This window comes from Strix uralensis, chromosome Z, assembly GCF_047716275.1.
Source record: "Strix uralensis isolate ZFMK-TIS-50842 chromosome Z, bStrUra1, whole genome shotgun sequence".
NCBI lineage: Eukaryota > Metazoa > Chordata > Aves > Strigiformes > Strigidae > Strix > Strix uralensis.
The window spans coordinates 21,201,785-21,273,873 of record NC_134012.1 but is presented as its reverse complement, the minus strand read 5'-3'; positions in this window follow the sequence as shown (position 1 = coordinate 21,273,873).

Genomic DNA, 72,089 nt, shown 5'->3' with positions numbered 1-72,089 from the left:
ATTTAAAAAAAGAAGATGAAAGAATAAAGGGGGAAAAACAAGAAGTCAGGTATGCAAAGGCTGTTGCAAAGATCAGGAAGAAGAGACCAGCTTAAGCTACAGAAGAAAAAATTCAATAGGAATTTTCAGTTGACTTTTATTTCAATTGATAAAGGTAATGAGACAATACAATAAATGACTTAGGCTGAGGAGACTGTGTTATAAAAAAAATGATATAATTGATCCTATCTTTTGAACAATGGAAAGAATAAGTGATTCTTTGGGTCCTTTCCAGTCCTATTTTTCTATTTTTTTAATTCTAGTAATCAGATCAGGAAGGTTTTTTTAATTCACTGCTATTCAGTCATATGACTTTTTAACCTCACATTTTGCAAACATATACTGTAACTCTTTAGGGGACACCAGCTGTGAAGGTAGTAATGTAAGAGCAGCATTTTCCTTCTAAAATGGCTTTGGTAGATTGTTGGTACAGTTACTTTAATGTATGGTTCCCTTATTGCTAGTACTTATAGTGGTTCACACTGTGATTATTTGTTCTTAAACATCAACTGGACATTTTTATAAATAAGTATCCTGTGAGTGTAGGATGGGTAATGAGATCTCACTGACCTATGGACCACACTTCTGAAAATATTTTAGAACTTTAACTCAAAAAACCCCACTGCCCTGAAAACTTAGGATAGCAGTTTTGATATGGTCACTGTTAAACTATGTCGATAGTATTTTGCTCATTTTAAAAATACAGGAAACATGAGTGAGGAGGGAAGAACTGAAAGTACTGATGAAATGTTATAACTTTATTTCAAAACTTAGTATTAAATTATTATTGACCTCATCTCTCATTGCATGAGTAATTTATAAGCTGAAGTCAGTTTCTATTGAAGTTTATGGAAATATTCCTATTGTTTTGTTTTTTTTTTTCATTGGACAGAGATTATCGAATAATAGGTGGACCTTACCTTTGGGTATAAAGATACAATAAGCAAAAGTGAAATGCATTGTAACCCCATCCCCATCCATTTACATTTGTCCAAAAGCAGATACATACCTTAAAAAGCTGGGCTTTAAGTCCTGAGCCCTGCTAGATCACACTAAATTTTTAATTTGTTTTGAGTATGAAGTAGATGACTGCAAAATCTGGCTGCAAAACCAGCTGTTGAGATCTTTCTGAGTTTTGAAAGAATAGACATTATTCACAAATAGACTTCCTGTATAGGAGACAATGCTTTTCTCTTCTGACAGGCTTGTGGAAAGCACTGAGGCTCTGTGGGCTGTCAGTGGTACTTCTGAGGCTGTTCATCTCTCATATGTGAGATGATTTTGACTGCTTGTGATGTCAAATGCTGTGATGTTAGAAGAGATACATGGTCTTTACAAGAAATTGGATTAGTTTAAAATCAGTCATGGGCACCATCCAGAAACTTCATTAAAGTTGTAGAGCTTATTTTTGACAGAACCATTTGTTCCTGTCTAGAGGAAAACAATGCATATACAATATAATGAAGAGAAACAAAAGGGAAAAGAAAAATTAAGTAGAAGAAGTTATACCTCCACTTAAGCTCAAAAACTGAGAAAGTACAAGATGTGAAAAAAATTTTACTAATATAGTAAATGTTCATTATTGTAAAAAGAAATGTGAAGCACAGAATAAAAAAACTCCACCAGACAGAATTGCAAAGTTAGGTGTTCTATTTACATATTAATTTAATCACACCAAAGTATATCTTGCATGCAAAAATCTGCCTAGAAATGCCTCTCTTATAGTCTGGGTTTTTCTGCATTTGTGTAGGGCAGCCCTGTTTTCTCCTATACCCAAAGCAAGGGAAGAAGAACAAAAATGTGTAGTCTGATGTTTTTATTCTTATATATGTTTTAGACATTTAAATCTACAAATGGTAACTGCCAGTGTTAACTGGTTAAAGCAATTCGCGTGAAGTTCATTTTCATGTTCTGCACAATCTGTACAACTTTCCTCTGATGCTTCAGGTTTCATGTAATTCTTGTGTAGTTTTCAGAAAGTTTCCCTAAGACTGATATAGCCAGTCTCCTTCTCTTTTAGGAGAAGGAGACTTTAAAAAAAAAAAAAAAGAAACCACACAACAAAACACAATTGTGGGAAGCAATAATGAAAAATAATGAAGCAGACATGCAATCTGTTTTTCCTTAGCATTACAGGTGGATCACACAGGCTTCCTGACTAGTTCTTTTCCCTACAGGATCTACCCCACTATCACCCATCTCTTTGTGCCCTTATTCAGAGTTCCTCTTTGCCTTAGCATGCTCCAGGTTGTAGCCATTTTTTTCCCACCTTTCTTCACTTGACCTTGGACTGGTAGTGCAGTCCACTCCATTCATTGACACAGCAATCCTGTTTGTATTGCAGTAGGGTGAAGGGAGTACAAGTAATTTTGCACGATGGAAGCTGTTTGTCAGGAACTTTTTCATTTTGATTTTATAAAACAAAATGAGGCAGGATAAGATAAAAAGAAAGAGGGGGAAAGGATGGAAAAAAAGGAGAATGAGCAGGTGAGAACCAGTTTTTCTTCCTTCGTATTAGACATCTCTATCTCTGATGTAAAGCCAGGGCTGACAAAAATCTCTTTTAAATCTGACTGAGGATTTAGTAAACAACTTGTCTAAGAATCAAGAGTCTGATGTGCTGAGAATAAGCATGGACAGCAGAGTCTCAGCAATGATAGACTCAGCAGACACTGAGGTTACTTAGTTCACAGAGAGACTATTCTTCAGAAGCACATGTGTACTATTGTAGTAAAGATGTTTAAAACCAAAACTAGCTGTTTGGACCTTTGTTAAAATACACTCAAAGGAAGTAGGGGATTAGGGCTATTCTTTCTCATGTTGCCTAACCCTCCCACTTTTCTTGAAAGTTACACTTAAAGTAAGGACTTTCCCTAAGTAAACTTCTGTTTCTACACCTGCAAAGGCTAACATTGTTTTTGCTTTTACGGCTGCTTAGATGAGTACAGTCCCGGTTTGTTTGGTCTAGATATGCAACCTTAATAAGTGAATCAGTCATTGACATAACAGGTTCAAAGGATACTTTCAGAAGTAATGAATTGAAGTCTTTTTCACAGCAGATCAAAAATTTTATTTTTTAAATTTATTTTTTGTATTGATTTATTTTTAAAAAGACACACATATATGTTCTTTCTTTTCTTCAATACTTGAATGAAAAAACAATAAAATATAACCACTACTGTTTTTTTCAATCAGCAATAATGATTTCTGAAAAACCTTGGTGCTACTTCTTTTTTTCAGTTAATGATTCTAAATTAATTGTCTAATCTGTTCTCATTTTTCACTCAGGTTATAAAGTTCTCCAGGTCTCTTAGTACTGTAATCTCCCAGTAGTACTTTCTGATTTATGCTAAAGAAATTTTACACTGGTTTAGAATAATTCTTTACAAATGAGTTATGGTGGAAAATTAGTAGTCCTGGCAAAAGGTGAGATGAGAAATTTTTGTGCTACTGTCCTGATCCAATATTGTGGAGTGTTCTTATACGATCCCAGGAGTGAAATATAAGACACAAACGAGGTCAGATGTCATACAACTTGTAAACTTTATTCCTGTAACAAGGTGTAATAGCGATAAGACAGAAAGAGGAAAGAAAAAGTCAGAATACCTAAACAAGCAAACAGAAGAGATACAGGAAGATCAGATACCACCACCACGAATCCAGTGACGTCCCGTTGACTCGGTCTTGGTGCAGGTGATGGAGTCCGAGAAAAGAGTTTACAGTTCTTTGCTCCAAGCTCCGAGCTCCAAGCTCCAGCAGAGAGATGATGTCAGATCCCCCCAAGAGGGGAGTACACAGTCCTTTTATTGTCCCAGTCCCCTTGATTTCACTGAAGAGTCCACCCATTTCCACGGAGCTCACTGTCACATGCGCCGCCCCATGTTCCTCCATGTGCCCATGCCCAGGTGTTCACAGTGGTCATGCCAGGGCGGGGATCAACCTGAGGCATCTTCAGCCTCTGCACATCTTCCTCACCCCGAGTTCCTCTCCACCCAGCCTCACGTGCAAGCTTGGTGATGTTGTTGTTCTAGCTTCAGGCGGATATGGAGGTTTCTTCAGGGACATTTCGTCTCCTTCAGAGCATACCCCTCCATGGGAACAGGATGTTGAGACCAGGAAGTAGTAGTGGTGCAGCAGCAATGTCGAGACAAACACAGTCCAACACAGTCTTTTACAGTACTGAGACTGTTTCATAATTTTTGCTCCATTTCTTGACACCAGTGACATGAACGCTATTCTTACATTAAGATTTGGAAACACGCTATTTCAGTTCTAGGATTCTGTTTTGCCTTTTTATTTTATATTCTCAAAGCTTTTGCAAAACCATTTGTCATTTGGTATCATTTGTCGCTGATATCATCCTTTAGGTATAGTGTAGGTGAATAAATTTTTAAAGCCTGGCTCAGAAAACTCACTTTTTTCTAAAGGATGCTCATGGGCAATGGACTGACTCAGCATGCAACATTCATAAGATTGCTGTGTCAAGTGAGAATCAGTGACCTTTTGTTTTAAACAGTCTGAAGCTCAACTTTAGCAATATAGTTATATTTAGTTACTATGCATTTAAAAACATTTAGCAGCTAATTAGAATGATACAGAGTTTGTTTGTGTCTTGCACACCACACTGATTCCTGTTCTTTTTCTTTTTATTGATTAGAGTAACTATTTGTTGCCATGTGAAGGCATTTATTTAGAAATCTAGGGATAAACAGCAACATAATAATTATAACTACAGTAAATGCAGAGGCAGTTGTAAAACTAAATTGCTTCAGTTTATGCAGCAGAAGCATCGCATTTCCAAGCTGGCTTAACGGTATGCACCACTCAGACTTTCCCCATGTAATTTAAGCTTTGTATCTGGTGTCAGGCTTTGGTGCAGGGATGGCTGTCTTTAAGGATTGGCAAAGCAGACAGGACGCAAACTGCTTGCCAAGCTCATGCTAGTAGCAGTGGAGGCTGGCTGCTGGAGCAGTGTCTACTTTCCCAACCACTGGTTCTTCTTTCTGCCTGTAAAGCCCTCTTGCTTATCCCCAGCAGAAGAAGCCCTGAGCACCAATCCCTGTCTCACTTCCATTCCTCTCCTACAACCCCTTCCTCTTGCTGCAGGACTGCCTTTGGCTCCTTCTTCTCTCCTTCACTTCTTCTGCAAAACAAGGAAAAAGAAGAGTGGAGGAGGTTAGTGTATGAAAAGAATGGGCACAAGAGAAGACAGGGAGATGCCCGTCCCTCAACTCTGCCTCCCAAAATATTCAGCGATCCTTTCCATCTCTCAGCTAGAATCCAGTCAAACCTTCTCAGTTTGTATGAAACTTCTCCACAGCCAAGTAAAATCTTTCTATTGCTTCTCAGATGTGATATCACTAGTGCCACAAAACAGAATTTTATTGACACTGTGGACCGTGAAACTGACAGGTTTTTTTTCCAGCAGTTCAGTCATCATTGGATCATGTTATCAGTAATTTGTGAAGTAGATTGTTTATTGTGTACATTATTTTGGGCATGGTTTTTACTTTAGCTACATATTTTAAGGGGATTTTATTTGACTTTATTGTCTGTTTTGATTACACCTTAATTCTAGACTATTATCTTCCTCTTCTTTACTATAATTTCTCAAGTTCTCTGATGTGAAGTTCCATTATATTTTGCCTTGTAAAGCATTATTTTACCTTTCTGAAGTTTAATACCTGTTGAACTCATAAAAGTTTAGAGAAAGGAAGTAAGAATGATCAAAAGCATTAAATACTTTCCAAAAGAGGGATGAGTGGGCATGCTAGGACTCTGGTCTGGAGAAGAAACCATTGAGCGGGATAACACAGAAGTCTACAAAGACCTTGGAGAACTTGGATGAGTATCTCTCTTCTGGTATGGGAGCAGAGGGAAACAAATGAAACCAGGTTCAGAAAAAATGAAAAACAGTGATTCCTCATGCATTGGGTTAGTGATTTGTGGAAGGTTTTTCTCAGGATGTAGTGGACTCTAGGAGTTTGTGTTTTCCTTAGCTCACCTTGAGCTAAGGAAAAAAATTCCATTGACAGCTATTAAATACAGAGAAACTGTATCCTTCCCAGGAAATCACTGAAATGTAAACAACTGGAAGCTGAGACAGTAATAGCACCAAGAATTTATTCTATATGCTTGCCCTGTTCTTATTCTACATATGGTGTAGGGGGTAAACCATAACTTCAGTTATGAGAACAAGTTACCAATATTTGAACCAGTCAGGACATCTTTATGCTTTTGTGAAGATATTAAATAAATGACAATAGCTACCTAGAATTCTCAGTTCTTGTGTTCTCTAATTCCAGAAAAATTGGTACATTTATCTAAAAACCCACTTCAAAAAATCTTCAGTTCAAATGTTGAAGACAATTAAACTCTCCAGCCAACAACTGCAACAGATATTAAACAGATACTATTATAGAAAAGACTGTAGAATTAATAGTCTTTGATAGTAACTCATCTGCTTACAGTTGTGTGAAGCATAGAGAAAGATTTGATAGTATTTCTTAGTTGTAGCTTATGTTTAGAGTATAACCAGGTCTTCAAGACTCAGCTGGTACTATCTGTTGGCATGCAGGAACAAGCAGGGTATACTTTTATCTTCATTAAACATTCTGATTATTTATTTCAGATTTCATTGTAAGCTTGAAAACAAGGCAAGACTAATACTAGACAACTGTTGTGGGTAAATCCTGTTTAGAACTAAGTCAATCACTTCTGTTCAAAATGATTTTCAGTAAAAAAAAAGAAACATTTGTCATTATTCTTTCAAGAAACTCATTAGCAATTAAATTACATTGCCGCGGATGAGTTAATTAAAAGCAAAATCTGCAGGGTAAACAATAACAAAGCTGTCTATGAAACTCTTTATAAAATTATGATGTGAAAAAATCTATGTATAAATTATTATTGATATATTCATGATTCTTTAGGTCCTGGATGATTCATATAACCTTACTTATGGTAGAAGGTTTTCATATTCTTAATCCTACTACATTAACATCATGTAAAGATTTACACCTGTAACTTTATTTCACTGAAAACAGAAGTGTGAATTTACCTGTAATTCATAAAGTTCCATAGTGTTTGAAGTTTTCCAGACTCATGACCCAAATTAATATTGTTGACAAAAAGTATCTTGCATCTTTACAGCATCAGTAATTGAAATTCTTTGAAGGGGATGTGAGAACCTCTCATTCTCTAAAATGCAGTGATTTTTTTTGGTAAAAATCTGCTTTTATTCAAGTAAGTTAAACACCCAGCAGAGACATGAGAGCAAGACAAGAACATCCCATCTGTATACCAGGATTAACTGAAAGAATGCAGATCTTCCCTTTGATTTTAAAGGAAGATGATTGGATCAAACTCCAGAATGCTTAACTACAGCATGATCTGTTCTGCATTGAGAAATTAAGGATTGGGGTTTTTTTTGTAGGCATGTTAATGTTTATATTGTTCTCAATACAAATATAATATATATTTATTCATTTATTTATTTATTTAAACTAGTAGCCTTAAATCCATATGTTGAGTGTGGCAACTGTAGTGATTGTGATGTTATTATTCATCACTTATCCGAGTTTCACCTGTTATAAAGAGATGAATAGAGAAAATATTGTGTAGCTGTCAGTAGCGACAAAAATAATCACCATGAGGATTACTTTAATTCACCCAGAAGAAGTTTCAAATTACTTTTAATGGACTGTCAGAAGTAAAGTATTATGTAATCAGAAGAGATCTTAAAAATAATTGCAGCATATGACCACAATTCTAGAAAATAACTTTGTTGGTATGAAATATTGAAATACGGGTTCTTATACCATTTTCTAGATTGTATGCCTCAAGAACCGGTTAATTTCTGGTTTTACATGTATTATATTAAATAATACCTAGGCTTCTTTTTCCGAGCCACCTCTCTCAAACTTTTGTCATTTCAAGGCCTCCTCTCATCACATAGGCTATCCATGCTAAATTATTTTTAAGAAGCCAGAAGATTTCAGTGATACTACAGTTTTGGGACAATCTCTTTCAAGAAACTTTTGGTTTATGGCCAACATATCACCCTTTATTTTACATTGTTTTGGTTTGAACCCGGTCAGCAGCCAAACACCACACAGCAACTTGCTCACCTTCCCCACCTAGGGGATGGTGGTAAAATCGAAGGGGTAAAAGGAAGACTTGTAGGTTGAGATGAAAAGATTAATAATTGAAATAAAATAAAACAATAACAATAATAGAAAGTACAAACAAGTAATGCACAATGCGATTGCTCACCACCTGTTGATGGATACCCAGGCTATTCCTGGCTAGCGATCCTGAAAATAACAAGATTCTGAAACCGCAATCCCAGAAGTGAGAGAGAGTCCCCTCCTTCCCAGCCACCCCTTCTTTATGTACTGAACATGATGGTACATGATATGGAATATTTCATTGGTCAATTTGGGTCCGGTGCTCTGACCGTTGTACCCCCCCAGCTCCTTGTACACCTGTGCACGGGCAGGACATGGGGAGTTGGAGAGTCCTTGATCTCTTAGCAAAAACTGAAAACATCAGTGTATTATCACATTCTTCTCATATGAAATCCCACACTGAATCCAAAACACAGCACAATTCTAGCTACTAAGATGAAAAATTAACGCTATTCCAACCAAAACCAGGACATACAGAAAGATGCTTTTAGCAGTAACAGTCAGGAAATAGACAGCTGCTAGCTTCAAGCAGAAAACCAACACAACTTTATGAATATATTTTTGGTTAATAGGGGTAGTTCTTGATGACAAATTGCTTTTTACTCTCTAAAATATGTTTTACTAATGAAAACACTTAAAAGTGAAAAAGGAGAAATATATTTATTTGCCAGTAAATTAAAACAAGTGCTGTATCCAGCATTTGAAATCTATTTTGGATAGAGATTGATGGAATTAAGAATAATTTTAAAATTAAGACCATAGGGAGGCTTGTGTGTAGGGGAAGCTGTTTGCTGCACATGCTTGTGCCTCTGGAAAACATTCAGTTTTGAACTTGGAGGACTCATATGACACGAGGCAACTTTTGGTCTTAAATTATTGCTTCTCTGCACAATTTTTAGGACTTTTCTTTACTGGTTTGTTTCTGCTAATATGGAAATCTGTTTTGATTCCCACAAATGCAAGACTAGAAATGTACCTTCAGACTCTAGAAGGAAGTTTCTTCCTAATTCTAAATGTCTGTTTTGAACAGCGAGCACAAGGCTCATCTGACAGGCATGAGGACCCATATGAGGCATGCTCCTTGTTTAAGAACTAATTTCTGTTTTCACCTTGAGCAACTCACTCAACTTAGTATTGACATATTTTCATCTTAAGTAGCTTAAGATGCTGATTGCTGTTTTCTGATATCTAAGTTAATCCTGAACATGTGATATTACAAGACTTCCCATATTAATGCACATAAACATGACAAATAGAATGGGAATATTCAGGTAATTGTAGAGAAAAGAAGGCATTAAGCACTAAGAGCTAGGAATCGGATCACTGATTTGCCTCCTTAGATCTTTAAATAACTTTATGTATCTGGCCTTAACTGACCATGGTGGCAGCAGAAAAATGTGAACTGAAGTGCAATTCTTTTGCTTTGAAAAGATTCATTCCCAAATTGCAGCAAATGCTAGGACTGCTGACTGGACAAATGTCAAAGTCATACAGCAAATCAAAGTAATTCTGGAGCACTTTTTTAAAAGGTCATAAAATGCTTATAAAGCAAAATGTTTTCTCTGGAAAGGAAAATGTGACCAAAGATATTACCTATTATTGCCGATGCCTGTACTCTATGCATGGAGATTTTAAAAATAAATTATGAAATAATTGCAATGTCTCAGTTTTCATGCAGTGATAACTGTGTGGGCAAATGTTGCCATTTTGACAAATATTTCAGTCTGTGTGTTTTTACTTTGTATTGCTTTATCTATTCGGTTGGTGTCCTTCTATTATTTTGAGATGCAAATCCTGCAAATAAATAAATATAAGAGGCTTTATCACAGTCACAGAAGAAAAATGTTTAATAAATCATTTAAAAAATACCTACATAAGAAAAAGGGAAAATATATTTTCTTGGAAGAAATTGTGAGAAAAGAGCAACAGAATGGGAGAAAACAAAGCGACTAGAAAGCAAACTTGGTAAGAGATATCTACAAATAATTTCAGAAAAAAATGTTATTTTCCTTTTTGTCAATGTTATGATTTTGAAGACAGCTTTGCATCTGTGTTCTGGGCAGGAAATGAGGTATCTTTATACGGAATTAATTTCATGGTTCTAATAATTCGACCTTAAAAAGGAAAAGTCAATATTGTTTTGGTGGCTCTGTTCCACCTCCTCTGAAGGGTGTTAGTACACCAGCTGGAGGAAGTGTTGATGTTCTCTTTGAATCTACTTTCCTTCCTGGAGGGAAAAGAGCATTACATCTATTGGATGTGTGCAATCAGCAGCGTTGATGTAATCCCAGTCTATATATCTGAAAAAATCTGCTCTTGCAAGTGGAATTATAGTAGTTTTCAGTTTTTCTTCGATAACGTGGGTGCTTATAGTGAAAGTAATTGGTGAAAGGATTTCAAAGCGAGTTCCCTCTGCATTTCACGTTATTGGCCTAATTTAACTGGTTAACTGGGGAAAAGTTATTGTGGGTTTGGTTTTTTTTGTCATATCAGCAATACAGCCTGTAATGTTGACATGAATTTCTTTACACCACGATGCACAGAAGACGTTGTGTCCTGAAAGAGGCCTCAGAGAAAATAAAACTCACATTTTCCTGTCATGAGCCCTGCAGTGCCTGAACTAGCCTGCACCCTCTGGTACTCAGCTCTGTACGCAGCTTTTGTGCTGGACACTCAGTGAAATGCCATATTTCAGACAATCATAATGAAAAAAACCCAAAAGTCAAAAGGAGTCAGATGTGGCTGTGAAGCCTGTTGCTGCACAGCAGGAGGCAGGCTGCTGGGGCCAGCGGGAGTGCGGTGTGTGGGGCAGTGTGTGGGCAGTAAGCAGGCAGCCACCCAAGCCCCTGGGTGCACTGTACGTACACAGCACCACAGTCTGCCCTGGTGAGCTTCAGAGGAGGATAGTTTTTTGTGCGTAAATGAAAATCCTTTCTTTTTTCAAGCTAGTGCACAACATTCCCTTCTGCTGAGAGCAAACACAGGGAGTCAGACAGCACTGAGTTAATTACAGAAGAGCTTCAGCTCTTATTTTAACGAGACAAAGCTCTGTCACTGCTTCGATGCACTTCTTCCTCTGCACTTCAGTGCCACAAGTTCATGTCCCAGCTGGGGACTTCATCTCTTGGTGAGACTGTTTTCTGGAACTCAGTGTTCTTGGTGCTAAAAGCAATTATTACAAAGAGGGAAATTCAATTAGGAAGACAAAGACTGTAAGACGAAGCACCGTGTAGTGCCTGTTCACTGATTCATAACTAAGGATAGGAATTAAATAGTAGGTTGGTTTAGTCTCTGCCTTTCCCAGCAGCTTGTCTCTAAGGCAGCTGCTGTGGTGTCTTGTGGGATGAATTAAGGGGGGGGGGGGGCGGGGGGAATGTGACAATAAAAGTAATAACAACAAAAAATGTCATGGCTGGTTTGTCTTTTAAGGAAATGTCATTTCTTTCAGGTTGCATATATTTTTCAGAATGCTTTTATGTTAAGAGCATCTAAGTTTAATACATCCGTGTAGCCACAGATTTTAAATTTAGTATTTAAAGGTGGATTTAGACAAAAATAGATAGTGAAAAACTGTATGCCATGTATATAAAGCTAATAAACTTCATTTATTCATATTTCTTACTGTTCATAAGATGCTAAGACTCTGATGTTTTTGAATATCAGCTGTGAGTCTGAACACTTGCAGGATTGAAACTGCAGACACTTTGTGAATAGTGGATTATTGGAGCAGGAATAGCTTCTGAAGAAGAAAAATATATGTTTTGTAAATGTTCTGTTTTGTTTTAAAAGAGTGCCTTGCAAGAAAAGGGCCAAATCCACTGCTGGTCAGGGAGGAAGTGTTCTGTGTAGTTCCACACTGTGTGTTATGGACATGAGTACTTTTTGACATTTAGGGTTAAAATTTAATGACTAAGATTTATGCAGCCACCCATTTAGGATGGGTTTTTTTTTTGTTTGAAAATTCAGTTGTAGGGTCTGCAAGGTCTCTCTAACATAAACTGAAAAATCCCACCAACTAACCGGATCATCCAGACAGAAAGCATGACATTTCCTGATGGAATAAACAGCATTTCTTGTCAGTCTTTAGAAAACTATAAAAAACTGTCAGAGCGCTATAGATTAGGCTATTCTGTGTCTGTCAAAACATTCTGTTCTTGCTTTCAATGGTCAGCCCAGGCTAATAAAAAAAAAAAAAAAAAAAGAGAAAGAGCATCACTCACACCAGTTAGGAACTATTTCTTTTTAATCCTTCTATCTGTTCAACACCCTGATGCTATGGGGTCTCTTCCCACTGATAGAGGTACTTACACAGGTAGCACCTGTAGTGTCAATAGCAGTGATGCATGTTAATCCTCAAAGCATTGATGGGAGACCAGACTACAAACTCCAGACTCTTACTCTTCACAATGAAGGACTCAAGGCAACTCCACTGAGTTCAGAGATTAATCAAGAAACGGATGTTGGAAAGACAACACACTTTTAGTAGCTCCAAGGATAACACTGATTATCAAAGACAGTCATGAGAAAATCCTCAAGTGTCAAATCAAGCAATTTTGAATGTTTCTAAGAAGCAACCGTTTATGCTCTGTTCCTGTCTATTGTCTTCAGTTATTCTTGTGCTTAATTTAAGTGTTCTTACCATTTTAACTTTAAAAAAGTTAGTGACAATCAGATATAACTAAAATTTGTTTAGATATTTTGGTCTTGGTCCCATACAATTTCTTACTGGAAGGTGTAAGAGCTCCAGAGTTTATAAATTTTCAGAAAATGATTTTGTGCAAAATTAAGTTTTATTTTTAGAAACCTGCCTCTGGAGTTTACATCCATACATAGGGATCTTTATTTGTTCATTTACTCCTACAAACATGAATGTGTAAATATAACCCATCTGCACCTAGAAGGGCTCAAACATCACTGGACACATAAAAACAAAATAAAAATTTGAGTTTCGATTTAAGATTTTAAAGTAAATTTCTTATTTTTTAAATATTTGAGTTTATTCAGAATGCCATAGATCTGTAAATACTTTTTCATTTCCCTAACTTTGTGTGAAGATGAGTAGTCAAGGTAACTTTGGAAGCACCACCCGGTATTTCCAGAGTCATATGCATCATACGTAAAGCATACTGGTGAGAACAATATACCAGGTGACCCATTCTGCATCATACACTGGGCAAGAGGAAGGTTTTTCTCTCTTTTTCCTTTCCTTTCCTTTCCTTTCCTTTCCTTTCCTTTCCTTTCCTTTCCTTTCCTTTCCTTTCCTTTCCTTTCCTTTCCTTTCCTTTCCTTTCCTTTCCTTTCCTTTCCTTTCCTTTCCTTTCCTTTCCTTTCCTTTCCTTTCCTTTCCTTTCCTTTCCTTTCCTTTCCTTTCCTTTCCTTTCCTTTCCTTTCCTTTCCTTTCCTTTCCTGCCTCGCCGTCAGGATTTGTTTTATTTCATACAAGACAAAAACAAGTTGGATGCAAGAAGGACAATAATTGCATTAGATTTTTTTAATGCCTGTTAATTAGCTGATGAATGATGAACACTTCAAGCTATTGCTTGATTTCCTTTTCCTTCCCCTCCATTTTATATTTTGTCTGCAAAAGTCAAATAACATGAGTGGCACGTGTACTTGATGCATGCTTCAGTGATTGTATCTTGATTGAAGGTGGAACTGTATCTCTTTAGTAAAGAGCATAATAGAACATTTCCATGAAGAGTAATGCAAACTTTCCTGCCCATTTTCCTGTTTCAGCTGAACAGGAAGAAAACTGAGTATCTGTGTCACAGACAAGTTGTGAGGGCTAATAAGGAACTCATAAAAGGGGAAAAGGAGGAATGGAATAGACTTTGAAATAGCATTATTGCTATATAACCTCTTTTTGTACACTGTTAAAGTTTTTTCTCCTTCCCACTGTTCCTTCTCCTCTACAGCTTCACAACCTCTTCCCCCAAAGCAGTCACATGCTGGGACATATTTTGCAGAGTCATAATACCTGAAAGTGAGAAAGTTTTTAACTCTATCCCTGGTTTACCATAACCATTCTACCTATATTTGTCAGTAAGCAAGCACTGCTGCTGAGTGCATTCAGCTGTTCTCCATTTCAGGTATTAATTGATAGTGATCCCTTCTCTTTGATATTTCTAGGCTAAATGAATGACATTTTAACACCCTTTTCCTGGACAGGTGTCTCTCATGGTTTTCTTTGTAGTGCTTCTTCTACTCTGCATTCCTCTTTTTTATTGGAGATGGGTAGCCAAAAAACAAGTTTAACTTATGTTTTGTACTGGGGCATTTACACCTTAAACCTTCCTGAAGATAACTGATACAATATAGAAATGAATTTGCTTATTTGTAGCTATTCACTAGCAGTGCATATTCAGCCTGTGTCTTATGACATTTTCTTTCATTTCTAGTCACTTTCAAGTCATGAGCACAGAGTTCGCTGCTTATTCCCCCCCAGTCAGAAAGAAAATAAATCTTTCTATCTGTCCCCAGTCTCCATCCCAAGTCTCTGCATTTCAGCTTGTTTCTGCATCTTCAGTCCTCCAGAGTGTCCTTCTTTCCTTTATCCTTTCCTTTCCTTACAGTGGCCCCAGATCTGCAATTCAGCTTTCTGTGGCCCTGCATTTTGTGCAAAAATCATTAATGAAATTATTATTAATGAAAATAAGATTACTCCCACAGTGAACCACTGAAGAACTGCACTTGTGACTTGGCTCAAGTCCAACTGATCCATTTACAGTACAAGCCATTGCCGTGTTTCATTTCGTCATTTTATTTTGCTACTCTCTATTCTTATACCAACTGCTTTTATGAGACACCATATCAAAATGTCCAGCCAGATAGGAGCCACCCTTTTGTCCTTTTTCTAGAAAGGTTATCAAGAAGCATACTAACCTACTTACTTTGGTAAACTGTTTACAATTTTTCCCCAGTTCCATCTGAATCATCTCCCAGTCTTTCAAAATTTGACTTAATCTTTTTTGTAATATTAAGATTAGATTAGAGAATTTGTCTCAATTATTTTTTTTTCTATTTTCTTACATCGAGATGCTATGTTTACAATGTTCTAGACATAGTGTGCAGTCCTTAGCTTAAGTAGTTATTCAGGAATCTTAATTATCAAGGCAAACAGTTAAATACAGAAAAGTCAATGATAGAAAGTATTTAAGAGATCAGGCAAATAAAAACAGTAGTTTCACAAATATGTGTCTTTTGGAGACATGGCAAGGGAGAGCACTGAAGTAAAGTGATCCAGTTGGAGATGTCCCTGCTCATTGCAGGGGAGGTTGGAATAGACAATCTTTAAAGGTCCCTTCGAACCCAAACCATTCTATGATTCCGTGATTCTGTGAAAGTATTGGTAGATACGGATGTTACAGAAAAGACTTAGGAGTAAAGTGGAACAAAGACTGAAGTTTTCATGATAAACTAAGAACTATATTACTGGCTTGAATTTCAGGAGAGCACTGAAGTGAGTTCTGTTCTTGGTGTACTTGGCCTGCTTTCTGGATGATTTTGAACAAGTCACCATGCCTGTTTCCCTTTATTGAACTTGCAAATTTGTAAATCAGCTTTGGAAATATCCCTTTCATAATGCACTCTTTTGTAGGTGGTTTAATTGATCATGTGGATAGATATGCTAAAGCAATACAAAAAGAGTAGTGACTGATTTTGAATTTCTAGCTGTGTAAATGTAAATTTAAAAGCTCCTTCAAAAATAAAGACATAAAGGTCTTTTATTTTCCAGAGAAGGTTCAAATCTGACCTCAATATTAGTCCAGCTGGGTTTTGTGAAACAAGTACAGGTGGCATGAGTGGTGGTACAGACAGGATCTTTCAGTCAACAGCTGCTACCATCACATGAGGATAACTTTCATTAATAAATTATTACTGTAAGTCATTTAACATTGCGAGTTTTTATATTTTGTTTTGAACAAGTATTTTTTATCTTATTTTTTCATTCCACCCAAAGTCCTAAATGGAAATCCTGTTAAAGGGGCTAAGACATGTTTCAAAGGCCCACAAGTTGCTGATGCTAATGGTGGCTACAACATCCATCAATAGAATTAACTATTGTTTTACAATGGCTTAAACATGCTGACAGTGCAAAGGCCATCTCCAGAACATCACTGCGATCATGATACACTGTGAAATTTCCTGAGAGCATGATACTTTTTAAAGAAGTATGGGGTACACATGGAGCTAGTCCTCTGTGATGTCTCTTCTTTGCTCATGCTAAAGACCAATATGTAAGCTCATTTAGCTAATCATGAAAGCTTTTAGGGATCATTGATGTGAGTCACAAAGCAGGACAAGAATAAAACCAGTAAAAAAGAGGAGAAAACACAGTAACAGATTTGTAAACTCCTGCTCATTATAGCACTTTGAATATCACTGGATGAGTCAAATTGCATGCCATGTTGGTTTTGTAAAGCATACGGAAAATTCTTTTATACGAGCCATGGTGTATCCACAGCAGTGCTATATGTTCACACATTGTAGTTCAACTCAAATTCAGATTTGTAGCGCACAGAAGGTTTCAGAATTGCATGTATTTGCTGGCCTTTTGAAATGTGGGGAACATGCCAAAAATTATTGGAAGCCAGTGACTCATCAGCTGAGTGCCTGCCTGGAGCTGGCTTCAGCCCTCTGTGTCTGTTCTGCATTTCTGCTATACATTTCAAGAATTAGATCATCAAACTGGAATATAATTTGTGTTAGTACAAGCAATCTAATATTTCTACACTTGGGAATTATTAGCTGCTTTCAATCAAATTTACTTAAGTGCTACCAGCAGATCTGTCCTTACCCTGCAGACATAATTTGGTTCTGTTTAAAGCTTACCTTGCCTTCCTATGAGGAAATGATCTCTTTTTCCATTACCATTTCACTCATTCTTCCTTATCCTATGTCTCGGTAGATATGTGTGCATATGTTTTAAGGTATTTTCCAGGGCCACTGTGCTATGTCTTCATGTTAGATTTTTTTGGCATTGGACTGATGTGCAGAATGCAAAATGATGGTTTCTGGGTTTTCAGTGTTATGCACACATACATACATACACTCAGGAGAATGAAAAACATATTTCTTTGCCAGATCTGAAGTCCTCTCTAAGAGTTATTCAATGAACTTCTCTCAAGATCTGCTTCAATGTGTCAGTGTTTTGTGGCTAAAGACAAAATGCGGGATCTGTGTGAAAATGTTCGGGTAGTAGCGTAAGGTCTTGATAATGTAACAGCCATAATAAACCAACAGTTATTTCACTTGGACACAATTTCCCCTTTATTAAATTCTGCTGATTACCATAAGAGGAAAGTATGTGACATTTAATTTTGCTCTCTTTTCTTAGGGCTGCAGATGGAATTTTTAAATGCTTTATTTTTCTTTTTTAAACTATTATTTTTACTATAGTAATAACAACCCTAGTATAGATCTTTTATGTGAAGGGTCATGGAAATACAAAATTAATGATGTTCTGTCCCCCAAAATTTAATTAAAACATATCTCGTATACACATAGGCCTTCACATACAGCTGAATGGATTCCCCTGAAAGCATTTAATATGGTAGAAAACCTTTTTGTTTTCAGCATTTTTAGAGCATAACCCCACACCCACTTTTCACTACTAAAATCACAAATAAAACTCTATTTTTATCAAATAGGAAACTTTATAGTTTTTATGACTGAAAAAATCAGCTTTTGGATTCTCAAATGTACTCATTTGCTGGTTTCTTTGCCAAGCAAAGTTTTTACTCCAGAAACATAGATTTTAAAGCATTTTATTAGGCTGCAGCACTTCGTTTCTGCCACTGCATGGTGCTGCACTAGGCTGCAAATGCACGGCAGGCCTCTGCGTGCCATCTGAAGGGTATCTTTGTAGATGAAGGCCGGTCTCTAATTCACAGCACAAGTAGAAGGAGAGGAAGCTGTTTCCCCGAATGTGCTTCAGCCTCCCTTTTCAATGGCAGGTATGGAACGACCGCAGGGAGCTTTTCTGCAGCCTGTGCTGGGGCTGTTTCCTCCTCCCTCTCTGATTCTCCACCCACTGGCATACTTTGTGTGAAAAATTAGTACTAGATGTCCTCTGAAATACTATAAGTTCATCTCAGTAGGGTTTTATAGCCACACTAAAAAGATGTAGGTGACCAGACAAGACAATTGCTGTCAGAGAGGGTGCTAAATCATCCCTGTGTTTCAATGTAGAGTTTCAGGAGGAGGCCAAAATACCAATCTCTTTAGTTAAATTTCATTTTTCCTTTCCCTGGGCTGGCTATCTTGCAGCAGGAGGAGAATTTCAGCACCATCAGCCAAAATATCCAAAGCCAAAAAACATGTGAAGTATGACAAGAGGTTTTTAGTTTTTATTAGCTGTAACAGGTTTCATACAATGGAAGCAGGACATGAACAAAGTTGGTTATTTCTCTTGTGGAAATAATAATATTAATTTTGTAATTCTCCTTATATAAACAGTGCCACAGTACAAGCTTGTAGAGTTGCTGCAAATGCAAAGCACTCTGCAAGGGCAAATACATCTGACAGTATAATAGTAATATATGAAACAGTAGCAAGAAAGCAAAGTGCTATGAAACATATTAAAAATTATTTTTTCCAAATAAGACTGTTTTTCTTTTAAGTAGTATGTGATGTTAAGATGAAAAGAAAAAAAAGGCTGTGAAAATCCAAGAATATGCTGATATTCTAACTGTAACTCACCATATGTTTTATTCATGTATAGCAGAACCCACAAATCCCTTAAACATTTTTTCCCAAGTTTTTTGCCTTTGTCAAGGCATCATTGCTTAACAAAATAAATATGGCATATGTAGCTAAGTTAATTTAGAAGACTTTTTTAATTTTATAGGAATCATAAGTGTTAGGGTGAAGGCTTTATTGTTATTGTGGATACCTAGATTTTTCATCTTTCTCCCTTGTTTGTTGTTACATCTATTTGCAGAAAAGTTATATCCTGACAAAATCACACTTGTACTAAAAAAGAAAAAAAGTGGATTCAGTATAGTTTAGTCTAATCAAAGCTGGATATTTTAAAAAACATGTTAACCTGGGAAGCTCAGTTACAACCTATAATGTTTTCCTATATTTAAGGATATATAACTTTATGTGTGTTCATTGGTTTTGTCAGTGTTTATATATGAATATGAATGAAGCATATGGGTATGAATGCTTAGTACTTTTATATTTTTGCCTGCTTTCTAATCATATGGAATCTATTTATTCTATATAGCTGCATTGCCTGCTGACTAACTTAGTATTGCCACAATGTCATTTAAAGGAAGCAGTGGGGGGCGGGGATCACATTCTTATAGATTATTATGAATACATAAATTTAAAAATCCATCTAAGGATTTCCTCTCATTCAACAAATGTGCTTTTGAAGGACAACAAACTTCAACACCTGCATTTCCAGTGCACATTTCAAAATACGAGTATCAGCTTTGGTTTGAACACCTAAAGTTTAAGGATGGATGGAAGAAAATGCAGAAACAAAGATTTCTATCTATTTCCAAATGAGGAAAATGTAAAAATTATCAAAATGTTCCTGTAGTAGTCTATTCAAAATTAACACAAATAGTTTGTGCTAAAGCTCTCTATTCATGTTTGGCTGGGGATATGGGAAGTGCAAGCACTGGTTAAAGACAGCATTTCATCTTTGAAGAATGATCTCTGCCTTAACTGGAGAACTAATTAGGTACATTTTAAAACTGGGAAGGTTCTACATAAATGTGAATGAAAAAGAGAACCCTTTTAATATTGAAGATTCAAGAAGATCTTTAGATTCTTAAGTAATGATTTAATTGTAGGTCTCCTTATCACTCTCCCAATTTAATCCTTAAAAGCTAACACTTCCTTTCTCCCTTACTGTTTCTTTGCTTTATTAGCTTAACCTCTCAGAAATGTTTAAATTTGTAGGTGGAACATAAAAAAAAAAAAAAAAAGTTTTTCTTTTTTTTTTCCCTCCTTCAATATTTTCCTGCTCGTTTCCAGCAAAATTGTCATATTACAATAGAGATGACCTATCTTTTCATTTTAATGACAGTGAAAATGAATTAGATTATAACAGAGAGAAAGATTTCCTTATGTGTTCAATAATATATTCTCAATCATTAATCATTCAGAAAAAAGCTGTGAGTCATACTGCAGGAACATGTAAAACGATAATTGGAAGCATGTGGGTGAAACTACAGCCTGTGATTTGAAAAGACTTCTAGTTTTCTTTATATAACAATTGTACAAGAACACAAAAAATTAGGTTTATTTTAGAATGTGTGCTTATCCAAGGAGTGACCAAAATTGATTTTGGCAGTTATAGGCCAGATTCTAAAACATATTATTCCTCTTAATATGTACATGTTACATATTGGGAGTAAGCAGGGAATGAGTTTCTATTCAGCTGAAGCATAAAAGTATCAGTATTTAGATAATTTGATTTTGTTATTGACACAGGATCAGAAAAATTCAGAACTAGTAGTCAGGAAGAGAGAAGATTCAACACTCACCTTAAATATTTTCAAGTCTAAAGCATTTAATTCACAGAATCATCGAATGATTTGAGCTGGAAGGGACAATAAAAATCTAGTTCCAACCCTGCTGCCATGGAAAGTGACACATTCCACAAGATCAGATTGCTCATAGACCCATCCACCCTGGCCTTGAACACTTCCAGGGAGGGGACATCCATGACTTCTCTGGGCAACATCTTCCAGTGCTTCACCACCTTCACAGTGAAGAATTTCTTCCTTACATATAATATAAATCTGCCCTCTTTCACTTTAAAGCCATTACGCATTGTCCTATCACTACATGCCCTTGTAAAAAGTCTGTCTCTAGCTTTCTTGAAGGCCCCCTATAGGTACTGGAAGGCTGTTATAAGGTATTCCCAGAGCCTTCTCTTCTCTAGGTTGAACAACCACAACTCTCTCAGACTTTATGCATAGGGCACCAGCCCTCTGATCATCTTTGTAGCCTCCTCTGGACCTGCTTCAGCAGGTCCAGGTCCTTCTTATGCTGGAGGGCCCAGAGCTGAACACAGTACTCCAGGTGGGGTCTCATAAGAGCAGAGTAGAGGGGCAGAATCACATTCCTCAACCTGCTAGCCATGTTTCTTTTGATGCAGCCCAGGATATGGTTGGCTTTCTGGGCTGTGAGTGCACGTTGCCAGGTCATGTTCTTGTCAACCAATACCTCCAAGTCTTCTCCACAGTGCTGTTCTCAATTTACTCTTTGCCCAGCCTGTATTCATGTTTGAGATTGCCTCGACCCATGTGCAGCACCTTGCTCTTGGCGTTGTTGAACTTCATGAGGTTTGCACAAGTCCAGCTCTGAAGCTTGTCAAGATCCTTCTGGATGGCACATCCCTTCCCTTCAGTATGTCAACCACACCACACAGCTTGGTGTTGTTGGCAAACTTGCTGAGGGTGCACTCAATCCCACTGTCCATGTCGCCAACAAAGATGTTAAACAGCGCCAGTCCCAACACTGACCCCTGAGGAATGGCACTAGTCACTGCTCTGGACATTGAGCCATTGACCACAGCTCTTTGAGTGTGACCATCCAGACAATTCCTTATCCACTGAGTGGTCCATCCATCAAATCCATGTCTCTCCAATTTAGAGATAAAGATGTTGTGTTGAACAGTGTCAAAAGCTTTAGACAAGTCCAGGCAGATGATGTTAGTTGCTCTTCCCTTATCCACCAACGCTGTAACCCTGTCGCAGAAGGCCACCAAATTTCTCAGGCACAATTTGCCCTTAGTGAAGCCACGGTGGCCATCAGAAATCACCTCCTTATTTTCCATTTGACCTAGTAAAGTTTCCAGGAGGATCTGCTCCATGATCTTTCCAGGCACAGAGATGACACTGGCCTGTAGTTCCCCAAGTATTCCTTTTTCCCTTTTTAAAAATGGTTATGTTGCCCCTCTTCCAGTCAGCAGGAACTTCACCTGACTGCTATGACTTCTCAGATATGATGGGTAGTGTCTTAGCCACTTCATCCACCACTTTTCTCAGGACCTGCAGATGCATCTCATCAGGTCCCATGGACTTGTGCACCTTCAGGTTCCTTAAACGGTCTCGAACCTGACCTTCTCCTACTCGGTGGGTGGTTCTTGCATCTTTCGCGCTGTGGCTGGAGCCCTTGCTGATGAAGACTGAGGCAAAGAAGTCATTGATACCTCAACCTTCTCCATATCCCAGGTAACCAGGTCTGCCGTTTCCTTCCAGAGAGAGCCCACAATTCCCCTAGTCTTCCTTTTATCACCAATATACTTATAGAAGCTTTTCTTGTTGCCCTTGATGTCACTGGCCAGATTTAATTCTATCAGGGCTTTGACCTTCCTAACCTGATCCCTGGCTGCTCAGACAATTTTTCTGTATTCCTCCCAGGCTACCTGTCCTTGTTTCCACCATCTGTAGAATTCTTTTGTGTTTGAGCTTGTCCAGGAGCTCCTTGTTCATCCATGCAGGACTCCTGGCATTCTTACCTGACTTCCTCTTTGTTGGGATACATCACTCGTGAGCTTGGAGGAGGTGAAGAGGCCAAAGTCTGCTCTCCTGAAGTCCAGGGTAATGAGCTTACTGTGTGCCCTCTTCGCTGCCTTAAGGATCTTGAACTCCACCATTTCATGGTCACTGCAGCCAAGGTTACCCTTGAACTTCACATTCCCCACCAGCCCCTCCTTGTTGGTGAGAACAAGGTCCAGCATAGCACCTCTCCTCATTGGCTCCTCTATCACTTGGAGAAGGAGGTTATCATCAGTGCATTCCTGGAACCTCCTGGATTGTTTATGCCCTGCAGTGTTGTCCCACTAACAGATATTGGGGTGATTGAAGTCCCCCATGAGGGCCAGAGCTTGTGAACGTGAGACTGCTCATATCTGTCTATCGAGGGTCTCATACATTCGGTCTTCCTAGTCGGGTGGTCTGTAGCAGACCCCTCACTATAATGTCAGTTATCCCTGCCCTCCCTGCTCCTCATCCATCCCTAGGCAGAGGTCCATGCTCTCCAGCTGGTCATTTCCATAGAGGGCAACACCTCACTTCCCCTGCCTGTTCTTCCTAAAGAGCCTGTATTATTTCATGCCAACACTCCAGTCATAGGAGCCATCCCACCACATCTCCATGATGCCAATAAGATCACAGCCCCGCAGGTGTGTGCATGTCTCTAACTCCTCTTATTTCCCGTGCTAGATGTGTTTGCATAGAGGCATTTAAGTTGGTCCCGATGAAGCTGACTTACTGGCTGGAGCTCCTCTGTGCTGCTCTTAAGGTGCTCTCCTGCTGACCTGTGGCCCTTCTCCAGGCTCTGGGAATCTACTGGTGGCACTGACATCAAACTGGTAGGAGTGGGATGTATTGAGGTCCCCCTGCAACTTTAGTTTAAAGCTCTCTTCACCAGCTTGGCAAGTCTATGACTGAAGGTGCTCTTCCCCTTCTCTGACAGAATTTTTCAGATTTTACAGCTGAATACTGGACTTGATTTGTAGAGGTGTTATATGACAAACTTTGTGGTTGAAGTCAGTGTATAAGTAAATGATGAACTTATCTGAAAAAGCTTGAAATCTATACCAGTCTTTCCATTGATTTCATGATGGAGACAACAGAAACAAATCATTTTGTTGGCCTTAGTGAAACTGGTTTCCTTCCTCTATGACTTCTTCAAAGGCTAAAGCTGAGAGACAGGCTGAGTTACCCACTCAAGATGCTGGAGTTCAAGTCAAGTCCTTTTTGGTATTGTTTAGTGTTGGGATTTTGTTTTGGTTTTGTTTTGTTGCATACCTCTTATGTAAGTGTTGGAGGAGACATTAATTACACTTTTAAAATAATGCAGTTTCCTAAATCAGTCTAAAAATTCTAGAAGTTAAAATCTACTGAAAGAAGAGATCTCCATGTTCCCACAGTGCCTCATTTTCATCTGGTCACAGAACCAGCATAATTTCTGAATAATAAATACATTTCAGCTGCAGGCTGATAATTATAATATTTTTAAAAATGAGAGTGTGAGCTACAGCCCCAGGTAAAACAGGTAAAATATAATTTTTTATGACCATTTTCCCTGCCATTCTCTTGGTGGGTTTTTTTCCACACAAAACTGGAACTACTTTTAACTGCTGTCCACATGACCAAATTTTTGTTCCCAATTTTTGTTGCTCTTTCTGCATTTGGTTATCCTTTCTCTTCCCTCTTGTTTCTGTTCTGCTTCTCTTTTCACTCTTCAGCTCTTCAGTTGGTATTCAGGTTTTCAACCTTTTTTCCTTGCTCCATGTTTACTAGAACTTTCCTCCTCTACTTGCAGTTATAATTTTGACTGGTTCATTCCCCACTGAAGGTTATTTTCTCCATTTCTAGGGATGCTTTCTTTCACATAACTCTATTCATCAATTCAGACAGCTGGATTGGCATCTCCGTGTTTTCTGCTGCTTCTGCATGCACTCACTTTTCTCTTTGTAGTGAGAGCCACAGCAGTCCTCAGAAACACAAGAGGAGCAGATTGTACTTAGGACTGGTGTGATTTTGTATAATGACAGACATTTCTTTGAGGTTCTTTTTCAAGGTCCCACATTTTGGCTCATCTACATAGGCTGGAGGAGATTCCTTATTTGATTTAAGAACAGTGTGAATGATCTATAAAATCATTGCCATAACTTTGATACAGGATTTCACAAAAATAGATTTTTGAGAGTACCTTCAAAATACCCAAGTAGTAACAGTCAAAGTGGACTCCCTGCTTAGGCTCCTATCACTATAAGAAGGCATTTCAGTAGAAGATTTTCAACACAAGTCAACAGAAACTGTGAAGACCCAGTATTTGTGAGAAATTATGTTTCTAAATATGGATGTAAAGGCCTACAGTTACATAATAAGATTGGAACCCATGAATCATATGCTGTAAATATATTGATACTGAACAGATTTCTTTGTTTAATTATTTGTTCAGTTCTTGACAGGCTAGTGTCAAAATTAGAAATGTTAAATGGAGAATGCTCAATATAATTTATTTTTTTTTTTTTTTTTTTTCTGTCCCAAATCCATGATTTTAAATACCAAGCTACATATATGTATCAAAAAATGTGTTGGGCCATTGATTAATTAGTAACATTACAGTAAGGCTTGATATTTACTAAGTTTAATTTTTATTTGTATCTTGTGTCTTGTTTTATTGGTTTATGTGAAAATGCATTTGTTATGCACCTATCATAAAGGTATCCATACTGGTGATAGCAGAAGATACTGAATGCCTAGCCTACTCTCTCTAGCTGATTAGAGCCTTGTCATCTTGGACATTTCCAGATGTCTGTGAAAAGTTTAAAGTAAAGATAACAGCACCATAAAGATATTTTGTTCTCTTTGCACTCAGAAAATGAAACTTGAAGTGAGTAGGAATGAAAACCAGCCATAATAAAAATGGTTGGTACAAATACTTTGATTTAATGATGTATCAGATCAATCATACAGTGACTTTTGACTCAATTCTATTATTTTTCTTTACCTATTCAGGGTCTTTATTCTTGTCATGGGAAAAAAAAGAGTCAAGACCAAAACTAATTTGTTATAGAGCTTGATTTGATTCTGCGTATCAGACATCTTTCTAATTGCTGAAATCAGGGTATGGCAACATAGAAAATGAAGCTTTGGTGAATATGTGTTTTGAAAGCTTGTTAAAAATCTAGACATATTAAATATAATTTGCAGAAGTGCGGGTAAGAAGTGCAAGGACTTCAGAGCAGCCCATCAGAGAGATTTAGCTAGGTTTGCAGTCAGATGAACTCTTGCGAGTGTATGCTTATAGGTCCTTAAAAACTGGAGTCAAAGTAGATAAATGAAACAAAATAAAATTAACCAATGTTTCAAGCAAAAATGAAGTTTGATTTCTTAATTTATTAAGAAATTAAGTTATTCATACATTTTCTTTTCAATAGCAGCAGTGATTCAGGCAACTTTTATCTGAAACATTAGCCTGGCCCAGTAGGTGTCAGATTAGATATACATTACTCCATTATCTCTGTCTACTATTCTCCATCAAGGGGACTGTGGAGATGGGGCTCATGAGGGAGGGAGAATAATAAAGGATATCTCTTTTTGGTTTTGGAGCAGTGCTTTTACCATTAAGAAAAATCAATAACTGGATTGACTGCATTCAGTAGGGAGTATTACTATTTCCCATAATGTATTTAATGCATATCATTACCAAAGTAATCACTTTATTATCTGTCTCTGCCTTCCTACTTGCTTGGCTAGACATAAACCCAGAACTATTAGTAACGGTGCTTTTTTCCCCTTCTTCAGAATTGCTGCAAACTGTATTTCTTCCCAATTCGTTTATTAGCTGTTTGAACTGCTCAGTAGTTCTGAATTCAAATTGTTTTCTCCCTTCTCTATTTTTGTTTTACTCACATTTATCTAAACCCAAGCTATTCTTAACTTGAAATCTGAGTTTTCTCTTTCATATTCTGTCATAATGCCATCTTATCTTAGATATATTTTCACACACAATACCATCTAATAGCAGAGAGGGACAGAGTATGTCCTTCATTCTATCAGACTTCAAATATATTAAGAATCCCACAGTGAGGGGCTAGGGTTAGCAAAACAATATCCAGAGAATTCAAAGTGAATGAAACTTTTAGAAATGTCTGATAATGACTGAACAAGTAGGAGGAAAACATAAAGGTGGTCACAGGAAATTGATACTAGGAATTAAAGAAGAGAAGAAAAAAAAGGAAGAGAGAACTCTTAGAAGTGCAGGAAGCAATTAGAGCTTGAGGAAAGCTTACTGGTGAAATCAAACCAGTACCATTTACTTTAAATGAGAAATGAGGATGTGCTTTTGGTATTAATTCAAAGGCTTGGCCCATGGTCTTGAGCCAATTGGAAGCCATTTTTGGCACTATATTTATTCCAAAATTCAGGAAGTGCAATGATTTTTCCTTTCCTGAATCAGTTGTTAACAGTTGTAAACTAAATCTATGTAGTCAGAAATATGAATCACTGTTAATAATTCTCTATGGATTATGATACAGACATGGACATTTTGCTTTGTAAGGGCTGCATTGCTGAACATTCTTCTGTGACATCATAATTGCAAATCTTCCAAAGACATTGTAGGGTGTACCAATTTCTGACAACACAGACATCATTAATAAACAGTTACCTGAGACTGATGCATGGTGATCCTGCCAGATTCTCAGCTGATATAAACTATGATGACTTCACTAACGCCCATGAACATAGACTAATACACAGCTTCAGATAAACAGAATCTAAACTGCTACAGTAACACCATGGAACAGTTCTGAGATCATTAGTGCTATATACTACAGCACTAGTAGATATAGTGCTGCTATTCTATATAGAGCTGGATTTATTTTACTTATATCTGAATTTGTTCAGTAAAAGATAATAATTAGTATTCTGTCATATCTGAAGTGTAAAAATATTTTTGTAGATAAATTGTAAAAAAAAAAAAAAAAAAAAAGGCTTTCACAAAGAAATCTGTTTAAAAATAACTGAAAAAAATAAATCTCAAACCCAGGAATGGCAAAAAGATAGGTTTTGGTAAAGTAGTATTTGGTACATAAACTTCACAATGTAAAACTCATTTAACTTGACTAGAAAACATGAAGTGTGAAAGATGCTGGTTTATACACAGAGATAAAAAGAGATCAGTGTGAAACATTAATGTGACTGGAGTCAGAGGGGTTTTCTTGCTAATGACCAAATAAATATTCATTGGGTCTCTGCAGTCCTGTAGATTTCAGAATGTTGCTTTCTTGTTTTGCTTTCTTTGAATTTTCACCACCTCAGAAATTTCATTTTTGTACTTTAATCGCGTCTCATTCAAATCACTAAGTTTGCTTGGTTTGTATTAGTTTATATGCCATTTCCACACAAAAAACATAAGTTATCCAAACCATGTGGAGTAGTGAAACAAATTAGAAATATGATCTGCTGAAAAGCGCATAGGATAGAGCTAGATTCCTGGTTTGGTTGCATTCACTCTGTGGGTGTCAACATTGCATTTTTTGTAATGTCACTTAGTTCTATCATGTGAAGACTCCATGCATTAAAAGGAGACTAAAATGCTTAAGAGATGCTAAATATTTAGCTGTGTAATAAACATTTAATATGTCAAATTATGGACTGAATTGTGAGTTGAAATTAGAAAACATATCAGCTAAAAAGAGATCTAGAAATTCTAAAATATCTTAAGTATTAGTAAAAGTGGGTATCTTACTGGAAGAAATTCTGCATCTAGCATTCATCAGGGACCACCGGTATGGACACTATTAGAGTTCATGTTTTTGAATATGTTTTACTTATATATATATAGAGGTAAATATTTAAAATGTTTAGCACTGAACCCGTTTAATGGAAAAAAAAAATATTGGGAACTGTGAAGAAGTTCAGAGCAAACACAATTAATATCTCTGAGCATGATAGAAGAGGAAGAATTCAGGGATGATTAAAATATGATACATTCCATTAATCACACAGTCCATTAAATAATAAATTATGGTTGTTAGCTTGAAATATTGCTCTGCTGCAGAAAAGTACTGTATAGACAGAGAAATACAGCTATGGATGACATCATAACAGCTTCCAGAAAAAGTCACTTTTTAAACAACTCTGCACTATATTCAGTGCCTTACTGAAGTGGGCTGTAAAATAAATTTCTTTAATCACAGAAATTAAGGTCTGAGACTTTTTCAATGCCCTTGTCTCCCTCAAAAAGAACAGGAAAAGGATGTGGGAAGAAGAACCTATATTCATTTAAATACAACAGAGTATTGTTCAGAAAGTAACATTTTTCACTTTAAAATGATGTCACAGCAATAATTCATTCAATTTTAAAATGGAGCTTGGAAAATGTAAGATAAAAAAATACTTAAAAAAACCCAAATCAAAGCCACATTTCACTGACAGGTAATTGTGTGAAAGCTATATAATTTCAATGACCATGTTAAAATGTGATCAGGAATGTTCAGCTGCTGGTATAGAGATACTGCATCTGCCCTTGCTAGTTTGCTGACAACACAAATTTGAAGATCTAAAGAAATTAAACTGATGACATGTGATATATATACTATTTGAGTGATTTGGACTGAATATTTTTGAGTTGGTCCATCTGCAGCTAGAAGAGATACAGCATTGAGTTTGCATTGCAGTAATCTGCATAAGCGTAGCTCTTTGTATTTTTCTTTTTTTCAGTATTTTAATCCCTTTAACATTATTCAAAATTTGTAAAAAGCACTTTATATGGGCATGCGGGTATATATTTATTTATGTATTTATATATTCCACAAGGTGAAATAGATTGGAATAGATCAAAACAAATGTAATGTTTTATAGAGCATATCCTATTTGTGATAAATAGTAAATTATGATGAAAGGTGCACAGAAAAAAAAAATGCAAGTTTGATTTAGAAGTATTAAAGCAACATAGCTACACATACATTAACAATAAAAGCTTTCCCTTGTGGTCTTCATTCCTCTTTTTTAATTTTTTTTTTTTTTATAGAATAGTTTGTACATGGGCTGCAAAAAACATAAAAGAAATAAGAAAGATTATGATGTCTCCCATACATGCAAACATGATGATGCTGCAAAAGTTATAAGACAAAACAGAAATTCTTACTGTAAATTCCTTCATCTGAATGAATGAATGTGGTTCATATAGTGTTATGTGATGAATACCATTGACAAAAACATTGGAACACCATATCTGTAGTATAAAAAAATTTTAATAGATTTTCTACACTTCTTGAAGAAAATCTGTGGTTGATATGTTGTGGTTTTTTTATTTTTAAGATTTGAAACACTTATGCCAAAATTCATAATGTTATTCTGAGAGACAAGTTTATTCTGTTACAGTAGAAATTATATATTTGTTTTCTGTTTTTGAAAGTATGCTTTTTTTCTCAAAGAATTAACTTGTGACTTACACAAAACAAAAAGTGCAGGGAAGAGGAATGACGCTGTTAGCTACTTCAGGCACAGAAAGAAATATAGTCAGGACAAAAATAAGTATCTTAGGTAAACTCTTGTCATTTAGTAATTTAGCTTTTAACACATGATTTTCCAAAATATTCAATGTAAAATGCTTGGATAATGGTCTAAATTGGATCAAAAGTGTTTAGTCAAAAATGCAGCCTACTTCAGTGCATCAGGACATATAGTCTAAGACATTGCAGCTCAGGGTAATGGATGGTTAGATTAGACCTTTAGCTAAGGACAGTTAAAATATTCTTTGCTTTTTCAGAAGTGCATTAGTGACATTTGCATTATGTGTGGGAATAAGGCAGTTGTGGTACACTGGCACAGTAATCTTTCAAAAGGTATACGATTCCCTTCTGGTTTGTATATGACTACACACATGTGGAAAATATTTGAAATTAGCTTGATTCACTAAGAGTAAGGTAGGGCACTGACTCTGCAGATGTAGTAACAATCCTTCTGGTGAATCCAATGAGCAGGTTAGGTCCTCTCATCAGATGATAGCAAATCTCATTCACTTTCAGCCATCACTCCTGATTAGTTTAATCTAACTTGAAGATCTAGGTTTTTGTTTTGTTGTACAAGAGGAACAGGAAGAAATTCACTACAGTATGGATGATTTTTCATCTGTAATCTTATTGAACAAAACCTTTTTCCACATACGCAGAATTTTGTGCTTTGCACATTCAGCACTGCCCCATCAATTTTAGAGCTGCAGTCAAGTACATACATATAGATTATTCTTTACTTTACTTGAGTTGATGAATGCACTCATTGCTACTGACTAAATATGGTTCATTAGTGGCTTCTGTTAAGAATCTTTTAAACCTATTTGTACTCAGTATGATACTGGAATACCATAAATCAGTATCTCTAAACTCGACCAAACCCTATCTACAACAAGGATTCCCTTGGTATTAGTTTATCTAATGCAAACAAATTAAACAAAGACAAAAGAGAGATTTTATGACTGTGTTCATAAAGTAGAGCAGGCATGAATTCAAGTAAGACTTCAGTCCTATAAATTGTGCACATCTATGCACTCATATTGCTTTTTCTTTTATTTTCTGTATGGTTTTCTATGACTTCAGAACTCTTGCAATTGCTTAAACTTTCAACACAGTTAAAGGCAACCAAAGTTATGATTTCTACTTTTCAGCCTATATTATAATAAAATAAAGTAAGCAAGATTTTGGACTTTTTCACGGAAAATATTTTTCTTTCCCTCTGGAAGATGGCATCTGATTGTGACTTATGCTTCCTTTAAATTTGCTTTCTTCTGAACTTGGCCAGAACTCTGTTACACTGTGTGTAAATGACTAAGCAAAATACATAACTTTGTTCTTCAGTTTCCCCATGAATCATCAAGACAGGGGATTAAAAGTAAATTTAACACTCCATAGGTACAGGGGAAAACTGAATTACTTTTCTGTCATTGTGAAGTAAATTATGACAGTATCAAAGGCTTTGAAATGCTAAAATGGAACTTGTGTACAGTGTACACAAACACACACGTTTTCATGTGCACACACATGCACACACGTACACACATGCAAACATGTATAAAACATTCATTGTACACTGGGTATTGTTGAGAAGATTAAAGGGACCATGTTCCCTTAATTATTTTTTAACACACCATATAGGAATGTAGTATGTACTCTCCTTTATCTTGTAAACAAAATAAAATTCACCATACTTTTCTTGTTACCCTTGAATACCTTCTCTCTTTTCCAAATTAGGGTCTTAAAAGACAAGCAATTTTCACATAGTGATAAATAAAGATTAAGGGTATTTTCAGAAGAGATCCATGTCTGGGTTTTTGAACAACATGTCTTTTGTATTTATTGCCTACTGGAAAGTGCTGTCTACAACGCTGAAAGAGAGCACGGTGGTCCATATCATGAGTTTTTCAAGCATAACCTGTATGGACAATTAATATATATTCATCTGTTTGCTTTGATATTTTTTCCCAATGCTTCCACATAATTTTAGCACACAAATTATTTTTCGTTATAGTTACTATTTTCTTCATATCGGAAATATTTCATATGTAACTGATCATTAAAATGTCATGTTCTTAAATTGGAGCAGGATAAAATAATTAAATCTAGATGCTGACAGTCTGCAGCAATATTGTCAGTACATAGATAAGGCAGGATGATTTTCTGCTACTATAAGTTAATTTGCCAAGTAGATTCTAAAACATTTGGCTTTACATTCCATGTTAGTATAAGTTTCAAATAGGATGATGAGTGATTATTCATATATAATGCTTATACTTGAAAAATATGGAATTACTGTAGGACCTTGTAGATCAACTCATAGTTTAATTGGATCAAAACATATTTCTCATGGGTTTTGTCTTAAAAACCCTTCAAGACACGTAGAATAAAGAAAACCAGCATGCTTTCTGTTTTACAGCAGTTGAAAAGTTCACTTTGCTACAATGCATTTAAGATAGCATGTTTTCTGTGATAGCACAATAGGTTTACAAGAGAAGATGCTCTTTGAATGTGGAATTTAATATTTGATAAGAATTTAAAATAATGAATTTAATTTTCCAGTCAAACTCAAGTTTTTCACAATACAGCAGGTTTTAGAACAGAATACACATTTCTTTATGTTAGTGTGCTCTCCAGAAGCACCAGCTCCTCAATTTTTTTGAATTTTCAGAAAAGAATCTGAGAGTAAATCAAGATTACTTTTGTTGCACCGGTTTCCAGACTGTTTTTATAGAAGTACAACATTATATAGTAGAGGTGAGGTAATCATTAGTTATTCTATGACACTCTGTTTTGCTGATTAGGGATATCAATTAAACTCAAGACACCAGAGTGAAAAGAGCAGGTGTATTTTACTAGAAATAACTAAATAACAGAATAATACAGAAAACATACAGTAAGAAAAGACAGAATAGTGCACTTAAACAAACAGGAAAATATAGGGTAATGCATCCCATCATTACTGCCTGAGAGAGAGAATAGTGATTAAGAAAGATGCATCACCACTTGCATACGTTACCATCATCCAGATCCGCAGTCACTGGGCAGCCCCGGTTACAGCGAGGATTTGGAGAGCCTGTCCCGGCAAGTGGGAAATCCTGTGGGGTGCGTCCACCCATAGGTGAGGCTTCCAAAGTTGCTGTGAGCGGGTCCAGCCTTATATGCTAAAAATCAGCAAGCCAGAATAGCTGGTACCTTTGTTTTAAGCAGAAATATCTGGTTTAAATTTCACATTAGGTTCCCCCCAGAGCCTGGCCAGGGCTCACAGAAGAAACTAAGGGAATTTCTCTGCTTATCTAATCGGATTATGCACATGGTCTCACATCAGGCCTCGAGGACAGGCACCTGTCTCCATGACTCTGTTACTCTATTCATATAGAAAGGAAGGGAAAGACACATTCAAGATAGCTGCATCCTCCATGCATATTTCATTAGGGATTACATACTGAGTTAACAGTTTCGGTTCAGGGCCTGTTGCTCAGGCTTCAACACTTCCACCTTTTACATCAGCCTAGGTGGTTTGTTATAACTTCATATAATACCTGTTAGCACAATGGTTATCAGTTATAAAATATACAGGATTCATCTATAGGTCAACTCTGGCTTGGGCCTATTGTCCAAGCCTTAGCACTTCACACTGTCTTCTAAAAATGTCTAAATTTTGAATGAGCTTAGTTCTAGAAATGTCTAATTAGAGTTTTTCTTCTCTTCTTATCTAAGTCCTAACCATAGCTGGCTTTGTTTGACAAAGCTGGGAACTGGGTACTTACATAGGTTAGCATCTTGTTTTTGAAAGCGCTGAATGCCAATAACTGCCAGTAACTGCCTAAACAGCAGGCTAGAGACTTATTGTGGTGGTATTAAAAAATACGTGTTGACAAGTTTTTCCCCTTCTATCATTCTTTCTCTTTTCTCAAGTCCCTCTGTGCTGACAAATAACAAATATCATCTCCTAAAATGTATCTAATAGGTAATTAGAACTTTGGAAAACTTAAAAATAAGTTAAATTAATGTAAGAATTTTGGGGAAACCAAAACACATTCATATAATGCTGCTATATATTAATTTCTCCTGGTTCTATCTAATATACTATGTCTTCTTTCACACAGAAAAAACCTTGCCCATTCGTTTCCCTAATCCTTGCATTTATTAATCTTCAAACAATGTTGTTGATCCTTCTGTTGCATTCAGTCAGGATTGAGTGTATATTTTTAGTGAAAGCAAGCCTTACTAATTGTCATTATTCTTGGAAAATACATGTTATATTGTATTTTACAGAGTAATACAAAATAACTGTAACTGAAGTTCAATTGACAAAACAAAGGAGGAGATTACAGTATATTATGAAATAAGTGAAATACAAGTCAAATTGAACAAGGAAAAATAAAATTTTAATGGTTTCATTGAAAATATTGCCAGCTTCGCATTTTCATTTACTTAGAATTTCAATAATTTATTCTTAACTTTTTTAATATATGCTTTAAACCCCTTTTACCACTACAAACTCAGGTTTCATCTCAGCTAGAATGTGAAAAAAATAATGTTTTTATCCATTCACCAGAATATTGAGTTGATATTGACTAATGGCATTTCCTTGCTGAATCACTTCTAGATAAATACATTTACAGAAGGGAGCTGACTTTTCCACTCAATGAGAGGTTTAGTGGTAGAAGAAAAATGCAAGAAAACCCTGTCCTAAATTAAAAGGAAAATGTAAACCTTTGGCAAACTTTGTACAGTTAAGACAAGTAACAATTTCACATGATAGATCAGAATTGTTCATTTTGGTATTCTTGATTTTTTTAAATGTAAATTTTAAACATATAATTTTAAACAGAAATTAATTTTATGTATCTAGGTCAAATTGGGAAAATTGAATAATTTAGAACTTTAGAACTACTTAGAAAAGTTATTAAAATAAGATTTTAAGGTAGCAAACATAAATTTCAACAAATTGACATTCAGTCCAAAAAATCATTTTTTTTTTTTTTTTAATAATAGAATAATGAAAGTTGATGTGTTAAAAATACTAATTTATTTTAAAGGTAATTCAAGTACTGACCACATCTTTTGTTACAAGTTCTACAAAGGTGAAGTTCTGAAGTTTTAGAAGCTATTGTATAGATGTTAATGTCCATTTTTACCTAATACAATTAGTTATCTCACTGTGAGCCTTATGTGTAATGTTTTAGCTTTAGGTGCAAGAAACATTTTGCTGTGCAGTGGTATGACCAGAAATCTTCATTTCTCTTTTGGATACACAGAGCGGATCCAGGGAGATAATTGCTCAGCAGCAGTCTTTGTAGCTAACAAAACCATGCAATTTTTGTTAGTTCTCTTTTTCAGGGTCCTCAGCAGGTTCTTATGTCGATTATTTCAGCAGATGTCCTGGACATCTCTAACCTCCATTCTCACCATCTCACACACAGTTGCATGAAGTTGACTTAATTCTGGTCTTCTTCAGACTTCCCATATAACAAATTAGGCTTTGGAGTCATTCCTTTCCCCCATGGAACATCTTTATTGTTTTGTTTACACATTTGAAGCTGTGTTGAGGTCAGAAGGACTGCATATTTGAAACTGGAATTGAAATTCCTTTAGAAATAGTGTAAAGAAAGGCTTTCTTTTGAAAAAATATCTTCAGGGCCAAGCCAATAAAGACTAACGAGTCCATGTAACAAAGGTAAACCTCAATTGTAAACAACTAGTCAGTCAGAAAAGCATTGATGCTAAAAATGCATATTCAAATTTTAATCTGAATATTATTATTCAGATTGAAGTAACAATTTTTTTCTTTATAGTAAGTTTTAAGTGTTGGAATACTGCTATCTTGCAGAACACATCCTTTCCTTAAAACATTTTCTCAGAGAAGTAACTTTTCAAAGGGGGCTGGTTTTGCTATTTAATTCTTAGTTCTCCTGTTATGTTCATTTCTAGATTACTAATTTCAAAAAATAAAAATACAAGTCCAATAAATTAATAACTTCTATGATAACCATGCTCATTCAAAATGCATTTGAATAAATTCTATACATAGAATTTAATTTAAACTGATTGGTAACCTTAACAGAATTGCTACATTTAGACACAGTAGCTAAATCAGCAAATATTAACACACAATCTGTGCACTTTAAGTAATTTTTACTGTAAAATATGATATAAAGGAGCCTAGAAATTCCAACTTATTCCAAGAATCTCCTTCTCTAGTTTCTCTTATGTCAGAATTTCCCCATGAGAGAAACAGCCCATACAAGGAGGATGACTTGTGAAAAACAATACAAGACATAAGTCTTCTCACCACATTCCCTGAGATATGATTACAGAATTCATAACAGAGAATAGTTGAAACCAATCTGAAATTGACTATCTTAATATTTCATATTTTATTAAGGGTTGAAGTAGACAAATGGGGAGAAGTTCAACTAAATTTTAAAATTGCGGTGCAACTTCTGGGTATTTCACTCAGGTCTGTTAAAAATATTGAAGTTTAAATGGGCATCTCAAGGATATTACCATAATTGATTCCAACCTTAAGGGTCATTATTTTCTCTTTAAATATTCTCAGGAGAAATACCTCTTGGAGAAGGTTTAGTCTCCAAAAATTAACTTTGTACAACCATATCTGTGTGTGTTGCAAAGAAAGCACCAAGAGTTTAGTCTTAGTACTTAGTATTAGTCTTAGTCTGTATGAGTACTTAGTTTGACTAGTAGGTCTGGGCCAGAAAGATTCACACCCCATCTTGGCCTAGCAGCATGAAGAAATACAGATGATGTTATGATCAAACTTCCCATTTTCCTGTCTTCTCAAGTCAGAATGATACAGAAATTTTTATTATTGTTCCTTCCAGCACTGCTTTGTCAAAGTAAAAAAAAAAAAAAAGGAATGAAATATTAACAGATATGAAAATAGTCAATGTTCATCTAGTAAATTTTGAGTCTTATTTGCCTTTAGCATTAGAAATCAGCTTCATGCACTTACTAGTGTAATAAACACTTGAATTCTTTTCAAAGTCAGTTTATGCACAAAAAGTTCCATTACTTAAAATCTGCATGTTGTTATACATATTCTAATGCAAATCAAAACTAAAAGGTTGATAAATTAATGAAATAAATGGGATACACACTGCCTTATTTTGAAGATAGGAAGTTCATTATTTAATGTTACCTACTCTGTAAAATAATTACACTATATAAATCATGTAAAAAATAAATGCAGTGAATATCTACAAATGGTAGAGTATAGCAATAACAAAAAATAGTTATTTGTTCCACTTAGCTCTGTAGTTTTTAAAGGGGTATTTAGAGGGTGTTATTCTTTCATATACTCTCATTTAAAAACTTAATGCATTCTGCTATTAGAATTATGCAGGCAAGTTAATCCATTGCCATCTGGTTTCCCTTTTCTAAGGCTTATCTAAGTCATAGTTTATGTGCAAGACTGAAAGCTGTTTAAATGGATAATATACTTCTTTTATGAGAAATACCACCTCCTTTACACTTCATTAAGTTCAGATGTTGACTTTATATGTTATGTACCAATTATTTCCTACCAGGAACAGCAGCATAGCTTTTCCATGGAGGAAAACACATTATTGCAATGTGTTATTATCTCAACATATTCCATGAAGACATAGGTCACCACAGATTTGACAGACGACAGAATTTTTAATATATAGTATATGATCTCTAACAAGAGGACAAACATGACCTTTGTCTTCCCATTGGCAATTCTGTGAGGATTTGGACAAGTTGTTCTATGAAGGCTTGTTCTGTACTGTAACTGACAAAAATGTAATGGAAAATAATTCTAAAATTGATGGGTGAATATTTCGATGGGTGGATCACACTAGCACACTGGTAGTTAGATTTTGTTCAGATTATATGCGATCTTGCAGACATGGAAAATTTGCACTGAGATCAGTGGAGGTTTGGACTGAGTCATGACTACAGGAAATGGCTTTCTAAGTGCATAATTATCACTGAAATCAACAACATAATGAATAAAGTCGATTAACATCATAACAGCATCAGAATTCACAAAAATAACTTTGGAATAGTGTCTAGAGGTACATCATTTTCCCTTAAATGTATGTGTCAGAAAAAGGAGAACCATCCAGAATATTAAAGAACCTCTTGTTTCTAAATAGGCCCACTGTCACTGCAACTAGTAATAATATATTTTTTTGGCTAGAGAAGTAATTTTGCATTTGAAAGCAATAATTCAATATATTTATTACATATATTGCTTTGTTTGAAAATTAATGCTTTCTCTATTTTAGGGAAAGATTTAGAGAAAGATTGAATTGTTTAAAAATATCCAGCTGTTAAATTTTTATCTAAAATATTAAGAAATTCAGTACATCCTCTGAGACATTAAAGGCTAAGTTTAAATTTTCATACAATTCACCAAAACTAAGTTTGGCTTGGAAAACGGTAAAAAAATATATGCATATGTCTGCAAATGGCATCTCTTCAGTAATGTTAAACTTTTTGTAGTTTTTTTAGTCAATCTGCTGTGGAAGTTGATAAGAATTACATAATGACAGAATTCCACTGATTTCTGTAGTAAATCAGACTTCTATTTTGATCTATTTCTGGAAAACTTGTGTATATATGGTGTTCAAATATTTGGGTATTTCCAAAATAACATCATGTGAAAGTTGAGGAATTCTAGGAGGTTCAAAAACCCCAAGATTTTTTTCTAGGTCTTCATAAATTTTGACATTCTAGCAAGTTATAAAGGTGTAAAAATCAAGATTTCCAATCAAATTAAATTTATTCATTTCACAACACTCTCTAAATAGTTACAGTAAAGAGAATTTTACCTTTCTAATTATTTTATCATTATGCAAGATGGAAAATACTGATATACTGTGCCCTTATTCAGTGCAAACTCAGCCATAATGTGCTCATATTTTGAGATGATTAATTTAAGGGTGCCGGTAGTGTTGGCCAGTTTTAACTGGCCTTGTAGAGAAATGGATTCAAGACAATGTCTTTGGGTCTGGTAACTTTCTATCTTGAAAAAAGTTACATATCCAGTTTCTCAAGAAGGCATTTCTTTTCCATTTTACCAGTAGCAGCTGGATGGATAGTCATATGAATAGTAGAACACAGTACTTTCAAAAGCAATGAAGCAACTGCGGTTCAAAAGTAGCTGCAATGAAAAAACACATATGAGGGAAGAAGTAAGAGCCATATGAAATTGATTAATAAAAAGCCAATCATGAAAAGAGCATTTCATGTTTAAACTGTGAGAAAGAAGGAAATGGGAGAAGGATCATGCCTGTCCTGTTGCAGAGTAAAGGAGAGCATGCCAATAAAAGATCTCTAGAAAAAAATGCTATTAGTATCCTTCCACCTAGAGCCTGTAAAACACTAGAAACAGAGGGATTCAGTCCCTCTTGATTCTGACACTATGCTAATTATTTCATTTTCATCCATCATTTTAGCATGTTTTTCAAAGATCATAAAAAGAGTGGGATAGTGACTGGTTGCCCTGTCCAGAGGAAAGAAACAAACACAGGTTAACTGTGGTAATGTAACAACATTTACCCACAGGCTTGCATGAGTACGTCTTAATCCAGTTCGTATTAGACTATTTGTTAATACTAATGTTGACCTTACAAAACACTTGTGCTGGACAGATGTGAAAGGACTTCCTCTACATATGGAGGAGAAATTCCTCCTTTAAGACAGAGTCTTAGATTTTAAACCTCTGGCCTGATCTACCATAAGCTAGCTAAAATCTTCCACAGACTGTGAGATAAATGGACATTCTTCACAGAGGGTATCTCAAGCAGTTTATTGGGAAATTAGGCCAGGCAGATTTCATCAAATGCAATGACAGGGTAAATAACTGTTGTGGTGGTGCAATCCTTACCCCCCCCCCCCCCCCGCCCCTCTTTGTTGGGCTGCTTGGTGCTAGGTGCGATTCCACCCACATCCCCTGAGCTATACACCAGTCTGTGGAGATAAGGACTGACAATGTTAACGAGCCTGGCTCCTGCCCCTCCCGACTGCTCGGAAATGGTTAAAATGGCCCATCAACTCCTAAGGGCCTGGCACACCTGTGCCTGGGATGTGGTGAAATGGGAACAATAACAGAGTCGCACATTAATCAAATTCTTTTGTAACTGCTGGAAGGCACCAGAAGGCATTTGACAAAAGTCAATTATCTTGGACCCTATAAATGGCGACCACCAGGGAGACCCTTTGAGCTCTCCTGGATTGCAGTGGGCCTGTGACCAGCATCTCCCCTGAGCTGGGACGCCTCTCAGGTACCAAACCCTTCAGGTGTCGTCTGCTCCAGACGGAAGGCCAGGGCGAAGTCCCCCGCTTGAGTCTCAATTATCGCCCGTTGAGGAATGCCAAGGCATTGTGAGTATTTACTCTAAACTCGAGAGGGAAATTTTCTTTGAGCTAGCTTCTCTTTACTCTGTGTGTGTGTGTGTGTGTGTGGGTACGTACCCTTGTTTCTGTGTGTGTATGTCTGTTCTGTGTTCATTCTACTGAATCCAAACACCTTTGTTTCTGTATGTTTGTCCATTTTGTTATGTGCATGCATGTGTATATATATATAGGTACCGTTAAGTAAGTTAGTGTGAATCTTGTCATTTTAGAATCTGAATAAGTCGCTTTTCTTTCTTTTAGTATCTCTGAATTATTTTATAATAATAAATTGCTGTTAGTTATTAATAAACCTAGATTTCTTACTAAATATTACCATGTCAATACTTTCATCCGCGACAACTGTTTAATGACAAGGTGTGGAAGAAAAAAACCCGTTTAAAATGGATAAAGTGGTATCAATAACAATGCTGACAGCTCATGAAAAAAAGAAAAAAGGAATATTCATTAAGAATTGCACAACGTGCTACTGGAACTATATCAAGATGACTTTGAACTCCTGAGATTTTAGGATGGTATTAGTGTGAATATAATTTATTTAAAGCTATTAGATCTAACCATGAATTGTCAGTGCTTTTGTTTCTAGAAGCTTGTCACTTCAAACATGTATTGAATAGTTGTAATGGTATAAGTCTGTATTTTCTTGGAAGAGATGGGCTTGATTTGGGTCATATCTGGTGAGTTTCAATGTGACATTCAGTGTTTAAATTTGGTTTTGTGCTAGGCGGTTTTGATTGCAGTTTTCTTGTGTGCAGTGTTTTTGTTCTCTGATAGAACAAGTGGAACACATTCGATCAGGTTTCTGTCGTGCATATCTCTATTTATAACTTATGTAAGTCTTCTATTATATGTAAGAAGTTCTCCAATAAATTTGTTAGTTTGTTTCTGAAAACCAGATATAAAAGTGATATAATTTTTACTGAATCAATTTTTTTACAGTCATTATTGTGTATAGTTCAGACATATTTTAGATAACTAATGTGAGAGAATTAAACTGAGTTAAAAAATCAGCATTAAAAAACTATTAAAAATGCATTATTTTATATATTAATATTAAAAAAATTAGAAATAAAATACATTGTCCACCTCAGGACAGCTATGAAGATTTTTATGTCTGATTTTCCATGACTAATATTCTTACAAAAGCCATAAATAATACAGATGTCTATTCAGCACATTGTAAATTCTTTGTTTAGCTTTTGCTACAGGGTGATGTCTTTTGAAAAAAAGGGATCTATATTAGAAAGAGGCTCAGAAAGCAACATTTAAAGAGTGCAGACAAGGTAACCAAAGAGTCAAAGAATTAATTTTAATTCTGTGGAAGTAGATTTTAATCAGCAAAGTCTCCAAAGTGTTAATTGATTGAAAGGCTTATTTGATAAAGCTCACAAACCAAGACTACCTTAATTATTTCAGTGAATTTATGTTAATTTTTACAGTTATACAGAACACTGGGAAAATAAATATCCCAGTACAGTATGGGGTGTTTGCCCTCATTAATATATTCTCTACAGTCCCTTTCAAGTTTATTTCAACCATGTAAATATAATAAAAATAAAACATTAGAAAGAAGAAAACATTTTACTGTAAAAAAAAAAAAAAAAAAAAAAAGTAAAGCTCTTCTTCAAGGACAGAAGCCAAACAGCATGCCCTGGACTGATGATATAAGAGGAAGAATTGTTTCCTTCTTGCCTGCAGGTGTTTCTGACTGTAGATGGTCTCCACCATCAGAATGAAGGATGAAGGATGTTGATCCATTCCCAAGAGAGTGAAAGGAATATGGCATAGGTGCATTTCTTTTAAATTTGTAATTCTTGGGGACTCTCTGAGCTGAAATAGCTCTTATAAATCCAAAAACCTGGTGTCATTATTGTAATTATTTTTTCTGATGGAAAAAATATTTTTCCGCTGGGAGAAAAATGCATCTATTTAGTAGACCTTAGGTTTTTTTTATATGAAACTTTTCGATGCATAAAAATAATCAGTTTCCATTACAGAAATATTTTATTTATTTATTTATTTATTTTCTCCAAGTAGTCTTGGTAGTGTTGATGCACTTTTTTAGTTAGAAAGGAACCAGCAGTGTCTTAATTCATGTCAGTTCACAGATCAATAAATTTAATCAATTTTTTTTTTAAAGGAAAAAAGCTTCTGTAGGAGATAGATTTGGGGGGGATATGGAAGGCTAAAGAGTGCTTTCTTTTCTATGATTCAAAGCTCTGCCTGACTAAAGTAAATAAAAGGCAAATTCCTACTTCCATTTCACTTTTTTTTTTTATAACTAGGAAAATTTCACCTAAAGCTATTGTTAAAAAGGTCTGGCTTGAAGCTTGAGGAAATGCAAATCTTTCATAGCATGTCTTAATTGTTGATAGCAGGTCAAAAGTACAGCACTTGAGGTTTTGCTGTAATCATCATTGCTGAGTTAGTTTGAAGCAAGGACATTTCTCTGTTTAAGTCTTTCAATGCCACTGCTAACTCAAAATTCAGTGAATCATGGGGCAATTATTACATATCTTGTATCATATTCAGACAAGGAAACAAAACCAAAACCAAAATATGAACAAAATATCTTCTGTCTTAAGTGTGTGTTGTTAAATAACCATTAAACATGAAAGGTTTTTTTTACCTTAAAACAGCATTGATATTTACCTGTTAAGTCAGTATCTGCTCAGTGCAGCTGCTTTATGTATCATCTCATATATTGTTTTTCTCTGTGTTTGTATAAAATCAATAACACTTGCCACTTAATAGCTAATTGCAGTAAATCTAAGTTTTAACACCTCTTTTTTTTTTTTTTTTTTTTTTTTTTTTTTTTCAATTTAGTAAGGAGCAGGATATGGCTGAGAAGTTTTCAGGAGTTTAGAAAATGAATGGAGTTTCCTAACTTTATTTCTGAGAATGAAGAATAATGTGGAGAGCATTTTACTGAGTGTTAGTAACCTTGATTCTATTTCTGGTTTGGTTAATAGTGTGATACATTGTGTTAAGAAAATAATTTTCATTAATAATACAGATCCTTCTGTAATATCCTTTGTCATGCAGAGATAGAATGTGTGGTATAAAAATTTAATATCTGTACTATACAACTTTTTCAAACCTTTCATTTTCTTTTGCTGTGTCCAAATTCACAAAAAGCTACCATGCTTTTTAGCTTGTTGCTGTGGATACATGCAGAGCAGCACTCTTTTGCATGTATCGACATTACTTGTTGCAAAACAGAAGTACTGCAAGTCAAACATAGTTGTTTTTTAGGTTTATTCTTAAATTAAAGGTAGAAGGAAAGTGACAGTTATATACTTCCACTTTTTAGCAAGTTACTTGATATTGTGACACATTAAATCTTTTTTCAAAATATTAATATAAGTTGGTTTGCATGTAGGTTGAGGTGAAAATTAGCACCAAAAAAAAAAAGGAGAAAAATTTATAAGAATGTGCCAAATCAGGAGGCAGTAAGAGTATAAGGCTAGGACTTATTTAAAACTTCATTAATTTTTATTTTTGCCAAGGTCCAGAAAAGCAGATCAAAAGCCCAATAATGACAATTTCCAATTATGCTGTAGTGTTTTGCTTTATAAAATTTCTTGGTCTATTTTTGGCTGAGACTAAACATGAAAAATATTCCCAAACAAATATATTGTTTCTTTGATTGTTGAGAAGATTCTCAAAACAGATGATTAATACAATTGTCCCTAACCCAAGCAACTTATCCATTTTTTTCACTCTTGCAACACCATGTTCAAAGGAGACCAAAATTAACGTACAGGATAGCTAACTTTCATAAATTTTCTGTATCACTGTAAGGAAGAAGAAAGATGAATAATAAACAAAATTAACCCAGGCCAATCATAAATTTATCTTGCTGCAAACATACTATTTACCTACGTTACTCCAAAACAAGCAAACAAAACCAAACAAAATTAATGTTTTTGGATAAAACTAAAATCTTAGCTCTGACACTGAATCTCATTCATATTAAAGAAGTATTATCTTATTTCCTAGGAAAGTGAAAAGAGAATTAAGTGACACATAAATTGCCAGCCTCATGTTTGGTAAGCAATTTCTGGACCACTGTGGCTGGAAAAACTCTTGTTTAGAACCCTCTATTAGCAAATGCATTTATTGTATTAGCAAGATGGTTATATGTCAGAGCTTTGAAAATGTGATATTATTGGTCCAAGAGCTGATCTATGTAATTAGTTTTGTTGGTAGAAACTTAGATGAATGCAAAGGAAATATGTTGTATATTGTCCCTGATAGTGCAGAATAATATGCTCCAAGCTTTTAGAGCAATGATTTAGACAAACTTTCCTTTGGAGGAACAGCGGAAATGTCCCACTGGCTTTTACTTTTTTTTTTTTAAGAGTTATTAGTTACCACACCTTTTTGTTGAAAAGAAGCTGTATATATGCTTGTTACATGACATACATAAAGTCATTAGTCTATAATTATATTATTATTTTTAACATAATACCTCACAATATTGTCTTACCTAAAAATATGATCCACAGGGAAATAAAGAAACACTGCAACATTCAATATATAAATACGTAGGCCTTCTGACCTTCTTTTTCACAATCTGTAGTTGAAGGAATATTTTCTGATTAATTCACAAAGAAATCAGATATATTTAGTTGTTCTTCACTCCCCTGCTAAAAACATAGTGTCTTGGAGTTCAGAAGCTTAATAAAACTAAATTTTATGCCTCCATACGGATTATTGATTATCATGAAACTAAATACTAATTCCTTGACATTTAATGTAAGATTTACAATAGATTTTCAGCTGATTCCCATATATATATCTTGTTTAATGTAGTGGTGATCAAAACATGGGAGTTATCAAGTGGGTCTTCTGTGTGGTCTGAGTTGCTGGTCTCTGCTTCTTTCCATGGAGACAATTTTTCCATACCATTAAGAATCCTGGCCTTCCAGCTTGATTAATAACTGACATAACTGTGAAAAGGTATGATAAGAACTAATGCAGTTTTCAGTCATAAAAGAGAAGCATCTTCCTTGAACCCTGAGACTGTATGTCCAATATCTAATGGAGACATGCTCAGTGGACCATGTTGTACTATTGAGCACACTGTGACGACAGCATGCAAGAAAAAAAAAGGGCTCAAATAAAACAGGTAAGTATATCACTGTGGCTGAACAACAGCCAAGTTTATATATGAAAGATGATTTAAAGCTTTTTTTGAAAAAGCATTAATAAGCAACAGAAAATGATACTATGAAGCTGTTTCCATGAAGTGTTCTGCAGTTTCCTGTCCACCAACAATTACATATGTTGACAATCTATTTTGATGGCAATTTGGTAAGACCATATACTGCATTATGTATATAAATATACTGATATTTTTCTTCTTTTTCAGACAGCTGAATTCCATTTTGGGTCAGAGCAGTGATTCATTTAGTATCATTTAACTGATAGTGGATACCATTCATGCTCTCTTTGCGCAAATATTCGTCTTCAAATGAGAAGAGCAAAGGAGCTTGAAACAAGAGGCCTCTGAGTAAGGTGACAGCAGTTGAGCTAGCCCTTACTCCATCATGGGGTTCCCACTCATCTGGAGTGAGTTTCTTCCACCAATTTGTCATGACCTAAAAGGTTACACAGCCCGTGGGTGTGCAGGGATCATGACTGTGGGTTTGCAGGATAACATTGTATGCAAGAATATGGAGTCTTTTATCCTCAAAATTTTTCTATTTACTACAGATTACTACAAATACAAAAAAAATTACCACAAGCAGGTATACCACCACAAAATCACTACTAGCAAGTATACCTATGATTGACAAAGTGAATATAAATACATATTGTTATTAGAAATTACTATCAGTGATTAATAGTAACAGCAACCAATCATATAAGAGCAATCAGTATTACAGCAACAATCAATAACAGCAACAACCAAGTAGGCATATGCTATTACAGGTTATCACAAACTTATCATTAATGAAGGAAACTTATCAACATGCAGCAGATATACCTATGATAGACTAATTATATGGATATGTAATATAGGCCTGAAGTGAATTAGACAGATTTCAGAATAAGCCAAACCACCACAGAGGGGAAGACAAACCAGTCCCAGAGGGGGACCCAACCACCTCCAAAAGAGGGAAGGACAAGCCAACCCAACACCAAAAGTGGGCCTAGAGGGGGTCCAATATGATAACAGACAGTGTCTCACTTAAAGACCATGTCAGAGCCTGGAGTTAGCCAGACATCCCTGGAGAGAGCCCAAGATACTGCAGAAAGCTTGTGTGGGTTTCAACCTGTGTAGGAAAGGAAAAGGACATGCAACGTGGGAAGTTCTTGGAGAGAGAGGCTCCATTTTTGTTAAAAATTAAGTCTTTTTAATATCCTAGAGACAGAGGGTGTAGAACACCACCACACTGAGTAGCCAATAGGTGCCATTAATTTCTGTTTTCACCAGTAACAGCCAGTAGGTGATGAAGTTCTCTATTCTTTCAGGCCAATTTCACGTTCCCAGACTGTTTCCACACCATGTCCAAAAGCTCCTGTTACAGCTTTTTGGTTTGTTTGTGCTTATCGGTGGTATCTCAGGATGTCTCCAGTTTCCAGGTATCCCAACTGAAATACAAAGAGGCCAGCTGCACTTTTCAGGATGTCTCTAGTTCCAAAGCCTGGTTCTCAGGCTTTTTTTTTTTTTGTTCAGTAATTTTTCCCTTCTAACCAAGTTGTCTTCTGGCTACTTACATCTTATTTGTCTTTCAAGGTTTAGACACTTTATAGGACAGAATTATTAGAAGTTAGATTTCTTACAGAATCATAGAATCACAGAATCATCTAGGTTGGAAGAGACCTTGAAGATCACCTAGTCCAACCATTAACCAAACACTGACAGTTCTCAACTACAGCATATCCCTCAGCGCTATATCAACCCAAAACCTCCAGGGATGGGGACTCCACCACCTCCCTGGGCAGCCCATTCCAATGCCTAACAACCCCTTCTGGAAAGAAATGCTTCCTAATATCTAGTCTAAACCTTCCCTGGCTCAACAGAAGGTCATTCCCTCTTGTCCTATCACTTGTTACTTGGTTAAAGAGACTCATCCCCAGCTCTCTGCAACCTCCTTTCAGGTAGCTGTAGAGGGCAATGAGGTCTCCCCTCAGCCTCCTCTTCTCCAGACTAAACAACCCCAGTTCCCTCAGCCGCTCCTCGTACGACATGTGCTCCAGACCCTGCACCAGCTTCGTTGCCCTTCTCTGGACACGCTCGAGTAATTCAATGTCCTTTTTGTAGTGAGGGGCCCAAAACTGAACACAGTAATTGAGTTGTGGCCTCACCAGTGCTGAGTACAGGGGTAAGATCTCTTCCCTGTCCCTGCTGGCCATGCTATTTCTGCTACAGGTCAGGATGCCATTGGCCTTCTTGGCCACCTGGGCACACTGCTGGCTCCTGTTCAGCTGGCTGTCAATCAACACCCCCAGGTCCCTCTCTGACTGGCAGCTCTCCAGCCACTCCTCCCCAAGCCTGTAGCACTGCTGGGGGTTGTTTTGGCCCAAGTGCAGCACCCGGCATTTGGCCTTATTGAAACTGCTACAGTTGGCCTTAGCCCATCGCTCCAGCCTGTCCAGATCTCTCTGCAGAGCCTCCCTACCCTCGAGCAGATCAACACTCCCACCCAACTTGGTGTCATCTGCAAACTTACTGAGGGTGCACTCGATCCCCTCGTCTAGATCATCAATAAAGATGTTAAACAGGAGTGGCCCCAAAACCAAGCCCTGGGGGACACCACTCGTGACCAGCCACCAACTGGATTTAACTCCGTTCACCACAACTCTTTGGGCCCGGCCATCCAGCCAGTTTTTTACCCAGCAAAGCGTGTGCCCATCCAAGCAACAAGCAGCCAGTTTTGCCAGGAGAATGTTGTGGGAAACGGTGTCAAAGGCCTTACTGTAGTCAAGGTAAACAACATCCACAGCCTTTCCCTCATCCAATAAGCAGGTCGCCCTGTCATAGAAGGAGATCAGGTTTGTCAAGCAGGACCTGCCTTTCATAAACCCATGCTGGCTGGGCCTGATCATCTGGTTGTCCCACACGTGTTGTGTGAGGGTACTCAGGATGAGCTGCTCCATCAGCTTCCTGGGCATCGATGTCAAGCTGACAGGCCTGTAATTTCCTGGATCATCCCTCCGACCCTTCTTATAGATGGGCGTCACATTGGCCATTTTCCAATCTGTTGGGACCTCCCCAGTCAGCCAGGACTGCTGGTAAATGATGGAAAGCGTCTTGGCGAGCACCCCAGCCAGCTCCTTCAGCACTCTCGGGTGTATCCCATCAGGTCCCATAGACTTGTGTGTGTCTATGTGATGCAGTAGGTCACTGACTATCTCCTCCTGGCTTGTGACAGGTTTGTTCTCCCGGTATCTGTCTTCTGGCTGAGGAGTCTGGATTCCCTCAATACAACTAGTCTTGTTATTAAAGACTGAGGCAAAGAAGGCATTAAGCACCTCAGCCTTTTTCCTCATCACTTGTTACCATGTTTCCTCCTGCATCTAGCAGGGGATGGATACTCTCCCTGGTCTTTCTTTTGCTACTGACATACTTATAGAAACATTTCTTGTTATCTTTGATTGCTGAAGCCAGATTAATTTCCAGCTGGGCTTTAGACCTCCTGATTTCCACCCTGCATAGCCTCACAGCATCTTTGTAATCACTGTGAGTGGCTAGCCCCTTCTTCCAAAGGCCGTATAGTCTCCTTTTCTCCCTGAGTTGCAGCCAAAGCTCCCTGTTTAGCCAGGATGGTCTTTGTCGCTGGCTTCTCTTACAGCACCTGGGGACTGCCTGCTCCTGAGCCATTAAAACTTTCTTCTTAAAGAGTGCCCAGCCTTCCTGGACCCCTATACCCTTCAGGATCATCTCCCAAGGGATCCTGTCAAACAGGTGCCTAAACAAGACAAAGTCAGCCCTTTACTTGTTGTCTTTCTCGTGTGGCAGTCCTGTTTTTTTATAACACTTGTCTTCCACTCTTGAATAATGTTTCTCTGCTGGAGAGCTCACAAACTTTTGATGTTTTGATGTTTGAAATCTACCTAGGAAGATTTCATGAGTAGAGCTGTATAAAAATGTGTATTAAAAAAAACCCTTAAAATGTTCATTTAAGATATGAATTAAAAAGATGCATTTCACCTTGATCATACCTTGATCATATATTAAAGATCTCTCATAATGACACAGCTGGTCTCAATTTTCAACATCTAGTTTTTCACACAAACTGAGAATACCTTCTATGAATGGTAATTAACAAGTGACAGGTATGCCTGGCCCAAAAAGCTCACAGAATCATCTAGGTTGGAAAAGGCCCTGAAGATCATCTAGTCCAACCATTAACCTAACGCTGACTGTTCTCAACTACATCATATCCCTCTATGTCAACCTGACTCTTAAACCCCTCCAGGGATGGGGACTCCACCAGCTCCCTGGACAGCACATTCCAATGCCTAACAATCTGTTCTGTAAAGAAATGTTTCCTAATATTCAGTCTAAACCTTCCCTGATGCAGCTTGAGGCCATTCCCTCTTGTTCTATCATTTGTTACTTGGTTAAAGAGACTCATCCCCAGCTCTCTGCAACCTCCTTTCAGGTCGTTGTAGAGGGCAATGAGGTCTCCCCTCAGCCTCCTCTTCTCCAGACTAAACACCCCCAGTTCCCTCAGCTGCTCCTCATAAGACATAGAACTTGTCTTAGAACTTGTCCTGCTTTTTCTTATGCATCTGTGAGGAAGAGAGTTTGGAATCAATTTTAATTTTCCAATTTTTTTTCCTTACAATAGCAGAATTTATATCAGGTGGACAATTGTAAATCCAGCATGTACTCCTCAAGCTTTTTTTTGTTCAAGAGACCAGGTTGGTGATATTTTCAGGCAAGGTAATCTTTACAGCTTAACCCAAAATTCAACAGATGAAGCAGAACCATGATTTATATATATGTTTTGTTTCTGCAACAAAAGGCATTCCCCTACTGTACCAGCAACAACTGCTGGAATACATTAATCAGACCTTAATTAACATGAAAGAAAAGTGATAATTTACATTTATTTCGGATTGGCACATTGTACTTTATTTAGCAAATGAGAACTGTCAAGCACTGCCAAAGGACCTTAGCCTGAAGGGTGAGTTTCAAAAAAGACTCTTACACCTTCCTGAGCCTTTGTAGAAGAGAGCTTTCAGAGTGTTTATACAGGGATCATTAGACATACCTCATGCTAAGCTTTCATGAATCTTTGAATAAGGAACACTCAAAGGTCATCACGTATGAAATATTTTTAAATGACACATTGTTATAATATGTATGAGATGATGATTTATGCAAAAAAGGTACATTTAGTCATGGCAAATGAGAAAGAAGCAAAGACAAATTTTGCATCTGCTTAGATGGATCTTAAAACAGTAACTGCACGAGAGAGCACAAATTGTATGCACCCACCAATGTGCAATTTAAGAACTATTATCTTCCCGATGAGCTGGAGGTGGAACGGTAGTGATGCACCAGATTAAGCCTGTGCTCTGGGAGGTGCATGAGGTCTGCGTGAGTCACACAGTGTTTTTCATTTACAGGTTGCTCTTGAGCTGAGAACCAATGGAGAGCACAGACGATACGTAGCTGCGGCAGTGAGGGACAGCAGACTGTGAAGTACACCATGAAGCAAAAGCAAGTTTATGGTCAAAAAAATTTGTGTTTGAAAATGCAAAAGGACAGTGCAGACACAATAGGTAAAACTACTCAACAAGCAAGATGCACTGCAAATTCAGACTTAACAGAAAATATATATTATGCAAAACAAGCCACAACTGTTCTGCTTTTCTGTCTGTGCTCGTGCTTGTTAAAAAATGGTTCAGATGTCCTGTGCTTACTGAGAAAGTGAAAAAAGAGTAGAGTGTGCTGAATAGGCATAAGAAGTGCTTATACGTAGCAGCTTCCAAGATAAAAATGGCTTCTGGCACATACATGAATACAGGTCAGACTGTCTGGGTCCACTGCCATATTCTCCTAACACTTGGTGTAGCTGGTTGGCAAGAAGATTTAGTATGTTTGGTTTCTTCAAGGAGAAAATATTGCTGAAGTTGTGTTTGAAAGTGCAGATTTTATAGCTCTGTTGTTTTGTATTGGTAGTTGTCCTTTCAGTGGTGTCTATGTAGCTGTACAAGTGGTTCTTGTATAATGAGAGCCTGCTGGTTTTTAGGCATAAATGAACCATTCTTTCACCTAACAGCGTCTAGTGGCTGGTACATGAATGCAGCTAGCCAAACAGTGCCAGTACTTGTGGCCTTCCTGGGCTCTGATTTTGCGCTGAGGAGCCATATGTAAAACCAGGGAATATAAGAGCAAGGCGGTATGAGACAAAATGACAATGGGGTGGTTTGATGCAAACCAGGCTGCTTTGCAGTTTCAAGATGTTTCTAACAATAGGATGCTGTGAAGGCCAGCTGGGCCTAGCAGTTGGGTTTCTACCAGCACCTCAGATGTAGCTCGCAGATGACATTTCCAAGTATGCTTCACACCACAGCAATGCAGTTGGTCAGGAACGTGGTTTTCAAGACAGTATCACTTCAAGGCGGCAACACTCTAGGCTCAATCAATAAAATTGCTCAAATGAATGAGTGTACTAATAAATCAGGATGACCATAGTGGAACATGAGCCTGAGTCAGTCTGCAGTATATAGTGCATAACTTCAGTGATTTCTGTGAGACTGATTTCATAGGATTTCTGAAAGGTACTTATATCTAAGTCTTCCTTTGAATGTCTGGCTTATGAGATTCCTTTCAGGAGAAGAAAAATAAAATTCAGAAGTTCATGTTAAAAAAGTGGTGAAAAAAGACTGAACACATTTTAACTTGTGTAGGTCAATAAATAAGGCTTTTGTAACTTTTATATATTAGTGCTTATCTACCTGTACACATGCAGGAAAAAAAAATCCTAAATTTTTTTCTAACATTAGTCAAATTACTAAATTATCTGTAGTAAGTTTCACCCATATCTAACAGACCCACACCTGCTGAAGACCTTTTAGTCTAAGGAGGAGGATACACTTTAGTGATCACTTGTGCAGTGCTAGACTCCAGTTACAAGGCAGGCATACAGGAATAAGCAGAGGAGTAAAGGTGTAATGGGACAGTCAGAATTTGATCATGCAGAGAAGTTCAGAACATCATTCTCATAAATGACATATAAAACCAGATAAGCCAGGATAAGCTAAATACAAGAGTGTGATCTTTCAGTAATCTCTTTTCTAGTAACAGGAGGAAGGATACAGAAAGTAGTACGTATGTAGCTTGCAAGTTATCAGAGTAATGATCACCTATAAGTCTCTGGCATTTAAGGTACATGACTTCTATTCCTACGCATTGGTTGTCATCTCTCTGGCCCATTTATCTTGTGTTCCTTAAGGTAAAAGAAAGCATGTGAGATGGTCTTGGTATTTCTGTTCAATGCATAGAACTGTGTGTCATGCTTTGCTCTCTATGGGTATATCCATGCTCTTAACTCATCTGAGAGGTCAGCACCTTGATGCTATATATAATGTGGGAGATATGAACTTTGCAGGACTGGGATTCCAGACATTAAAGGAAAGGAAATTTGTCCTGCTCCATCAGCTGAGAAGAAAAAATATTCTGTTTTGTTCAGTGTTGTAAAAAATAACATATTATACAGCAAACGATTTTCAGTGTCTCTGACACCTTTTGCTGTGCTTTTTTCACTTACAGCTTTCTTTGTAAGTATTCTTCCACGAGATGCTTATTCATGAACAGGATGCTCTAATGAAATCAAAATTCTGTAAATAAATCTTAAAATAACATCACAAATTTTTATAAAGTCTCTACAAGTGTTGATCATAAAACATAACTTATTTCAAAAGAAAGACAATGTTTTAATTTGTACAAGTAAATACTGTTATTAAGCAATTAACCATACGGGAATCCGTGGCTGGTAATTATGGTTGTTTAAACAAAGACAAATTACTTTCCTAAGAACAGAATTTTGCTATTGGCTTCTCCAATGCTTTTCAATGAATTGTAATGTACTGGTAGTTACATATAAGAAGAGAACCAGACTGGTTGGTCATAATAATCCTAACTCAGAGGTGATTCAACAAAAATATTTGCCTTATTAACTTAAAAAGAAAACTCTCCCCAACAAAAAGATGAATATTTTCTTCACTAGAATTACTATTCTTTAGTAATGAGCAGTGTTCTTGGAAAATGAGTATTTAATATGTAACCAATTATTAAAAAAATTAAGTCAATTACTGAACACAATTTCTGTGTTAAATGTTAATTAAATTCAGAGGTATTTTTAATAAGATTAATACGGAGAAAACAAATTAAGAAAAAAAATACAATTTAACATCAGCTTAATCTATTAATCAAGAACAGTGTTTGGGTTTTATAGACATATTTATAGCAATCCTTATAGTAATGGTTAATTTAGCATTCAGAAGTTCAATTCTTAACCAAAGGGCTTGAAAATTCACTTAAACCTGCTGTTTATGTAGTTGAACATAAGTAAAAGACACATTTCAATGCAAACATTAAAAATAAAATATCAGCAATAGTACTTTATTCTTAACAAAATTGCTGAATTAAGCCTGACCCTGTATTGATTTATACATCATGACACTGTTTGAATAAATATGCATCTTAAAATATACAGTAGTATAAAAGGTCAGTTCTTCAAGGTACTGAAAATAGGAAAGATAAAACTGGGGCAGCAGGGAACTCAGTCTCCTCTTTTCATTCTTTCGTAGTAGTTATGAAGGGTTGGAGAAGATATAACTTAAAGAAGGAATTTTGGTTTTAGTGTGTGTAAAGTTTAATTTCTCATTCAATCTTTTAATTCTAAATAAATTAATGACCAACATAAGTCCCAATGTCTGGAAATCCCAAACGAACTTTGTTCCTTGAAAATGAAAGGAAATGTGGTTTGGGCTTTTCTCTCCCATAATCTAACAAAATTTAACTTGGAAGTCATTGTGATGTGGTATAGTGGTATGAGAAATTAATTTCTGTTTGAAAGAGAGGTTTGAAGATAGAATTCTGGTTGGGAAAAGAAGGCAATTGTGGTGGTGGTAGTGGTCTTTATGTAAAAAAGAAAGTCAAAATTGTAACTGTTAACCTTTAGTTATCTTGAAAGATGCTACACAGAGAGAAAAAATTCGTTATTTTTATCAAAATGTACTTGGATATACCTATTTCACATACTGTGCACTTGAGCTTGTAAACCTTGTCTCCTAATATCATTGTACTTCTCATATCTTTATTTATCTTTAGTCTCATATCTTTATTTTTCTAAAAGTGGAATACCTGGCATATTTGTTATCCTCTGGCAAAGTCTTTTTTTTCTTTGCTGCAAAATAGCCTTAGCCCAACTTCTCTGTGGAGTCAGTATTTTCAGTTGATCCACAAAATATCCTTCTGTTGGTTGCAGTTAAACAGCTGAGGTACAGTGAAAGTAGGCAAAACACCTCTCCATAGCAGGTAGCTTCAAGAGTGTTTACAGTTGAGGGTTTGCCACTTCCTTCTACTGAGATATTCTCACTAAAACTCTTACAGACCTCATCCAAAGGCCCACTCAATAGAGGAGAAAGAGATCTGATGATAGGAAAGCAGCAGGTCCAATGACACAAAGCCTCAGTTTATGAGATAGTCAGTAAAAAATTGTCAGACGTTAGTATTCATTTGTGAGAAACAGTGGAAACTCTGGGGCAGGAGTTAAAGCACAGAGTGATACAGCAATTTGTTCAGGATCACTTCTCATGCCAGTTCTAAGGATGACTTTGAAAACTGCTCCAGAGCTTTCTCCCCACCACTCTGCTTTCCCTAGTACTCCTAAGTTAGGTATTGACTAAAAAGCAAGTACTAGAAAATTAAGTAATTAACAGCACCCGTTGCTAAAGAAACAGTAATCAACTTGCTATTTTAAAATCGGATTACAAACATCATAGATAAATTTACAACCTTAGATATGATATGCCTGATTTCTAAAACAGAAAAAAACGGTTTGGATATAGTCATCACATTAAATTTAATTTGAATAACAAATAGTTTGTCCCAGCTTAGATCTTATGAAGACATGGTAAACCACTGCAACATACTGTATTCTTGGTTTGTTTAGTTCGTGGTTCGTGCTGTGTTTCCATAAGAAGAGGAGGAGGATGGAGGGTAGAGAGGAAGGGAGATTGCTGATTGCCTTGGGGAAAACAGACCATGTTGACAGAAGAGAAGGATGGGGAGGGGAGGGGAGGGGAGGGGAGGGGAGGGGAGGGGAGGGGAGGGGGAGGGGGAGGTGTGTGTGGGGGTGCCTTATTGCTAATAAGCTACTGATGGAGTGAGATATGGCAGCAAGGAGCAAGTGTAGCCAATCTGACCTCCAAGGATGTGTGACAGGATGAAATAATTTTCAGAGGACTGGGTGGGAATGGGAAGTGAGTCACAGTGTAGAAAATGCCTGGATGCAATGACATGTGGGCAGAGGCAAGGTTGTGTATGACAAGGTTGTGGTTTTTTCCTGCTCAGCCTGCCCTCACAGCTTGGTTTTCTCTATGAAGAATGTTAAATACTCTATATTTTAGTTTTCTATAATCAGCCTTTCTGAGTATAAAAGTTTGGGTTTAGAAGTTATTTAGCTTTGTCTGTGAAGTTTTTGTAGGAAAAGACCTAGAAAAACACACATCAGAACTCTATTTGAGCAGTGGTCCTTTCATAATTATCCAGAGACTTATTTACTAAAGAAGACTTAGATGGGCTAATACAGGTATTTGTTTCTTGTCCAGATTTTATGAGACATTAATGAAGTAGGATACCTGAAAATCTATTAGTTAAATTAACATCTGATAGACCACAGTGCTGAAAGAAACGAGAGGTGCAATCTAGCGAGGAACGTATATGATAATAAAGGCAATCGACATGTCTAGAAGAAAGATGGCAGGACTATGAAATGGGTTTCAGCTGTTGATATTGTGTACCAATGGAAAAGTTTTCTGAGACTTACCCTAAACAGCCCCACAAGACAGGTATGATCTGCCAGATATAGCCTTCATATGGATCAACATTTAAATGCAGACTTCCATGTGGAGGAGGTGAATCTTGACAGAAATGGGTAGTGTGTTGAGAGTATGTAAAATGCTGACCAGACCAAAAAGGTAGACTGAGTCCTTACATCCTTTCCTTCCATCATGAATAACCCATCATGAATAAAGGACAAATTGCCTGATATACTCTGTAAAAAAGCTTTCTGTAGAGTTCAGGGAGATAGTTTAGGGCGTCACTGAGCTGACTTCTCTTTTTGGAGGGAAAAACAGGCTGTTGATTCTCCCCTGACAGGTCTGAACTTTCATCTTATGCTCTCTGCATTAACTGCCCCACTGCTGTGTTTTTGTTTCATACCTCCGAATCTTCTCACATCTGGTCCCACCTTGTGGCTACAGCTGGTTTGTTTATTTGAGCTCCTCCATGATGCTGGTGCCCAGCATGTGTAGGAGAGTCTGTAATCATGCACACTTTCTTAGGAACTACAAAAATGGGCAAACACACCAATAGCAGACTTGTGCTCTGGAGCGCAAGCAACCAGGAGCGCGGTGAACAGGGCAGGCAAACACAGCGTGGAGCATCAGAAGGGTGAGGCGCGTCAGTTTGCGCGGCAGTTCGAGCACGCAGGGCAAGCGGACAGAGCGCAGTCCATCTCTAGGGTCTAGAACTTATCTGAGCTAGTTTCATCTTATAGTCCTCCATGAGTAGACTGAACCATGGTCTCCACTCAGGTCAAAACCACCACCAGAAAAAACGTGGCGACCCAGACGGAGCTGCCACGCAAACATGCAGCAATCCAGGTCCTGGGCTGCAGGGAGTGTCTGAGACTGTCAGTCCTGTCAGAAGGCACCAGTGATAACATCTATGTGCGCTGTGATCAGCTGGATGACCTGCTCAGCCTGGTGACGGAACTCAAAGAGGAGGTCAAGAGATTAAGAAGTATTAGGGAGTGTGAAAGGGAACTTGATTGGTGGAGTAACACCCTAGCACCCCTAAAGCAACAGGAGCAAATGGAGGCTCCAAAGGAGGCAAGTAATCCCTCATCCTCTTGCTACCAGGCAGAAGGAGGGGACCTAAGAGATGGGGGAGGCTAGAAACAGGTCCCCACTCAGGGAGGCAGGAAAATCCTCTCCCAACCTCCCTCACCCTCCATGCTGTCCCTTCACAATAGATTCGGGACCCTGGAACCTTTGAGTGAGGAAGAGAAGGAGAAGGAAATGAGACAAACAAGGAGGAAGACCAAGGTCCACCAAGGCAGGGTCATTCTAGACCAGGTATTAAAACCAGTTCTAAAAAGAACCCCAGAAGAGTCATTGTAGTGTGTGACTCCATTCTGAGGGGTATCGAAGGCCTCATATGCAGACCGGACCTGTTTCATAAGGAAGTCTGCTGCCTCCCTGGGGCCTGCGTCAGGGACCTCACAGCTAAAATCCCTGCTCTAGTGAGACCCAAGGACTACTACCCTCTCCTGGTTTTTCAGGTAGGTAGTGACAACATTACTAGGAGAAGTCCTAAAGCTATGAAGAGAGATTTTAGGTCCTTGGGGAAAGTGATTAAGGGGCCGGGGCACAAATTGTGTTCTCCTCCATCCCTTCAGTTGGGGGGATGGATGAAAAAGAATACCGGAGAACTCAACAGATGAACTTGTGGCTCCAAGACTGGTGTTACCAGCAGGGCTTTGGATTTTTCAATCATGGGTTGGCATACAGGGCACCAGACCTTTTGGCATTAGATGGAATGCACCTGTCCCAGAGGGGGAAGAGGATCTTGGGGCAGGAGTTAGCTGGCCTCATTGACAGAGCTTTAAACTAGATTTGAAGGGGGAAGGGGGGAAAACATCAGTCCATCTGAAATGCATCTATACCAATGCACACAGCATGGGTAACAAACAGGAGGAGCTTGAAGCCATGATGAAACAGGAAAATTATGATGTTGTGGCTATTACAGAAACATGGTGGGATGTCTCCCATGACTGGAGTGCGCCTGTTGATGGCTACAAGCTCTTTAGGAGGGACAGACAAGGAAGGAGAGGTGGTGGGTTGGCCCTGTATGTTAGGGACTGTTATGATTGCTTTGAGCACAAGTGTAGTGAAGACAGGGTGGAGTGTCTTTGCGTTAGAATCAGGGGGAAGGCCAACAGGGCAGATGTTGTAGTAGGAGTCTACTATAGGCCACCCACCCAGGACAGAGAGGTGGATGAAATATTCTATAGGCATTTAGCTGAAATCTCATGATCGCTTGCCCTTGTTCTTGTGGGAGACTTTAACTTCCCAGACATCTGCTGGAAATACAACACAGCAGAATGGGACCAGTCTCAGAGATTCCTGGAATGTGTGGGAGACAGCCTCCTGACACAGCTGGTGAGAGAACCAACCAGACAAGGTGCCCTACTGGATGTCCTCTTTGTGAAAAGAGAAGGACTGGTGGATGATGTGGCGGTTGGAGGACGACTAGAGCACAGCGATCATGAAATAATAGAGTTCTCTATTCTTAGAGAGGCCAGGAGAGGAGGCAGCAGAACTGACATGCTGGACTTCCAAAGGGCTGACTTTGTCTTGTTTAGGCACCTGCTTGACAGGATCCCTTGGGAGACAATCCTGAAGGGTATAGGGGTCCAGGAAGGCTGGGCACTCTTTAAGAAGGAAGTTTTAATGGCTCAGGAGCAGGCAGTCCCCAGGTGCTGTAAGAGAAGCTAGTGACAGAGAAGACCACCCTGGCTGAACAGGGAGCTTTAGTTGCAATTCAGGGAGAAAAAGAAAGTTTACCGCCTTTGGAAGAAGGGACTAGCCACTCACAGTGATTACAAAGATGTTGTGAGGCTATGCAGGGTGGAAATGAGGAGGTCTAAAGCCCAACTGGAAACTACTCTGGCTTCAAAAATCAAGGATAACAAGAAATGTTTCTATAAGTATGTCAGTAGCAAAAGAAAGACCAGGGAGAGTATCCATCCCCTGCTAGATGCAGGAGGAAACATGGTAACAAGTGATGAGGAGAAGGCTGAAGTCCTTAATGCCTTCTTTGTCTCAGTCTTTAATAACAAGACTAGTTGTATTGAGGGAGTCCAGCCTCCTCAGACAGAAGACAGAGACTGGGAGAACGACCCCCCTGCAATCCAGGAGACAGTCAGAGACATACTGCATCACATAGACATACACAAGTCTATGGGACCTGATGGGATACACCCGAGAGTGCTGAAGGAGCTGGCTGGGGTGCTCGCCAAGACACTTTCCATCATTTACCAGCAGTCCTGGCTGACTGGGGAGGTCCCAACAGATTGGAAATTGGCCAATGTGATGCCCATCTCTAAGAAGGGTCAGAGGGATGATCCAGGAAATTACAGGCCTGTCAGCTTGACATCGATGCCCAGGGAGCTGATGGAGCAGCTCATCCTGAGTACCATCACACAACACATGCGGGACAACCAGATGATCAGGCCCAGCCAGCATGGGTTTATGAAAGGCAGGTCCTGCTTGACAAACCTGATCTCCTTCTACGACAGGGCGACCTGCTTATTGGATGAGGGAAAGGCTGTGGATGTTGTTTACCTTGACTACAGTAAGGCCTTTGACACCATTTCCCACAACGTTCTCCTGGCATAACTGGCTGCTCAAGGCTTGGATGATCGCACGCTTTGCTGGGTAAAAAACTGGCTGGATGGCCGGGCCCAAAGAGTTGTCGTGAATGGAGTTAAATCCAGTTGGTGGCTGGTCACGAGTGGTGTCCCCCAGGGCTTGGTTTTGGGGCCACTCCTGTTTAACATCTTTACTGATGACCTAGACGAGGGGATCGAGTGCACCCTCAGTAAGTTTGCAGACAATACCAAGTTGGGTGGGAGTGTTGATCTGCTCGAGGGTAGGGAGGCTCTGCAGAGAGATCTGGACAGGCTGGAGCGATGGGCTAAGGCCAACTGTATGAGCTTCAATAAGGCCAAATACCAGGTGCTGTACTTGGGCCACAACAACCCCCAGCAGTGCTACAGGCTTGGGGAGGAGTGGCTGGAGAGCTGCCAGTCAGAGAGGGACGTGGGGGTGTTGATTGACAGCCAGCTGAACATGAGCCAGCAGTGTGCCCAGGTGGCCAAGAAGGCCAATGGCATCCTGGCCTGTATCAGAAATAGCATGGCCAGCAGGGACAGGGAAGTGATCTTACCCCTGTACTCGGCACTGGTGAGGCCACAACCCGATTACTGGTTTGGGCCCCTCACTACAAAAAGGACATTGAATGACTCGAGCGTGTCCAGAGAAGGGCAACGAAGCTGGTGCAGGGTCTGGAGCACATGTCGTACGAGGAGCGGCTGAGGGAACTGGGGGTGTTTAGTCTAGAGAAGAGGAGGCTGAGGGGAGACCTCATTGCCCTCTACAGCTACCTGAAAGGAGGTTGCAGAGAGCTGGGGATGAGTCTCTTTAACCAAGTAACAAGCGATAGGACAAGAGGGAATGGCCTCAAGCTGCATCAGGGAAGGTTTAGACTAGATATTAGGAAGCATTTCTTTACAGAAGGGGTTGTTAGGCATTGGAATGGGCTGCCCAGGGAGGTGGTGGAGTCCCCATCCCTGGAGGTATTTAAGAGTCAGGTTGACATAGCGCTTAAGGATATGGTATATTTGAGAACTGTGAATGTTAGGCTAATGGTTGGACTGGGTGACCTTCAAGGTCTTTTCCAACCTAGACGATTCTGTGATTCTGTGATTCTGTCTTCTGTTACAGAAGGATTTGTACACAACATGTATTTCCCAACACAAAGCCTCACAAGGCAGACACTCTATTGCATATACCTCACACATCAAGACAGAAGTTAAGAAGTCTGCTTTATGAAGAGCCTACACAGGCAACAACAGGGTTAGCTACCTGTGATTGTCTGTAGCCACCAAAACAACTTTGAATGGAAAACTTCAACCTGCTAAAAGCTAACAGTCAGCTTCAGAGTGTATATGGGTACAGACTTGGTCATACTGTTAAGAAAATAAGGCACACTGGCAGTTATTGTTCCTTCCTCACTGATCATACCTGTAGGATTTATAGCCTGTGTCATGTCTGCTGGTGTTTACTTAATGCAGTAACATCTAGTCCTATAGATGCATTTCCCTTGAGTATGATCTTCCTAAGTTTTCTTAGGCAAAAAAAATGCCCATCTGCTGCTGTCTGTTCAGTCGAACAGAAAAAAGCATATGGGCTCTCCCCCCTGGTGTGGCTGAATAAAAAGCTTCCATCTCTAGGGCTGCTGTTCCAATATCTTTTATAAACATTAAATTCAACCATAGACATGTTTTAATACAACTTCCTAAGCTGTCTGTGTTTCTGACTCTGTATTGCATTTGTGGAGGTTATACATTAAATATTCTTCTCCCTATTCTTTACTTTGGTAGTTTATCTATGTCAGAACCATGTGTGATGCACACAGAGAAAATTACAGCCTTCCCCAAAGAGTTATCCTTGCTATATCATGCATATTTCAACAAAGAATATACAACTGGGGATGTTTGGTTGTGAGTGCTGAGAAGATGGCTACAAATATCTGGGGGAATGCAAAAATAGCAAGATAGGTCTGTCTATTTCTGACTTCTTTTGCAATTTAGGGAAGTGTCTTAGAGTTAAACATTCTAGTAATAAGTTATAATCTAGTGGATAGAGGCAGATACCTATCTCTGGATATGTTTTCAAGGTCTTTTTATGGAAGGGGATTAAGTGTCCTCAGAGGTGCTGACTCCTCAAGAGGTTATATGTAGTTGCACTGGAGAATAATGCGTGAGGAATGGTCTAGGTGTATCTTGACATCTAAGGATATAGTTACAGATACTTGGGACATTATTACCCTATTTTGTTGCATTAAATTATAGCATGTAGGCAAACTCATAAGAAATATGTATTTAGTAGGCATTTTTGGAGGTCTGGATTATGTGATGAGATTTAACAATTTGTAATTTAATAACATATGTTTAAGCAGCACCCTTGAGTTTGCAAGGTCCTTCCATATGAGAAAGCTTCCAATTTCATTCACCTTACAGAGGCAATTCGATGGACACCTTTATGGCAATGTAGGGGAGGAAAGGAGGAAACAGTAAGATAAACAGCTGTACAATCAGAAAGTTATATTCACTATCACTGAAACTGGGTTGGATGAATTGTGATTGGAGCACTGCAATCAAAGATTATAAACTGTTTAGGAGGGACAGGCAGGGAGGGAAAGGTGAGGGATTGTCCTCTACATTAAAAAAAAAAAATAAATAGAATGATTGCACAGAGCTGTCTTTGAAAACCAGCAATGCCCAAGTTGAGGGCAATATGGTGGGTGAATATTAGAGACCAAGCCAACAAAAGAATCCTCATGGTTCGTGTTTACTACAGACCACTCAGTCAAGAGCAGGATGTTGACGAAGAGTTCTTATTTGAACTCAGGAAACATCATGGTCGCAGGCCCTGATCCTGCTGGGGGACTTCAATCACCCTGATGTCTGCTGAAATAGCAGTGCAGCAAACTGCAAGCAATCTAGGAGACTCTTAGAGTGCATTGAAGATAAGTTTCTAATCCACGTGATAGAAAGTCTAACTAGAGGAGATGTGTTAATGGACTTATTGGAGAGGTCAAGATAGGTGGTAGCCTCACATGAAGTGATCATGCCCTGTTGGAATTCATGATCTTGAGGGATACAGGCCAGGTGAAAAGTGTAGTCAAGACCCTAAACCTTAGGAAAGTGAACATTCAGTTGTTTAAGGGACTAGTGCATGGGAGACCCTGGGAAAATACCCTTAGGGATAAAGGAGTAGAATAGGTCTGGAAGCTGCTTAAAGACATTTTTCTTATAGACTTTTTTCTTAGATCATGAGAGCTCTTGATTCCCCTGTGCAGAAACCAGGCAAGTAAGGGAGGAGACCAGCATGACAGAGTAAGAACCTCCTGGTCAAAATGAAACACAAAAAGGAAATGCATAGGCAGTGGAAGCAGGAATATGTATCTTGGGAAGAATATAGTGATACTGCCTGGGGGTGTAAGGATGGGATCAGGAAAGCTGAGGCACAGTTGGAGATAAATTTGGCAAGGTATGTGAAGAATAATAAGAAAAGCTTCTACAGGTACATTAGAAAAGGAAGACAAAAGAAATTGTACCCCCCCAATAAACGAAACGTCTTCTGATGACAACAGACATTGAAAAGGCTGAGATAATAAGTATTTTGACTCAGTTTTCACTCAAAATTGCTCCTTCTACATCTCTTGAGTGCCTGAATTTCAGGTCAGAGACTGGGGGAATGAAGTCCCCATTCATCCTAGGACAATATCAGTTTCGAGACTATCTGAGGAACCTGAACATAGCCCGTGAGATCCAATGAAATGCATACCAGGATGGAACTGGCAGATGTAGTTGCTAAGTCACTCTCCATCATATTTGAAAAGTCATGGCAGTCAGGTGAAGTCCCCAGTGAATGGAATGAATGATGAAACATCAGACCCATTTTTTAAAAAAAAAGGGAAAAAGGGGAACCCTGAGAACTACCAGCCATTCAGCCTCATCTCTGTGCCTGCTAAGATCATGGAACAGATCCTCATGGAAACTACGTCAAGGCATGTGAATGCGAAGGAGGTGACTGGAGACAGCCAGCACGACTTCACAAAAAGGGCAAATCACACCTGACTAATCTGGTGCCTTCTGTGATGGACTCTGTTGGTGGACAAGGCAAGAGTAACTGATGTCATTTACCTTGCCTTCCGTAAGGCCTTTGGCATGGTTTCACACAACATCCTCGTCAGCCAATTGCCCACCCATCATATTACAGACTTTTCTAGATGTATACTGGATATTTTGTCCAGAAGGATACTGTAAGAGACAGTATCAAAAGTTTTGCAACCTTAATACCTGCACCAAGAATTTATCTTCAATGTGCTTCAGAAATTTTTTGGATCTGTTTGTGTCCAGTGTATGATATTTCCAGCTATGTCTGGAAAGTTAAAATCACCCATAAGGACAAAGGCAGCTGATCTAGAGATATCCTTTACTTCCTTGTAGAACAATACATAGGTGTCTTTGTGCTGGTTAGGTGGTTGACAGTACACTTCCAGAACAACATCCGTTTTATTTGCTTTCCCCCTCATCCTTACCCAGAGGCTCTCAACCATGTCATTGTCAACTGCAAATGCCATACAGTCCAACCCCTCCTTTGCATATAGCACCCCCCCACCTTGTCTGCCCTGCCTATCCATCCTGAAAAGCCTAAAACTGTCCATCATGGCATACCAGTCACAGGGCTCCTCCCACCAGGTTTCACTTATGCCGATGTTGTTGTAGCTCCGAGACTGGTCCAAAGTTTCTAGTTCCTCTTGTTTATTCCTTACACTGCACACATTAGTATAAAGACATTTCAAATATGCTCCAATGTACTCAGCGCATCATGGAGCAGACTGAAGGATCTGCCTAACACACCGTCCCTCAAACATTTGCTTGCCACCCCTAGGCTTTTCTCTAGCAAGCCTGGTTTTATCCCTTTCCCCCTTCAAATCTAGTTTAAAGCTTTTTCTATGAACCCTGCTAACCCTTGTGCAAAGGATCCTTTCCTCACTGTGAGTGAGAACAGTGCACCCTGTCTGTCACTAGCAGGACTGGTGTCTTGTAACTATTTAAAGGTCCCTTCCAACCCAAGTCATTCTTTGGTTCCATGATTCTACAATTGCATGATTCTCTGATTTGAAAAACTGAGCATAATTTAAGGTTTTCAGAAGAAAGAAAATATGACTCAATTTGCCACTGCCCATTGCAAGTGCTCAGCACAGCTTGCTCTGCTCTTCATCTTCTACCAGTCCACTAGACTTTTTGACATGGCTGTCAACATACATGGGGTGAAAAGAGATAGATTTTGATTGATCTGGTGACCAATCTTTGCCAATACCTGGGACAAATGTTCTGCTTCTCCTTTAGCTTCTATATAGGATGCTGAGATTATGGTTTCTGTTTCAAATGAGCTTCTTACCAGTGCTAGGGTCATGAGGTAACTAACCTCATGACTATGATTAACCATGATTATCTTTGTAATCAGAGCTCTGTATGCCCTGTTAAGTTCACACACTCTTCAGGTGTGCATCTCATTTTTGAACAAAAGTAATGTAGATTTCTGTGAATTTTCAGTGTTGCACATACTTACTTAAGTGACAGAAGCTTATAATTCAGTCCTAATAGTAACCAGGTTTCAGCCAGCTACAGAGAAGTTGGTGTATGTCTCTAGTACAGAACATGCTTTAACAATTTCAGAAAGGCTAATTTAGGATGGTATTTATAAGGATGCAAATGGCAACTAGCCCTGTCTGATGGGATAAATACATAATCAAAATGGGAATCCACTTAGAAATAAAGGTTTCCACTGAATATTGAGAAAGACACTCAGGCTGGGAACAGCTCAAAGTGAATGATGTTGTACTTCTGAAAGAGACTGAGCCATTTCTGCCTGATTTGAAGGAGGATAAAGATGTTTTCTTTTGTTTTTTAAAAAGTATAACAAAAATATAGACATTTTTCCTTTGTTTAATGGAAAATACAAAGACCACATGAAATTTCACTCCTGATTTGCTATGGCCTATGAAGTCCTTGCTAGGAGGATAAGCAAACAATTCACAAAGAAAAAAAAATGGTGGAAGGACCTCACAGACTTGTATGGTTTTGGATACAAACTCTATTACATTTCTTCAATTTCATGTATGTATAGAAATATGATATAGATTATTTAAGGACTGCAGGTTTGTTTCTTGTTCTCAGTTTTGTGTGTTCATGCTCACAGGGTAGAGACTTTATATATAATTAAACTCTTTGACCATAATCTTTTACATTTTTATCTTGATATTGACTTCTACATGTGATTTTTTTTTTTTCCTGGAGTTCAAGTAACTTCAGACTGCTTCCTCAAATTTCTCCTCACATCTCATGCGTTTTCATCTGCAGTGCAATTCAAATTCCTACTTTAGACCTGCTTGTTTGATATATGATGTCAGAAAACAACTAAGAATATATAAACTTAAACAAGATCTCACCCCTCTCTTTTTCTCCTGTGTATAATCCTTTTGTTTGGTGTTACTGTGATGGTCTGCTCTGTGCTCCTAATTCTGATGACAGCCCCCCTCAATTTCCACTGAAAGCCGTGATTTTTAAAAGATTCAGCATTTTTGAGAAAATTATCAGAATCCTGAAAATTTTTCTTGCATAATCCACATCTTATTGATTCTATTGGAAATGTGTCCATGTTCGGTGTTGTATATTTTACAATTAAATTACTGTATTGAAAGTGAGGAGTCCACAAGCTTTGTCTGGAGCTTGTATTTTTGTTTCCTGGGGAATGTGCCACACAGTCTACTGTGACTGAGATTTCACCTTGTGCCTCCTGGTTTCCCTGGTTTTCTCGGCTTCAGTACTTCACTGCTTCTCTTTTTGTTAGAATATACTTTTGCATGGCATGACCATTTAGTTGTGCACTAGTAAAGGCTCTTGTGCGCCGCTTCAGTGACATCCACATGACATGGTTAGTTTTTCTTCTACCTGATTCAAATAGCTAAGGAAACGTAGTAATAGAATGCTTTCCTTCTTTTAGTACATGGGTGTACATGGGTATAACCAGTAATCTAGACCAACATGACAAAGAAAATTTCCCAATATGAACCTGTTTAACATATCTTTACAGTGAGGTGGTGTACTGGTTTCAGCTGAGATAGAGTTAAATTTTTTCATAGTAGCTAACATGGGGTTATGTTTATACACTGTTTCATTATAGCTGAGCAGTTCTTACAGAGCATCAAGGCCTTTTCTGCTTCTCACACCACCCCACCAGTGGGTAGTCTGGGGATGCACAAGACATTGGGAGGGGACACAGACAGGAAGCTGATCCCAGCTGACTAAAGGGGATATTCCATACCATATGATGTCATGCTCAGCATACAAACCTGAGGGAAGGAGAAGGAAGGGGATACATTCAGAGTGATGGAGTTTGTCTTTTCAAGTAACCGTTACACATGATGGAGCCCTGCTTTCCTGGAGATGGCTGAGCACCTTCTTGCCAATGGGAAGCAGTGAATGAATTCCTTGGTTTGTTTTTCTGGTGTGCATGGCTTTTGTTTACCTATTAAAATGTCTTTATCTGAACCCACGAGTTTTCTCACTTTTACCTTTTCAATTCTCTCTCCCCCATCCCACTAGAGGGGAGTGAGTGAGAGGCTGTGTGGGACGTAGTTGCTTAGTTGCTGGCTGGGGTTAAACTATGACATATGGGAAAGGATTTTTTTTTTTCCAATAGAGAGCTTAGTCTTTATCCTTTTTAAGATATATAAACACTCCAGACTATCTAGACCCCAATAACCAAAATGGTACAAAATATATAATGTTGACAAAATTCTACAATATATTTTCACTAACAGCCTAATAAAATGATTTTGCTGGTGTAGAATCTCATTTATGTTTCTCCTTCTTTTTCTTTCCTCCTCTCTACAAAAAAAAAAAAAAAAGGAGCAATCAATCTTTATTATCTTTGATTCCTGATTTTATGAGCAGCATAGGGGACATGCAAATGAAAATCCATTAAAACATCCACATCTTCAACAAACCATATACACTGTAGCTATATTTCCAGTGGTCCGCTTTAATTGTTCCTTTTTCATTTCCGCAATATATTTTTACAGGGAAGCTACCACTGCGGTTGAAAATTTTTTTAAAAATAAATCAGTACAACTTGAGTCTATGTTGCACTGGGGCCTTATATTCATGTATATTTTTCATGGATTTTTGAGAAACAGCTTTTTTCTTGTACTCTTCATCCACCCTCATACTCTGGTTAGCTATTTTTAAATTCCAGTCATCATACAATCAGAATTTGCAGGTGGTTCTCAGAGAACTTTTTCCCCTCTAGCTAGCTGTGGAAAGGACAATGCAATTAATAACAGATGGTACAGAATGACCACGTCCTTGAGAGAATGCCTTATTGGCACCTCCTGCTAATTGTATCACATATAACGCAAGTAAAAGCATAATAAATCTGAACTGGGGGACATTTTATGCAAGAGCTCTTCTCCCTTTCCAGACGGTAAATTGCTCAGCTCTTGAAATATCTATAACCTTGTGATACTCAACTTGCATTAGCTTAATTGCCTTTTTTCTTTTCTTCCTCCCTCCCCTTCCTTGCTCTCCCTCTTTTTTTTTTTTTTTTTTTTTTGTTCCCTGGGTCTATAAGAGCAATTCTGTTTTGTTAGTCTGCCTGCCTTAGTGCTGTAAGGAAAGGATCTATATTTGCTGTCTTGGACAGAATTTTGTCAGGTCTGTTCTACAGACATTGGTAAATTGCCCTTTTAAAGAGCTTTAAAACACTTTACTTGATATCAGAACATGACTAAATGCGAAGGAATTTAACAGAAATCTAGAAAAGCTTTTTCATTAGTTAAGAGACGGAGTGAGTTTCAGATGGATCAACAGATACACCCTATTCTATTTTTGAATATGACTGTTATAAAAAAAAAAGTCCTGATGCACAAGGGATTTTTCTTTTTATGGTAATAAATTGGTAGCAAAGAAGTTCTGCAGAAAAAATAAGAAAAGATTGCTAAAATCTTAAATGTCCTTCTGCCTTGTCACCATGTGGGGATGAAGAAGGGCTGCTTTGGCAGTTTGCCTCTGTTGGCAGTGGGGGAAGGGGACACTGCTTCTTGCAAAAGTTCTGCTGGATTTTTTTTGTTCTGCTGGATTTTTTGAAATCAATAATTTCAATCCTGGTTTCAGTCCAGGGAGAAAATAACAGGTAAGTTAGATAGTATAGAACTGCTTGCAGGAGATGTCACTTAAGGCACAGAATGATACTACAGCTTCACAGTGAACAGCATCTACAGCTGCAAGTGCCCTGTCAATGTGTAGTTGACTTTTAGGCCTAAGGTATCTCCCTAGCTCTCCCAGTGCCTGTGTGGAGAATTGATGTTTGTAGAATATTTCAGTAAAGTGGAGCAAAGTCTGCAAGTGATTATTGAAAGTCTGCTTGAGCCTGTATCCAAGGTGGAAAGGTGCCAAGTCATTATAATCCATTCCTCAAGCACCTATCACACCCTTCGGGTGTCTCCTGTTCCGTGTCTTGTGCTGAGGAGTGATATGAGGAAAGGAGGTCTTCCCTGGACAAGAATAAGATATAACATATCAACGGAATCCCCAGAGGAAGATATGCATTGAATTTGGAATAAGGACCTTGAAATCTAAGTTCCATTCCTGCTACTGACTTTCTGAATGATAATAGGCAATTTACTTCACTTTGTGTTTTTGTTCCTGCTCCCTATTCTGGTCTATTTTAAACTGTAAGCTCTTGAATGACACCTATCTTGAGGACTCCTCGATGTTATTGAAATACATAATAGTATTAGTAACATAATGAACTACTTTGGCAAATACTTTAAAAGCTGTGTGTCAGTATCAAGACTGCTTTAGCAAAAATATAGAAATGCAAAAGATATTCCTGACAGACTGCTGAAATCCAAGCTAAAAGTTACCCTTATCAATTTGATTCTTTGTGCACTGCACCTTGAAGTGTCTATGAGTTTGGGTTTTTGTCAAGCTCATCTGACACTTTCTTGTAACACAGTTTAGAAGAGTGGGTAACTGAGTTGTCTCATATGTCCCTGTGAAGCCATTGTAGTCAGACTCAGCACCCAGCTAAGTCAATAATAAGAATCCATTGGTTTTCTGAGACAAGAAAATAAGCTTGAAAATGCATTTATTTTGGACTATATGTATGCAAAAAACCCCAGAAAAAAAACATTGTGAATAAAATATGTTTTGGTGTCAAGAAAAAATACCAAGGGCTGAAGTCAAAGCGGGAAAGTAGACAGTATGAAAAATAACTGAAGAAATGGACAAAACCTAGATGGCCTAGTTAATGGCACAGTAACTTCTTAAATCACCAACTTTTCCATTATGATGCAGGTTTTAGAATTTTCCTATTTGCTTTATACATTTGTTATTTTATTTCACCTTGATGACATTATTACATTCTGACCTACAGTTGTGTAATAAATTGTGATAACCCTGGCATCGTTTGTACATCTGAATATCAGTTTTTAAATTCAGAGAGACTTGAGTTTGGAAAAAATACAGGAATTGATGTATAATGTCAAGGATGTTATTTAGTCCCCTAAGACTAATTATGCTAATCCCGTCTTTATATAAAGACTAAAAATTAAAAGTGACATAATGAACTTTGTAGAAACTGATGGAAAAATCTTGAGTGTCCAAATGGGCTAGAACTTTTAATTACAGGTAGGTAATCTGTATACTTTAGTAACCATGACTGTTCACTTGCACATGTAGCATGGAATCTATTTTCAAGTATTATTAATTTCCATACAGAGCACCAAACAGCTACATGGAGAAGTACATTCATCCCCCAACTGGCAGAATGTTGATCATAATCAAAGATAATTTTCTAATTGAATCAAAAGACTGAAAATCTGGAAAACTGTGCTCTCTTCCTCTCTGCAAAAGATTCTTTGCATGTCACTGTAGAAAAGATTTACTTATCATGCATTGATTTCCCACTCAGTACTATAAAAATGATAGTATTTATGTGCTGTTAGACTGGTTTCCTTCAGATCCTAACATGTATTGTTTTTACAATGAGATGACTGTAACATTATACATCTATGGCTTTACCCAGTCCAGTGTTTCACTGCCACTGAAATGGGAAGAACCTGCTCTAGCCTCATGGAGAGAGGTCTTGGCTTCATACTTAAGCTTTTCTACAGACTGCCCCTGGCAGCTGATAGATCTTGCTTTCAAACTGTTCAGCTGCTGAACCTGAAGAAGACCAAATTGAAAAAATGTGAACATGATTTTGTAAGAGTGTGTGTTAAGGATTGAATTTAATAACCTGAGAGAAGACTGGAAGAAAGACAAAGCCAAATAAGGAAGCAGGAGAATGTAATGAAGAAGGCATGGGTTAGGAGAGAGGAGAGAATTGTACCTCTCTCTTTTGGTCACAGCAAGATCCTAGATCTCAGCTGCAAATCATAGTCATCCTAATAGCAGTCATCTGTGCAACTGTCTTAGCACGTTGATTGTGTACTATGCATGTTGGACACCTATATTTATCGTGCCATAATTTTCCACGTCTTTAAGTTTGAGAGAAATACATACACCTTGTCACCACTGAGAGGCCACCTCTTTGAATACACCATATGTTATGACATTTCCATATCTAAAAGACAGTTTGACCTGTGTAAGAAAGTGTGGAAGAGCATCCTTTGAAGCAGCTGTGTTAACACATTCAGTAGGGTTGGATGATCAAACTAGTATTTAGGTATTAAGCCAGGTATTATTATATATCAACAATAACAGTTCACTGATACTTTAATACTGCTGTAGATATGGCATTATCTTTGACAACTTTGCCATTTC